We start from the raw sequence: 55,145 nt of genomic DNA on the forward strand, positions 1-55,145 counted from the left end.
TTGCTCGGCATGTTCTTCTTACCGGGCTCTCTAGGTGTTGCACAGCTTTTCCAGCTCAGGTCCCTCTTTCTGGTGCCAAAGACGGTAGAACCCTGTCCAAGCAATACAAACCAGGGCATCGCTGCTCAAGCCTTGCACCCCCAGGCTCAGAGGCGAAGGCAGAGGGGCAGAAGCTCATCTTGGCCACGGGACTGCATGTTCAGGAGCCGGAGCAGGGCATCCATTAGAAGCTCTTGCTGCTCACAGACTAGTCTGGCTCTCCACACACACACCTGGTGGCCCTGGCACCTGTAACTCTAGCTCCAGGTGCCCCCGTCAGGCCGCTGTGGGTATTGCACACGTGTGCATATTGACACGTACACACACACACGTACACACAAAATAAGGAAGAATTTAAATCTTTTTATTTTTCTTTTTAATCTTCATTTCTATTTATTTAGTTAGCTTTGGCTTTTCAAAGACAGGGTTTCTCTGTGTAACCCTGCCCGTTCTGGAACTAGGTCTATAGATCAGAGGGGCCTCAAACTTAGACATTCGCCTCCCTCTGCCTCCTGAGTACTAGTGTTAAAGGCTTGGGCCACCCCCACTGCCAGGCTCAAAAAAAAAATAAAATATATATATATATATTTTTTTTTTAATTTCAAACTTAGTTCAATGCTAACGTGGATTACATAAAACCCTGTCTCAAAAGAAAAGGGGAGGGGCCCTGGGAGGATGGCCCAATGGCTCAGGGTGGTTACTGCCCTTCTGGGGACCCGAGTTCCTTCTCCAGCACCTCTGCTGTGTGGCTCTCACTGCCTGCATCTCCATCTCTAGGGGATCCAGCGTCCTCTTCTGCATCCGTGGGCATCTGCACGCATACACGACACACACACACGTGCATGTAATTTAAAATAATAAAGGAAATCTTAAAGAAAAAAAAAAGTAACAGCAGCCAGGCATTGCGGAGTAACCCATAATCCCAGGGCGTGGGAGGCTGAGGCAAAGGGGATGGAAATCCTAGTCCAGGTTGGGTTACATAGGAAATTCCAGGACAATTCGCATAGTGCGACCCTAATCCTCCGCAACTCTCCCCCCCCCCCCAAAAAAAAGCAAAAATAGAGTTGGGGAGATGGCCTAGTGCGTAAAGTAGCTGCAAACTTGGGGTCCTGAGTGTGATCCCCAACACCCACGGAAAAAGCCATGCCGTCAGAGTACCTCTGTCACCCACTGGAGGACAGAAGCAGGGAGAGCCCTGGGGGTCACTGGCCAGCCAGGCTAGTGGAGAGCAACAGAGGAAGACATTCAGCATGAACCTTTGGCCTCTGACTCCACGCACACATACCACGTGCACCGTTCCCCCTAAACACACACTCATATACACCAAAACAAACAAACAAAAATGATCCCAGCACTCAGGGAGGCAGAGGCAGGCGGATCTCTGTGAGTTCGGGGCCGGAGTAGTCTACAAAGCGGGTCCAGGACAGCCAGGGCTGCTACACAGAGAAACCCTTTTGTTGTTGTTTAAGGTATGCTGCGGGAATTAATTAATTATTAATTAGACTGGGAAAAGGGAGCTGTGTGGCAAGGAAGCCAGTCAGGAGCAGAGGAGGAGCAGTGTTAAGGAAGCGCGGGGAAATGTCGGGGCGGGGATGGGGTGGGGGGCTGGTCCAGCGTCCCCAGTCAGGAGCCGGTCCTGTCTAACTCCCAGGCGGCTGCACCTGCCTGGCGCTCCCACATTTACCTGCTCCCGCCTTCCGAGCGCCCTTGAGGAGGGGGCCCCTCTGGTTCCGCTCCCCTTGCTCACCCAGGTGGCGGTGTGGCCTTCTCTTCCCGCTTAGCTTGCTGGCCACCGCCCCCGCGCTCCGCCCTCCCGGCCACAAATCACCTGGCTGGTGGAGCCGCCCCAGCTCAGCCCCCTACGTCTCCTTGGTAACCGCTGTGGCTCCTCCCCTCTCATCCCCTACTGCTGGCTGGCACTGCCAAGCACATCACCAGGCCTTAGGGCATTGCAGCGGGGGGGGGGGGGGGGGGGAGGTCCAGTGGCCCAGGGAAGGAAGAGCCAGGGCCCAGAGCCTGGGACCAGCGCTTCCCAGGCTGCACGACCCCGGAAACTGGTGCCTACCTTATTTTTGACAACAGTTTTACTGAGATGCAATCCATGTGTTATGCGGTTCCCTTGATTGGGATCCGGGGTGGAGTTCCGTGGTAGAGAGCATGCCTAGCTGGCAACCATGCCCGGCATCAGGGGGGGCGGGGAATCAACCTGCATAAAATGAACAGCTCGCTGGATTGCAGTGAATTCTCACGGACTGTCCCCACAGTGCTTGCCGAATAACTGTTTTTGGCAGCCAGCTTGTGATGGCCCAGGCCTGGAGTCCCAGCACCCGCCCAGGAGGCTGAGGCAGGCGGATCTCTGTCAGTTCGAGGCCAGCCTAGTCTACAAAGCAAGTTCAGGACAGTCAAGGCTTGTGCTATTGTACCTCGGTCTTCAGCCCACAGCCGTGTTCCCAGGGTTCATTTGTGTTGTGTGACACGAATTGGTATTTCATCCCCATGTAGGGCCCATGGTCACTCCATGGCCAGACTGCAGGTTGTTAGATTACCCGTCTTTATCTGTCTGCACTCGGGGTGTCTGGTGGTAGAATTTTTTTGAAAAAAATATTTATTTCTTTATTTTATGCAGATAAATTCAATGTGTACACCTATACGCCAGAAGAGGGCATCAGACCCCTGTGTAAATAAATGGCTGTGAGCCATTGCTGGAATTGAACTCAGGACCTCTGGAAGAGCAGCCAGGGCTCTTGACCTCTGAGCCATCTCTCCAGCCCCTGGTGGTAGAATTTTAGGCAACTGTGAACAGCTGTCAATATTCTTGTGTGAGGTTTGCTTTTTGTTTTGAGTGTTTACCCGTTTGTGTGAGCGCACACACAGCCTATGTGAAGTACCTGTGAAGGCCAGAAGAGGGCAGCAAACCCCTGGAACTGGAGTTACAGGTAGTTTTGAGCCACCACGTGGGTGCTGGAAACACAACCCGCAATCCGGGATCCTCTGCAATACTAGTAATTGTTCTACGGCTGATTTTTAAACCAATCTTCCTTCCTTCTTTCTTTTTCCTCTTCCTTCCTTCTTTCCTCTTTTTTTTTTTTTTTTTTTTTTTGGACGTAGACTTTAGTTTGGGACAGGATTCTTACTCTGTAGCCCACACTGGCCTTGAACTTGCAGCCTCCTGGAACTTGTGTCTCAGTCTTGGGAGTGCTAGAGTTACGGGTGAGACACCACGCTCGCCTGAAGCGTCTGCTTTGGTTGTTTTCCTCTAAAGCGTGCATGCTGAGGGGCATGGAGTTTGCAGTGGGGAAGCGCTTATCAAGCAAATGTGAGGCCTCGGTTTGATGAGAGCTTCACAGAACGGGGATGGGACACTTGGGGATGGCTCAGTGGTAGAACCCTGGCCCTAGCATGTGTGAGGCCCTCGGTTCAACCTCAAGTACTGCGGACAGAGAGAGGGAAGGAGAACCAGCACGGGCAGTACAGAAAGAGCTTGTCTTAAAAACAAAACAAAACAAAAAAACCAAAAAAAACCATGGGCAGTGGTGACTTTAATCCCAGCTCAGGCAAACTACAAAAGAGCCTATGAGAGGGGGAGGCAGGTCCGATGAGGAGACCGAGGCCAGTGTAAGTGCTCCCTGAGGTCAGCAGGTAGTAGTAGCAGAGTCAGAGGTCTCCTGGTCCTGAGGTTTCTCCAAGCCCCCAGACCACCGTCTCCCCCAGTTTCTACAGTAGTATCTCTTAGACCCTGGGACTCCACAGCTCTTGAAGAAGAGGGTGTGGGGCATGAGAAGAGAGTTATGATCTTTTCCTCAGGAGAGGTACACTTTCCCAAGGTCTTCTAGGTGCCAGCCCCTAAAATATGACAACAAAAGACAGTGAAAAAAATTACCAATTTTTTTGTTTTGTTTTTTGTTTTTCGAGACAGGGTTTCTCTGTGTGTAGCCCTGGCTGTCTTGGAATCACTCTGTAGACCAGGCTGGTCTACGAACTCACAAAGATCCGCCTGCCTCTGCCTCCTGAGTACTGGGACTAAAGGTGTGCTTCACCACTGCCCGGCCAATTTTTCTTTATTTTTTTTCAAGACAGGGTCTCTCTGTGTAGCATTGGCTGTCCTGGACTCGCTCTGTAGACCAGACTGGCCTCGAACTCACAGAGCTCCTTCTGCTTCTGCCTCCCAAGTGCTGGGATTATAGGCGTGAGCCACCACTGCCCTGCTAAAAAAAGTTTTTAAAATAGCACTTGGCCATTAAGAAATAAAAATTAAAACAAGCATTGGCCAGAGCAGTGAGGGGGGTCTAGGTTCTTTATCTGTCCCCATCCCAGCTTGCTTGGTGAGGTTAGACCCTGGGCTATGCACATGGGAAGTATCTGTTCTCTCATGGAGCCCCAGCCCCAGCCCTTCAACCTCATTTTGTGAGGCAGAAACTGGGTTAACGAAAAATAGAACACGTTCCCAAGAGCTCACCCTGTGCTCGTGTTCCCGTTTTGGGGCCTACTCAATGGCATGTGGGCCTCGGGACAGCCTTCCTATCAAATAAGGCTCTACCCATAGTGCAGAGCAGAAGATGACATCAAAGGTCAAGAAGACTGACTGCGACCAGTCAGCCAGTAGAAAGGGCGCTTTTCGTCCTGTGGGGCACCTCCGGGAAGTCACCAAACCATCGACAGAAGATCTGAACCCGGGGCTGTAAGTTTGAAAGCGCTAACATTTATGCCCAGTCTTGGCGATCACGTGTCCCACCTCTAGACCCCCCAGTTACAGAATTAAACTGAAAACTGGAAGAACTTAGGGATCCTAAAGCAGGTTGTGTTTTATTTTGTGAGACAGGGTCTCATATGCTGCAGGCTGGCCTTAAACTTCCTATGGATTCCAGGACAACCTTGAACTTCTGGTCTTTCTGCCTCTCCCTCCTGAGTGCTGGATTATTACAGGCTTGCACTATTGTGCCTGCTGTGTGTTTGTGTGTGTGTGTATGTTATTTTTTTTGTTTCCTTTTTTTTTTTTTCTGAGACACTGTCACTCTTCATAGCCCTGGCTATTCTGGAACTAACCATGTAGACCAAGCTGGCCTTGAACTCCCAGAGCTCCACTTGTCTACCCCCTGAGTGCTGGAATTAAAGGTGTGCGCCCAGCCCACACACCTGGCCCATGCCTGTTTTTGTTCTGTTTTTTTAATGTGGCATTGGCTAGGCGAGCATTCTAAGAGCTGAGCTATGTTCCCTATCTCTTGTTTTGGTGCTAACCTACGTGATTATTTTGTCTTCCTGGCAGGGTGGGGCCGTGAGCACCTTCGGGAGTGGCTGGCTTCCACAGTCCTCTCAACCGGTGCCCAGGATCCAGAGCTGTTCCCGGGCTGCTCTCAACTGCTTGTCTCTCTTCTCTTCCAGACGGAGTCCACAGCTGGTGAGGCTGAGCAGGGCGAGGCCGGGCCCTGCCCGAAAGGACACCACAGTCCTTCACCGGCCCTTGCATCCCAGAGCCCACCAGGCTCTCCCGCTGGCCCCACCATGACGTCAGAGCCTACGTCACCTCCGGTGGTGCCCCCTCTCCACTCCCCCAAGTCCCCCGTCTGGCCCACTTTTCCCTTCCACAGGGAGGGCAGTAGGATCTGGGAACGTGGCGGTGGAATCGCCCCTCGGGACCTGCCCAGCCCTCTGCCCACTAAACGGACCAGGACGTACTCGGCGTGAGTGCCTTCCCCTCCCCTAGGTCCCTGAACTTTATGGAGGGCAGGGTCTAGCCTGTCCTTCCTCCCAGGAAGCTGTGTGACTGTCCAGTGACTTCAGGGTCTCTTCTTTGATGCCTTCATTCCAGGAAAACTTACTGTTAAGTAGGCACCTTAGGTACTCAGCACTCAGGGAGGCAGAGGCAGGCAGATCTCTGAGTTCGAGGCCAGCCAGGTCTACTGAGTGAGTTCCAGGACAGCCAAGGCCACACAGAGAAACCGTGTCTGGAAAAAAACCATAATAATAATAATGATAATAATAATAATTAGTAATAATAGGACTTAAGTGTTGCAGGTGGAACAACACTGAGTTAAACTTTTAAGGAAGGGTGGTGGACTGTCAGGGACCAGCCTTGGGCGTCTGGGGAGGTGATAGCTGAGGCCAGATAGGAAGGGTTTGTGGGAGCCAAAATGTTTTACATTTATTATTATTGTTCTTTCTTTCTTTATTATTATTGTTGGGGTGTGTGTGTGTATGTGTACCTGCCACAGCCTGTGTGTGCAGGTCAGAGAGCAATCCGTAAGGAGCGGGATCTCTTTTTCCACAGAGTGGCTTCTGGGGTTCAAACTCAGGTGTTCAGGCATGGCGACAAGTACATTTTTCACCCCCCAGGGCCACCTCATCACCTCAGTTATTTCTGGGGACAGGGCTTTGCTATGCAGCCAGGCTGACTTTGAACTGGTGGGCTCTGTTGGGTTTCGCCGGCATGCACCTCTGTGCCTGGCTGCAAGGTCTCCATTATTACCGCTAATCTGGATAGCAAAGAATGTGTTGTCCTGTGTAGAGCAGATGGATAGTAAACAGCAAAGGACAGTTAGTGCCATGGAAGTGAAGATGCCTCTTGGCATTGGTTTGGTTTTCTAGCTTGAGGATGGAGCCTGGGCCTTGCACTCGGCGGGCAAACAATCACCACTGAACTACAACCCCAGCTCTGCTCAGAAGCCTTCCATTAAAGCCTAAACAATTGGATGGAGGGTGCTATTTAGAGGGGCACTGACAAAGAACTGCCCTTGTGCCACACCAAGAAACACTGGTCAGGCCATTGTCCTGCTCCAGGACCCAGTCTTGTTATTTATCCAATGGCAGTATTTTTGTGTGTGTGTGTGTGTAGGGGGTGGTGGTGTCTAAGAACGGACTCTCCAGGCCACAGCTCCAACCCCCTTCCCCTATCCCCAGGACAGCTCGAGCCTCTGCTGGCCCCGTGTTCAAGGGCGTCTGTAAGCAGTTCTCACGCTCACAGGGCCATGGCTTCATCACGCCCGAGAATGGCTCCGAGGACATCTTTGTGCATGTTTCTGAGTGAGTGCCTGCTCCCTCCCTGTTTCAGGAGAGTCTCCCCTGACCCTCTCCTGCTCCCTGTCCCTGTTGAGGAAGGGAGGCTGGGGTGAAGCAGAGATCAGCCCCCCAAACCCCGATAAGGACTGTAAAGGCCCTTTGGCACTGTGCTAAGATCATGGGAGCCCTGAGGGCCAGATCTGCCTCTCTCCATCCCTTCAGAGAGGGGGAAACCAATCAGATACCCATTTCAGAGCTCCAGGTAGGGCTGGCTGAGGGTCCCTGGTTGTCTGCTCTGATGCTGAGCTGGTCTTTCCCCTCCTCTTCCCCAGCATCGAGGGGGAGTATGTGCCTGTGGAAGGCGACGAGGTGACCTATAAGATGTGTCCCATCCCACCCAAGAACCAGAAGTTCCAGGCCGTGGAGGTGGTGCTCACGCAGCTGGCTCCCCACACTCCCCACGAGACATGGTCTGGCCAGGTTGTGGGCTCCTAGGCAGGCGGGGGTCCCCCACGAGGAGGCAGGCAGCAGCCAGCTCCGTGCTCCCACCGCGCTGCCGACCAGCCCTTGGGTGTGCTCTTTTGTCTGTCTGTCCGTGCTTGTGGCTGTGAATGTGTGCTCTCACCCACTTGTGACCCCAAGAACCCGTGAGGTCCAGCCTGGGGTTGGAGTACAGCTAGCAGACCTGCCTTGGCCTGTCTCCTTCCCCCCAACCCCGCCACGTAAACACAGGGCCGCCTCACCCTCTTGTCCACTATCTATATACCGAGTCTCTGTGGGTCTGTGTCATGTTCTTGAGAACCTGGGGGACCCTCTCCCATGAGCCTGTTTCTCACTGCTGTCCTCGGATCTACTCAGTCCAGTACCCAACCCTGTCTGCTTGTGCTCCTGTCTCTTATGCTGGACCTGGGTGTCTGCCACGGCCTGGGACCCTTCCTCTCAGAAGCCAGGCCTCTAACTTTAGGAAGAGGACGAAACAGAGGTTCATGGCCAACCCCTGCCATAACCTAGCTCATCTTCCTGTCCCCACCCCTTTGGTGCCCTGGCTGAAAGCAGGAGGGAACTTAAGAACTCCTGCTGTGGAGGCCAATCCTTTCTCTTCAGCCGGCAGATGTTCTCTGAACCAGAGGCTCCTACCTGAGCCGGGAGAGCCAAGCTCATTCCCTCCCTGAGGTGAGGTGGGGACAGTCTCCTCCAGCTTGGACAGAATCTTCTCTTCCACCAAGATGCACAAACCCTGTGGACGCCCTGCCCAGTGTTGGCCATGACAACAGCTGAGGATGCAGCGATGGACTGACATGTCACCTTAGGCAAGGCCAGGTCCAGGCACCCAAAGGAATGGTCCTTATCCAGGGAGGCCACCGGCCTTTCCCCCACCCCTCTTCCCGGAGCTATACAATGGCTCTTATAGATCACTAATAGGGCAGCAGCTGAGATGGCTTTTCTCTCATTCATTCCTGAAATGACTATCCCTCTTATCTGAAGTCCCTTTGGGGCTAAGACATGTCCCTTCTAGAAAGCTCATTACCTATGAGAGAAGTGGGGTCCTGGGTTCAGGGAAGGCCTGTCACAACAGTGACCCATTCTGCAAGTAAAATGTGAGCACAGATAAGATGCTCAGGATGCAGGGGTCAGTGCTCATCTAGATGGCCTTGTAGGTGTTCCAGGACCACAGGGTAGTCTTTTGGGGTATTTGCACCCCACCTTGTCCTAGTACCCTTTGCACAGAGTCCAGCAGCCTAGAGCTGCTAAGGAGTGCCGACCAGCCTCCCATACTGGGAAGGACCTACCTATCTGACACCTCACTGTGAATTAGGCTTCTCTAGCAAGGCCTGTCCCTGCAAGCTTGAGGACCCAAGTTCAAATCCCCGGCCTGCCTGTAACTGAGCACTGGGAAATAAGACAGCCAGATCCTTGACAAGGAACTTGTTGGTACAGATGGACCCCAGGGGCACCCGGGTCTCGCTCCTGTGAGCAGGCACTTGGTGGTCATCATCTTGAGGCTTCCTGAGTGGTAGGGGTAATAAGCCTCCTCTCTACTCTTGGGGGCTGCAGTGCCCAAGTCAGAACTCCCCCCTACCCAGATCCTAGCCACGGACTCCCATCCCTCTTAACACTGGCAATAAACTCAACTGTGACCCACCCTGCCTTTGAGTTGCCTGTCTGTGAGGGCCCTTGGGTAAGGGTCTGAGGAAAGACACAGCGTATTGGCAATGTTTGGGGCTTCAAGGGATCACAGACCTCTGCACAGGCCCCTCTCTGCAAAGTGTGGTCAAGAGCCATCACAGCTTCAGACACATCTAACACACCTTGTTTTGGGAACTTTAATATCTGCGACAAAGTCCTTTGAGTAGTGCCCCTTCCCTGCCACTCTGTGGCCAGCAGGCTCCACAGCATAACTCACAACCACCCTCTGGGGTGAAACTTATTCTCTCCCAAAGATCAGCAGCAGCAGGCCACGGATGTCGGTGTAGACTGTCTCATCAGGCGCCACCTGGCTGGAGACTGCTGCCGCATAGGCCCTGGCCCTGTGTGAACGGGCCTGGTGGCTCCCCACATGATACAACCATCCTGGACCAGTGGGATGGGAACCTCGGCACCCCACAGTTCTCCCTTCAGGCCTGGCCGGAGCTCTTTGAAGGTCCCGATGCTCAGCTGCGGACACCGTCATGCCTCGTGGGCCGTCTCTGGGAAGAAGAGCTCCCGGCATCGTTGCACGGTGTCCTGAGGGGAGACCACGCTGTGGCCGACAGTCCGGGGGTCCGCGTAGATCTCAAAGTCATTCCCACCCTGTGCTCAGAGGAGAGAGGGAAGGCATGGTCTTAGGTGATGCCCACAGAGCAGAGGAAGCCGGGAATGGGCCCAAGAGCCACCCTTCCCATACTGGCTCCTACAGGCCTGCCCGACTGGCTGTATGGCATGGATCAATTGTGTCCAGCCCCCTGAAGACCCCAGTCCTCTGAACTGTAGGTTGGGAGCAGTGATTGTCTTCTGGTGGGGGGACCCCTAAAAGTCTGTTCTGTTGTCCCGTCCTAGCCTGGACCTCAGGCATTGGGTTGAGGGGAACTGGGCACTCACAGGGCTGGTCTCGTTCCCAAAGAAGTGGATGATGTCGAAGCTGTCCTCATCCAGGCTGTCCAGGCAGCAGCGCTTGTCCCAGCCCTCAGGGAAGACATCGAAGCTTATCATGCCTCCTGCAGAAGGTGAGGGCTATGACGAAGTCCTGGGACAGACAGACACTCACTCACAGAGCTAGGGGGCAAAGGGCTCTGCATCTGAGACAAGGTCTCCTGTACCCAGTTTGGCCTTGAACCTACAATGTAGCCAAGGATGGCCCTGAATTCCTGATCTTCCCCCTTCTACCTCTTAACTCTCAAGCGCTGGATAACCCGACACATGGCACTAGGCCCAGCTCTAAGGCACCCTGTCCATTCAACAACCCTGAGAGCCAAAAGAAGATGCTAGATGGCTTCTGCCTCATCTGGGCAGGGAACAGCCAAGAGCAAAGGTGGGCTCACTCAGCCAGCATGGCCCAGACCTAGGGTGATGACGGCATGCTGGAACCCGAGCCACAGTGGAACTTCCTGGGAGCTCTGAGCAGCAGTGTGACACAAAAATCGTCGGCTCTAAGTGACCTCAGCATGTGTTCTTCCCTCTGGCTACTGGGGAACAAGCTGAGATGGCAGCTGGGATATCAGATGTCCCAGGAGCCTCAGGGGAGCAGTTAGGGGCAGAGGTTGAGTTGAGTCAGTCCTGGAAAGAGCTTTAGAACGTTTGACTTGCTGGGCTCAGGAAGGGTTGGGGACGACTCAACATCAGGTCATTGAACAAAGTGGGCAAAACTGGCACAGTTAAACACTGTCCCCTGCTTGTGCCTGAGCCCCCCACAGGAAAGGCATACCTCGGGAGAACCTCAGCCCCTTGCCAGCAAACTCTGTCTTCAGGGCTTCCACAAACTTCTCCCGGATTTTCTCCTTCTGTGGAGGGAAAGGTGCATATTGGATCAGAGGGCCTTCTGCCTACCAGGCCCAGAAACCCCACTAGCTGCCTGGTCTTATGGGTGAACATGGCCTCCGCTTTACAGATGGGGAAACAGAAGGTCACCATGCCTTAGCATCAGTGCTAAGACCTAGATCCAGAAATCAGCAACCCCTGTCAATGGGGGTTGGAGACAAGAGGAGAAAGGTGGGAGGGCCTGGGAGCAGGGTTGAGTTAGGTCAGACAGGACCCACCCTGAGATCTACAAGCTAACTGGGTTCCAGGCTTGATGGCCATGCGGCTTAGCTGTGTGGTCTGGGCAAGTTACCTGACCTCTCTGAGCCAGTTTCCAGAACTAAATGAAAAATTAGCAGCTTCTCCCAAAATTAGCAGCAAAGCTCAGAGTGGCCAAGTGACAGGGCCTATAGCTGCCCAGCAAATGGCACCTTGTCCAGTTCTGAGAACTCGATCCTCTCTTCCAGGGTACAGCTGCGGCCAATGGGTGAGATGTTCAGCATGCCATTCCGGAACTCGATGAACGTTCCCCTGAGGGTGAGGAAGAGGAGGGTTGAGAGGGAGAGAAGCCACGGGGAGAAGAGACCAGCTGAGTTTTCAAATCCTGTCCTATACAGAACCATGGTCTCCCTGGATCTCACAGGGTATAAGAATGCACCCATCCGATAGGGCATGGTGGTGCAGGCCTGGAATCCCAGAGGCAGGTGGATCTCTGAGTTCGAGGCCAGTCTGGTCCACAGAGCTGAGTTCTAGGAAGCCAGGGCTCTGTTACACAGAGAAACCCTGTCCCCCTGTCTCCAAACAAACAAAAAGCCGTGGTTTCCATGTGAGGGACTCCGCCTCTCTTCCTTCATGCCTAGGTCAGTAGGGGCCTCTTACCGCTTCTTGGGCAGTCTGAGCAGGGCCATATAGCTCAGGCAGAAGTTGATCAAGTCCTGCAGCAGCTCCTCCCCCAGGTGGTTCTGGATGGTCTGTGTGAAGGACACAAGGCTCGCATCGCGGCACACGGAAGCGTGGGAAGCGCTGTGCGAGGGCCTGGGGACACTCACCTGCTTAGAGAGTAGCCGCCCATGCTTGTACTGCACCGTCCCGTTCTCAGCAAATACATAGTCGAACTTCTCGATGACTTGAGAAGTCGGGGGAGAGAGGAAGAGCATGAGGCCAGGACCCACGGTCACCCCAGAGCAACCACTGGGGATGAAGTCTGTGCTGTGTGGCCTGGCAGCCTGAGCCCATCTGTTCCACCCTGAGGTGGCTTTTCTGGCATCCTTTCCCCCTGAACCTTTGCTTCTCCCACATCAGCCAGTCATTCCATTCCATTAGGCCACTGCTTGGGTAGGGCCTCTGGCCTGGGGTCCTCATTCCTCCAAGAGCCAGCTCTTGGATGGCTCAGTCATCTTGGATGACTTCCTGGGGAATGCCCAGAAGAGGGCGCCAATCCACAGTACAGAGATTGCATAGCACCACCAAGCTCTGGCTGCTCCAAGCAGCAGCTGGGGGTCAGAGAGGCCCAGGGATCGAGGATGCCCTGCAGGATGTGTGGGTGGCGGATCATCACTGGGGCTGTGCTAAGTGGTAGAAAAGGAGGCATGGACAGATGGAATAGAGAGTGAGGACTTGTTAGCGAATAAACGAGGACATGAGAAAAGGGAAAACTCAAGGAAGCTTCTAGCTTGAGGGGGCGCTGAGAAGAAAGCAATGTTCAATTTTCACCATTAAAATAAGACAAGTGCTGGCTGTGGTGGTGTATAATTTCATGACTCAAGAGGCCGAAGCAGGAGGATCGATAGGAGCTCAAGGTCAGCCTGGGCGAAACTGTCTCAAAACAAAAAGCCGAGTGTGGTGGGTTATGCCTGTACTCCCAGCACTCAGAAGGCAGAGGCAGGAGGATTGCTGTATGTTCAGTCTACATACTGAGTTCCAGGCCCGTCAAACTTCCATAGTGGGACCCTGTCTCCAAAAACCAATAAACAGGGCTGCTGAAGGTAAAAGGAGCATGCCACCAAGACTGACAACATGAGTTCAGTCAATTCTTGGGACCCACATGGTGAAAGGGACTTGATTCTTGAAAAGCTTCCTCTGGCCTCCATTTGTAGGCACATACACACAAATAAGTTAATCATGTCTTTCTTAGAGTAAGATCATTGGATTGACACATGCTCATTCTCAACCAATCACAGCCATTGTTAGTTATGCTGTCAGTAAAGAGGAAGAAAACAAAGGAAAACCAGGGGCTGGAGAGATGGCGCAGCAGGCACTGCCTGCTCTTCCAGAGGTCCTCAGTTCAAGTACATGTTGGCTCCCAACCAACTACAGTGAGATCTGGTGCCCTCTTCTGCCGTGAAGGTGTGCATGCAGACAGAACACTGTATACACAAGAAATAAACCCAAACAAACATGTGGGAACCAGCTGTCGGCAGGGAGAAATTGCAATGAGCACTGTCTAAGGGAGGCTGCTCTGCTTTTAGCTGTTTCTCCAGAATCTAGCACCTGGCTATGAGCAGATACTCACTAACCATTTGTTCAGCACCGGGACCACCCCACCCAATCCCAGCTGGAAAAAATGCTGCCCTCACCTACCTTCATCCCCATCACCGAGCTGCTCAGCGATCTTGCAGTAGTCCGAGCCCCCTACCACGCCAATCTGCACCCTACTTCTCAGCTTCTGCAGGAAGGCTGACACCTCAGGATCAATTTTCTGTGGGGGTGGGACAGGAAGGACAAAAGGAATCTAGTTATCAAGAAGTCCAGGAGAGATGGCTCAGTGGTTAAGAGCACTGGCTGTTCTTCCAGAGAACCCAGTTTTAATTCCAAGCACCTACATGGCAGCTCATAACTGTCTGTAATTCCAGCTCCAAGGGATCTGATACCCTCACAGACATACATGCAGGCAGGACACCAATATACATATAATAAATAAATTATTAAAAAAAAAAAAAAAAAAACTCTGGGAACTCTACTTGGCTTAGTGCTCAGAGCCCTCCTTCTGTCAGAACCTGAGCACTCCCAATTAAAAAACCAGAAATGGAAAAGGCAAAAGTGTTTCAGCACTAACATAATCCCTAATTCCACAGGTGGCCTCAAATGATGTATTGCATAAAAACAAAAATACACTAAAAATATTGTATAGGTCTGGGTTACTTGTCTAAAATGCATGGGTCTTGGCTTTGAAAAGAAAGGCATGTTACAAAAAAGAAAAGAAAGATATGTAAACAAGCCGTACACAAGGTCTGTGGCTACAGTATGGGCTTGGTGAGTAAGCAACCTGTCTTGAGTCCTAACAAACTGAATTCAATCCCAGGGAGGCCCGTAAGAGAGAAGTCCTCTGACCTCCACTCTCAATAAGGCTCAAGCATGCCTACAAAATAGTGCAAAATAAAACACTACAATGAACTGCCTTCATCTCTGAGTTGGAGGCCAGCCTGGTCTACAGAGCAAGTATTTGTGTATTGGTGAGGAGGGACATACACCAAAACCTAAGGGAAAAAAAGCCAGGCATGGCGGCGCATACCTTTATTCCAGGAATTTAGGAGGCAGAGGCTGGAGAGATTCAAGGCCTCAGAGGTCTAGGCTAACCTTTGACTACAGGTGAGTGATCTTATCTAAAACAAAAGAATAGGGCTCGGTGGTACACACCTATAACCTGAGGCTTGGGAGAAAGAACACAGATTAACTCAATGTGCTACAGTCTAAAAGAAAAATTTCTTGAGAGCATCAAAAGTGTCTTAAGGCTGTGTATCACTTACATATGAAACACAAATGAATTATGTGGGTCCTATTGCCATTATAACACATTATGTCTTCCCTCAGTCCACTGAAGAATATCCAAAACCACAAACATTTCTGGTGGCCAGCATTTCAAACAGCAGGGTGTGGTGGTGCACGCCTTTAATCCCAGCACTCAGGAGGCAGGTGGATCTCTGAGTTCAAGGCCAGCCTGGTCTAGAGTGAGTTCCATTCCAGGGCAATCAAGGCTACACACAGAAACCCTGTCTCATAAACAAAAAAAGATTCTTCATGGGCTGGAGAGATGGCTCAGAGCACTGGTTGCCCTTCCAGAGGTCCTGAGTAACCCACAGTGGCTCACAACCATCTATAGTGAGATCTGGTACTCTCTTCTGGCACACAACCCTGTATACATAATAATTTCCTCACAACATGCCTGCCACAGTAGGAGCCACTTTCAGGAGATCACAGTTACCATTAAATGAGATAAGGTGTCCAAAGACTCTCCACCAGGGAAATTTGAACAGGTGAGTCAGAATTCAAGTTTCCATATATTCCGATACCAAAGACTATAGTATAGCTACAGACAATGGCAGAGGGGAAACAGGGATTCTCTCAAGTGCACAAAAGTGTAAGTTGGTGCGATTGTTTTGAAAAGCAATTTGGCAAGAAAGATCTACTGAAACTTAAAGCATTTCAACTTCTCTGTTCCTTGGGGTTTTGTTTATAATAGTGCAAAACTGACGGCAAGCAACTCCCATGCTTATCGGCCAGACAATGACACATACATATTGGAAATATCACCAGGCAAGGGCACAGATAAGGGCAGATGTTTGCTACCAACAAGGCAAGGTCCTAACACAAGCTGTTTACAGTCTGAAGCAAGTTGCAGGAAGCCACTAACAGGACAGGATAACGGCTCCAAGTCAGTAGCAAAGCCTCACAAATTAGCGCCTACTATTTCCTGTGGGCAACTCCATCCTGATAAAGGCAGCCAACTGAGCCATACTACTTAGACAATGATACTACTCTGCTGAGGTCAAAGTGGTCTTTAGCCTTTAATATTTTCATTCTTTACAAAAACAATGCACTTGTGAACACATATATAATTAAAAAAAAAAAAAAAAAAGCTTTGAAAAGCATCAAGCCCAAGGGTCTGGCAGAAACTGGACAGGCGGTTTTCCGTCCAGGCCTTACCAAGTCAGTGCAGCATTGGGCCAGTCCAAGGCATGCCTAGGACGAACCACCCCCTCTGCAATCCTGCACCTTCATTACTGGTCCCATCAAGGCTGCCAAGAAAGGCGGCAGGTTCCTTCTGGAGATGGGAAGGGGTGTCAGGAAGCTAAGATTTAAGGGTTACAGAGAGTGGGAAAATATGCTTCGGCTTACAGTGCCTCAGTGATCCTGTTATAACCAGACGAGCCCCGGGGCCTCTCACCTCCACATGGGTGGAGTCAAAACACCAACAGTAAAAAAATAAAACTCTCCAAAAAAAAATTAAAAAAAAAATGCAGTTCTCTCCCTCTCCGACCTGAGGTGGAAGGTAAAAACCCTTAAGAGGCTTAAGAAACTAAACCCAGGGTTAGGCCTGTGGACTCCAGGGTGGAATGGCTCAGAGACCTTTCTTGCCCTCAGCAGAGGGCGACTGTGGGCTTGGGACGCCGCGTTCTAGCGCTAGCTGGAGGACCGACTGGCTGTGCATCCTAGGGGGGAAACAAGGTGGGAGCATTCCAGAGCACAGCCTCGGCCCTGTGCAAGCCTGGGGCCGGAGACGCCCGGCCTCCCCCATAGACGCTGCTCCCAGGAGAGGACGCGGCCTCCGCGCTCGCGAAAAGGACGTGGGCGCCAACCCGCGCGCGCAGCGCCGGGGCCTGGAAGGCCAGGTCCCTCGGTGACAGGGACCGGTGCCACTGCGCTCCACATCCCACAGCGGGGCGCGAGAGCGTCGGCGATCACGCGGCGGTGCCGGCTCCACGCTGGGTCACGGATGCCGGCGTGACACGGGGCGCGGGCTTCTCGAAACCTCGGGGCCCCTTACCTGGCGTGCTGGCGTGAGGGTCCCGTCCACGTCGAACAGGCAGAGGATGCGCTCCTTCCTGCGGGAGCCCTCGACGGCCACAGCCATGGCTGTCGCTCCGCGCGCCGAGCGCCGTCGCCGCAGCGGCCGCCGGGGTCGCGCGCTATAGAGGCCGGGCGGGGCCGGGGCGGGGCGAGATGCGCGGCACGGGGAGGGGCGGTGGCCATCGGTCCTCCCCCGGGGGAGCGGGGCCTGCGCGGCCGGGGGAGAGCGCTGGCGCCTGGGGTGGAGGGGCGTGGCGGGGGCGGAGCCAGAGCGCCCGGTCCAGGACGGAGACAGGGACGGGCGGGAAAAGGGGCGGAGCCGGAAGACAGCGTGGGGCCGGCGGGTTGCTGGGGATTGCTGGGCGTGGCCTACGGGCTCGGGGGCGGGGCTTAGAGCACGCTTGCTGGTAGGGCAAAGGGGTCGCCCTGAACATCTTGGGCTTCAAGGAATCTTCCGGAAGGCAGGGCGCGGTGAGCAAAGACGGCAGGGTTGGTATCGCCCTGCTCTACGTAACGCGTTCCGGGCCAGCCAGGGCTACGGAGCAAGACCCTGTTTTGATTTTTGTTTATTTTGCTTTTTCAGGATCAGAGTTTCTTTTTGTAGCCCTGACTGCCCTGGATAAGACCCTGTTTGTAAAACGAAAAAGAAGAAAAGCAAAGACGAAAGAGAAGAAAGGAAAGAAAAGAGAAAAATCTCTCTTTTTTTTTTCTTCAGTCAAAGGTAGTCTGCCGTAAACCTCCGACTTGTAAACTTTTATTTAGATCTTTTTATTGTGTGTGCATGCGCAAGCAGGAGCCCTCCTAAGGCAGGTGAGCCTCCATGCGCTGGGTGCCAAATGCCTAGGCCTCTGCATAAGTGCTCCTAACTCTCTTATAGGAGTGCTCTATGTGCATGCATAAGAGGTCGGTGGTTGCCAGGAGCTGAACTCGGGACCTCTAGGAAGAGCAAGCAGGGCTCTTAATCAACTGAGCCATCTCTCCAGCCCACTTCTCCACCTCTTAGGTGAACCTTTTCATCTCCCCTGGTAAAGCTTGTGTTCTGCCTCCACACTTCCGGAACTCGATATACTGAGGCTGGAGACCCCTTTCCCTTTCCTTTCATTTTCTTTGAACAGGGTTTTGGGAGACCCCAGATTGGACCACAGCCAGTGGGGAAAAGATACAGTCAGCACCCTCTGTTAGAGTAAAAAGCAGGTGAACTTCCTGTTCCAGAGGACTTGCTAGCCAGGGTTTGGATTCTGGCACACCCTTTCTGCAAAAATAAATTTCTTGCTGAGCTCCTTTCCACTTGTATGCTCCTTTGTTCACTCTGTAACTCTGCAACCTTTGCAACTCTGAGGTTATTCTTTATTTCTTTTTTTATGTATAAGAGTGCTCTATCTGCATGTACATCTGAATGCCAGAAGAGGGTATTATATATCTCATTATAGATGGTTGTGAGCCACCATGTGGTTGCTGAGAATTGAACTCAGGACCTCTGGAAGAGCTGTCAGTGCTCTTAACCTCTGAGCCATCTCTCCAGCCCTATTCTTTCTTTCATGCACAGGTTTTGCTGATGGCTTTCCTTGCTACTAACCTTATACCATTCTGTCTCCTGGTAAAACCCATCTCACCATTCACCTCCCTTAAGAAACAGTCTCCAAACTGGGCTTGGTGGTGTACACCTATAATCCCAGCAGGCAATCTCTGAATTCGAGGCCAGCCCAGTCTACAGAGTGAGTTCGAGGACAGAGACAGGGTTTCCCTGTGTATCTCTGGCTGTCCTTGAATTCACTCCTGCCTCAGCCTCTCAAGTGCTGGGATTAGAGGGGTGCACCAGCACCGCCCGGGGAAAGTCATCTTTTTTGTATGATTCCTTTGCATCTGAGAATAGGGAATTAACACTGTATGTAAAAGAACACACATAATACCTAAAGTTTGGTTTCAGAAATCCCTCCGTCCCTACCTGCTGCAGGGCATGGCTGGCAGGCCCTGCCCTTACCCTACCCTGAACTCTCCAACCCAGGGGCAGGGGCGTCTCCTACCCCTTCACTATATAATGTAGACATTTTGGGTTCTTTTCCCTCTCTGCCCCTCCCCTGCTCCCAGTAAACCTGCATTTTTATACTATAACTTTGGTCTGGAGAGATGGCTCAGAGGTTAAGAGCACTGGATTTTTCTTTCTAGAGGTCCTGAGTTCAATTCCCAGCAACCAGATGGTGGCTCATAGCCATTTATAATGAAATCTGGTGCCCTCTTCTAGCCTGCAGACAGAATACTGTTTAAATAAATTACAAATAGATATACCATAACTTTGTCTTGCAAGCTCATTTCGCTGTTTCCAAACACACAGCAGACCATCAGTGGTGAGGGGACAGAGACAGGGGCTGTCTGCACACTCTGCTGCTGGCCTCACCACACTGAGGTATCCCTCTGATTTTAGGGAGCCCCTTCCCAGGCTCTCCTGGGAGTCAGGCTTCCACTGAGAAGCTCGGCACTAGCCAGCCAGTGGGGACTTATTTTATTTTTCACTGTATGTACGTGTGTTGGACTAATGTTTCTGTGCTATGACCTGTCTCATTGTTTTCTTTCCTCACCTTCTGACTGGTTTAATAAAGAGTTAACAGCCTATAGCTAGAAGGGAGAGGAAGGGCAGGATTTCCAGGCAGAGATAAGAATTGTGGGAAGAACTGAGAAGTTTGGGATTTGCCAGCAGACAACAGAGGAAGTTGAATGTACCCAGGGCTGAGGAGTAGTGGGCCAATGTGGCTAGAATAAACGGGTTAATTAAATTATACGAGCTAGGTGGGAAATAGCCTAAGTCATTATCATAAATGTATATATTATGGATATATATTTATCACATATAATATAAATTATTATTGTAAATATATAAATAGCCTCTCTGTCATTATTGGGAACTGGCAGTTGAGACATTCCAGTTCTATATGCATTTGCCTGTAGGAATGTAAACATGAGCACAGATACCCAGGAAGCCAGAAGAAGGTTTTAGATTCCCCAGTTCTGGAGATACAGGCTGTTGTATGTAAGCTGCCCAATACGAGTGTTGAGACTTGAACTCAGGTCTTCTGCAAGAGCAATACGGCTCTTGACCACAAAGCCATCTCTGTAGCACAATTGGAGATTGTATTAAAGACATTTGTTTTCGCTCCAGCTTTTCCTTATATTTGGTTACTTATTTATTTGTGTGTGTGTGTGTCTCTTGGGTGTGTTTGTGCTGGTGTGGGTGCTACAGCACAAGTGTGGAGATCACAGGACTTGGTTCTCTCCTTTTACCATGCACGTCCTGAGGACCAAACAGGTCATCAGGCACGTTTTGTTGTTGCTAGTCATATTTATTTACTTTATGGTTTTTGTGTGTGAGCACATACATGAAACAGCACATGTATGGAGGTTAGAGGGCAACTTACAAGAACCACTTGTCTCCTCCCACCGTGTAGATCCTAGGAATGAGCTCAGGTTGTGAGGCTTGGCACCGGGACCTTTACCCACTGGGCCACCTCAGTAGACAAGGCACAGTACATACACTTCGATGTAGGCTTGAGCATGAGGGTTCAGAAAAAGAGCGTAGGGGCCGGAGCGATGGCTCAGTGGTTAAGGGCACTGGCTGCTCTTCCAGAGGACCCAGGTTCAGTTCCCAGCACCCACATGACCACCCACAGCCCTCTGTAACCCCAGTGCCAGGGGACAGGATGCCCTTATCTGCTCCACAGCATCCTTCATGGAGGGGGGGGGGGCATAACCTCACCCAGCCAGACACACATACACACACAGAGTGGAAAAGAAAAGAAAAGAGGAAGCTGGCAGTGGTGGCACATACCCTCAGTCCTAGCACTTGGGCAGCAGAGGCAGATCTCTGAGTTCAAGGCCAGCTTGGTCTACAGACTGCCAGGGCTACACAGAGAAACCCTGCCTTGAAAAAAAAAAAAAACAACCAAAAGGATAAATAAATATAAGAGCGAGACACACACACACACAACAGAGAGAGAAGAGGGTTCTAGAGATGCCTTCGATGGACTTATAATCTGGCCCAATAAAATTTCCTGCCACAAATATTGCACAAGGAGTTTGGTATGTTTCCCTTCCTGGAAAATGGGGTTTCTGGTGACATTCCTAGAACACTGTGGTACAGCCAGGAAGGGAAAAGGGCCTCAGGAAGTTGTTAATTGTGTGAATTTATTTCCTTGCTACTGGCAAGAGACATCAACTGATGCCGAGTGAAGGGACCTTATTTCATCTCCCCTGAACTTCCCATAACTCTCTATTCCATGTATTTCCTTCCCTCTAGACTTTGTTCCCCTAATTTTAAGTGTTGCTCAAGACAGAATGTCCTACGTCCTTTTTTTTTTTTTTTTTTTTTTTTAAGACTGGGTCTTTCTATGTAGCCCTAGTTGCCCTAGAACTCACCAGACCAAGCTGGCCTTAAACTCATAGGGATCCACCTGCCTCAGCTTTCTAGTGCCTGGATTAAAGGTTTGCACCACCACTCCTGGCTTTCCTTTCTGTAAAGACTGACATACAAGTTCCCTGTGTTTATATCGTTTCCACACATCAAACTCTTCCCTTCCCCCACACTGCCTCTTGGAGTCATTGCTTCACTTATTCTATAATTATAAGATTTACTGAGACCGTTGACTGTTGCTCCTATTTGTGTTTCAGGCTGAGTACTTGTGACTAGATAACCTACCAGGGGCTCATCCCTGGAGAAAACGGAGACAGGGTCCCACTAAGTAGCCTTTGTTGGTGCAGAAATCACGGAGATTGCCTGTCTGTGCCTCTATGTGTGAGGATTACAGGTATAACATGACTGGCACCATTCTGGCCAGAGCCAAGAACTCTCACTTTGTTTCGCCTGTGATCTGCAGGGCATACCTGGGTGGGAATTTTTTTTCACTTCTGTCACCTTGTCTGAGCAGCTAGGATTCACCTTAGCAACATGAAGCTAAAGCTTTAAGAGGCCGTTGTTTGGGCCCAACAACAAAAATTGGAGTGGAGAACTGAAAATATATCTCTGGAGCAAAGTGATTGCCTAGTAATTCCAAAATGAGCTTTGGAAAGAAACAGAGAAAATGATAGAATCATCTACACTGCAGTTTCGTGTCAACAAGCTGAAATTAAGCCCTTTTTGTCTTTATACAGAAATGTAGCCTGAAACGACCCAATGTTAAGTAAACTATTCTTTCACTGTCTCTCTCTATCTCTGCCTTGCAAGAAAAGTGTGGTAGCTTGAGTAAGAACGGCCCCCAAGCAGGGCATGGTGGTACACCCCTGTAATCCCAGCACTCAGGGAGACAGAGGCAGGTGGATCTCTGTGAGTTTGAGGCCAGCCTTGTCTCCATAGCTAGCCCAGAACAGCCAGGGTTACACAGGGGGGGAAGTCATGGCTACACAGAGAAACCCTGTTTCTGGGAAAAACAAAACAGGCCCCCAATAGACTCCTAAATTTGAATGCTTAGTCACCAGGGAGTGGGACAATCTGAGGATTAGAAGGATCAGGAGGCGTGGCCTTGTTGGAGAAAGTGTGTCACTGCAGGTGGGCTTTTAGGTTCCAAAAGCCCATGCCGCCTGTTTTTAATAAAACCTCGAACATTTGTTTTCCATTTTACCAATAAAGGCTCAGAAGCCAGATGCTGGGGTGAAAGCTCAGAGAAGCAGAGAAGGCACCCAGGTGACCGTCCTCCTCAGGAATGTCCCAATGTAGTCTGGTCTACACAGTGAGCTCCCAGACTACACAGAGAGATGCTGTCCCAAAACAAAACCAAAAACAAACTTGAAAACTATGTTGTTCCTGGACTTGGCGACCTGTGCATTTGGGCCCAGAGCTCTGGAGGCAAAGGCAGGAGGATTGAGCTACTCAGCCGCAGTGTCAGCTTTGTCCTCTCGCCGTCCACACTGTCTCACACTAGGACCTATACCTACACACCTGTGAGTGGGATTGCTGTGCCGTGGTCTTGTTTGTTTGGGTAGCCTGAGGAGCCCGGTCTACAATTTGTTCATCGAAGTTATAGGTATAACTTCGCCTGACAGGTGGATGAAAGCCAGGAATAGCAAGGCCACCCCCTTCCTACAGGCAGGCCTCCATGTTGGAGGACTGACTACACATTTTCAGTCCTTCTGTGGCAGCTCTGAGAAACTAGTAGACTCCTCTCGCTGAAGGCAAGGAAGGAGGTGTAACAGGTGGAACGCCCAGCAGCAGGTCAGCTGAGCTAAGACTGGTAAACCCAGTAACGTGTGGTGGTCAGGAGGCATGGCAGGCCCAACACCAAACGTTCAATAACCAAGATAAGTAACATTTAACTCAAAGAGCTATTTATTTATTTTGTAGTTTTGAAACACACAGCCTCATCTGGCCCAGGCTCTTTCTACACAGCTGGGAATGGTGTAAATTCCTAACCTGCCTGCCTCTACCTCCCAAGGGCTAGGATTTCATATGTGTACCACCACGCCATCATGATAAGTAATATTTTAATACAATAAAATTAAATAGGGGTATTAGATGGCTGTCCGCTAGTGATATACTCAAAGAACTTTATTTCCTAGAAAAATTTCAAGGAAATAGATTTACATTATACAATTCTTTAAATCTAGGTCATCAGCCGGGTGCAGTGGGGCACACACATAATCCCAGCACTCTGGGAGGCAGAGACAGGAAGATCTCTGTGAGCTCGTGGCCAGCCTGGTCTACAGAGTGAATCCACGGCCTTGTTTTAAAAAAAAAAAAAACAAAAAACAAAAAAACAGACAATAAAGTAAAATAAAATAAATCCAGGTCACCTCCCAAGAGCCGGTGGCACAACAGAGACCCTTCACAACATAGAGTGTGTGACATCCCTCCCCTGTCCGTGCACTCACCTCAAGGGGCTCACTTACCTGAAGCAGGAAAATCAGGCCTGGGTCGGCTTGCCCCACCCTGGGGCCAGTCCCCAGTCAGCACCATTGTGCCCCTTTCATAATGTCCCCAAAGAGAGGTAGGGGATATGGCATTTAACACCCAGGGCTAGTCTCCAGGCATTAGAAGTTGAGCTGAGAGTGGCCTCATGACAGCCTTGGAGGAAACCACTTGCCTGAGCTTCGCAGAGACCAGAGTGCAATTGTCGACCCATGCTGGCTGCTGTCCTGACTCCTGTAAGGATTTTCCTTTCCACCAAGATGGAGCTATAGGAAGAGCATTGTGTAGGAGTATTTATTCTCCCTACTTTATTGGATTCTTATACCTCGCCCCCCCCACACCTTCCACCCTTATTAGGATGGAACTCTAGGTAGAGAAAGAAGGTTAGAGGGGTAAGGGATGTAGACATTTTTAGACTACTTCCTGCTAATTAGGGCCTTTGGGTTTGGGGGGGCAAGTTCAGACTTCGTCAGAATATCTCAAACATCTTCTTGTCTCCTTTCTTTCAACCACTTGATAAACTAGCAACCAGGAGCAGCAGGGGAGAGCAGCAGCGCCTTCTCGGAGGTCCCCATTCCTCTGCACTCTGACATTTACACCCTCTCAAGAGTCCCCAGAATTCCAAACGTAAACTATCTGCAGTTGGCGGAGATCGAACCTCTGCTAGAGCATGAGGCAAATCATAATCACCAGCTGTGACGCAGCCCCACACCCCACACCTGGGATTATTCACATGACATAATTGGGTTTTAAAAGAAACCAAAACTCTCACCTCACCCCTGTTGGTGGCCCACCCTAGGGTTCCAATCTACGATATTATTGAGTTGGACCTGGAAAGGAGCATGTTGTGGGGTATTCACCAGAGAAGACTGCTCAGAGGTGGGTTTAAGCCAATTGAAGGTCTTTATTTTGGGCTGGAGAGATAGCTCAGCGATTTAAAGGCTAGGTTCACAACTGTAAATGTAAGAAAGTATTTATTAGCCAGCTAGTAACTACAGTGGGTGTTTGGGAACCCAGTGTAGCCCCAAGCTTTTCTCAGGGTGAGCTTTTAAGCACAAAAACCATGTTTTGGGTTGACGTACTTCTGTTAATAAGAACAGTTACGCAGGAACAGAACTGCAGAAGCCAAAAAGCAAGCTAGTACATTTTGAGAATTTCCCAGAACTATATGGATTTTTGATGGGTTAGGTCTTTTAGTTTTGGGTGGTGGTACTATCTACTCGCTGAGTTGTTTGCTTTGGTTTTTCAGGATAAGGTTTATCTGTGTAGCTCTGGCTGTCCTGGACTCTCTTTATAGACCAGGCTGGCTTTGAACTCACAGTGATCTGCCAGCCTCTCCCTGCCTGAGTGCTGGGATTAAAGGCATATACCACCATGCCTGGTTCTGCCTGCTGAATTTTCCAGCCTGAATGGTACTTCCATCGTGGTCTGGCACTGGTTACAGAGTACAGAATGAATACTGGTGCCTGTAGGCCAGCAACAAGCATGGAGCCACCCACAGGCCTCGGTGACATGGAGATCAACTAAGGAGGGGTAGCATGGACAGTGGAGAGGAGAGCAGTGTCCAGTCCTTGCTGTGCTCTCAGGGCTTCTACTCCAACTCACCCCCTGCCTCCTTTGCCACACTGAAGGGTGCAGCAGACAGCGCCTGCCTCCATTCCACTGGGACTTCTGAGCCTCCGGGCTTCAGAGGTCTGGATCTCCAGGGAGGTCAGGGTCAGAGCCTTTGCTGACCCCAGTGAGTGACAAGTTGGCATGTGCAGTGCCAGGCCCACCAGTGCCATTTGATCAAAGGCTTGGGGGGTCATTTTTCTGTTTTCCTCATGGCTGCCCACCCTAACCACAGGCCGCTGGCATGAGGACGACACTGCCCTACCTATCCCCGTGTGGAAGACTGTTGGGGGAGAGATTGACCCGCCAAGAGACAAAGGGAGAATAAAAGACACAGAGGCCAGTGGCAGGTGACAAGAACCTTACCTAGGGCAGGGCAGTGGTGATGCATGTCCTTAATCTCAGCACTCGAGAGGCAGAGGTGGGGCAGGCGGATCTCTGTGGGTTCAAGCCAGCCTGGTCTACAGAGCAAGTTCCAGGACTGACAGGGCTACACAGAGAAAACCCTGTCTTGAAAAAACAAAACGCAGCACCCACATACACAAAGGGCCCAAACCCATGGACCTCAGCGAATTCTCTGGCAGTTGTTTACAGTTTTCTCAGTGTTCTCAGATCTGGCCTAAGAATCGTCCAGGTTCTGAGTCTGGCCTTCCTGATCAATTCAACAACCTCAGACATGTTCAAAAAATTCCCCGGCCTTGGTTGCCACCCTCTCACCTCCCACAAGCTACGTAAGTAGTACTCTTGCGACAGCCAAGTGGTGTAACCTGCAGTACCAGTCAGCCCTCTACAGTTAACTCGGCTCTTACTCCAGTCTGGTCGAGACCCCTCCCTGCGTTACAGAGCAGGTGACTGACTTGTGGCCAACCTCGAAGCAGCTCACCCGACACCTGCACACTGTAAAGATTTACAGGGCGGGTCATAAATCACCTCACACCACAGGTTCCACGTGGGAGGCTTTACTAGAGTCTCTGGGTGAGGCGAGAGGAGAGATAGATAGAGAGAGGAAGGGCGGGGAAAGGGTGGGACCCAGCGCATGCGCAGGACGAACAGAAGCGCGTCTCGCAGTGGTGGTGAAGGGACTCGACTCCGCTGAGTTTCCGGAGGTGGCCACAGGGATGTCTGAGGTCCCCTGGGAGCTGGCCATAGAGACGCTTGTTTACCTATTCCAACACCTACCACGTTCACACAGAAGCACCGTGCGCAGCTCCTTTGGAACTTAACGCCCAGCGTTTGATGCCCCGCCCCCTCCCTCCCCTTCCTCCCTCTCCCCGCCCTGCTCCCCACCCCACCCCGCCAACACACCGAGGGAAAGAACCTCTGGGGCTGTGTATCTAGCTTGCTTTGCCTCTTCTCTAAACAACGCCTTCTTTTTTATAATTTATTTACTTTTTTTTATGAGTTACGGTTTATTGACTTTGTATCCCAGCCGTAGCCCTCTCCTTCGTCCCCTCCCAATCCCACCCTCCTTCCCTCATCTCCTCCCATGCCCCTCCCCGAGTCCACTGTTAGGGGAGGTCCTCCTCCCCTTCCCTCCGACCGCAGCCTGTCAGGTCTCATCAGGATTGGCTGCTTTCTCTTCCTCTGTGGGTACTCCCCTCAGGGGGAGTAAACCCGCCTTCTAACCCAAGAGCAAGAGTCAACAACTTAGCTCAAAGCAGAGGACAAAAAGCAAGCTTGCCTCCTTTCTAAGAGCTCAAATGCCCAGGCTGTGGATGAGTGTCTTTCCTGATCCCGTGTAGCTTGAGTGAGGGCCCTGAGGTTTTCCTAAAAAAAAAAGCCAGAGAAAAGCCGGACGTGGTAGCTGAACAGTTTTAATCCAGCCTGGTCTACAGAGTTCTAGGACAGCCGGGGCTACACAGAAGCCCTGTCTCGAAAAATCAAAGGGGGGAAAACGTCAGAGAAAGTAGTGAGACAGCCATGGGGCTGCTGCCTGGTGATGGTCTGTGGCCCGTGGCCATCTTCACGGTCATCTTCATATTGCTGGTAGACCTGATGCATCGGCGCCAGCGCTGGACTGCCCGCTACCCACCAGGCCCTGTGCCGTGGCCTGTGCTGGGCAACCTGCTGCAGGTGGACTACCAGAATACTCCACAGAGCTTCCACAAGGTGAGGAGATAGGCTGGTGGAGGGCAGCAGACGCATAGTTTTCCTAGCAGTGCATGGTGTGGAAGCAACAGGTCCTCAAGAGGAAGGGTTGAGGTTTCTCCGCCTCCTGAAGGAGGGCACTTGCAAGCCCGAGGACATTCAACTTTTCAAGGGCAAAGACACTCGGACAGGAAGGGCAGGAGGTGGTGTGGAGGAATTTTAATCCAGCAACATGTCTGTTCTGCTCACATCCGAAGACCTTCAAGGTCTGTGTGATTGGGCTAGAAAGCAGACACGCCCTTAATATACACCTTTAATGAAGGTATGTTAGTTTGTAGAAGGAAGCAGCAATGTTTGAAAGTGATGTCTAATTGAGAGGCAGACAAGTGAGGTATCAGATCTGACAGAAAAGGATATGCCCAACTCTCACTGTTACGCCCAAGGCCACAAAGACCACCACAGAGCTAATTCCAGTGCAAACACAGTAGGGTCTTTATTACAAGCCTGAGCTCAGGCCACACAGTGGTTCTCCAGTGTAGAGCCCTGAGCTCAGGGCGAGAGGGTTGTTTATTGGGGTTACAGCAAGGTTTGGGGAGTTCCAGCTTGGCAGTTCTATGATTGATTGACATTTAGCCAATGTCCGGTATCCCGAGGGCCAAACCGTAACCCAACCTGTTGTAAAGAACTGGGTAAACTTTGGGTGGTCACTGATTGGCCACTGCTAGGGGTGATGGTTAAATATTACCCAGTAGGACTCCCGGAAGATCTGGTCTAGGGTATTCCTTGGATAGGGGATTTTATGGTCTTATTCCTGGAATTGGTGACCCATGGCCTAGTTCCTGGGACTGATGACTTTGGGGAGAGGGGAGGGGGTTGTCAGGCATGGTTGTCTCCTCAGGAGAACAGAGTTGAAAGAGAGGCCCCTTAAGAGAGCAGCACAGAGGGAGAGAGGAGGCAGAGTTTACCTGGAGAGTTTTAACGAGACACGTTGCCAACAGAGCACAGGCTAGGCACAGGTGAAGACAGAACGAGCCAGAGAATGAGAAGGAGCCAAAAGATTAGGACAGATTGTCAAAGTTAGTGTGAGGCTAGGCAGAGCAATTCAGTCAGAAGTGGGAGAAGCCAGTTTGAATCATTTAGCTGTATTGTTTGTTTGGTTTGTTTTTTTGTTTTTGTTTTTGCTTTTTTGTTTTTTTGTTTTGAGACACAGTTTCTCTGTGTAGCCCTGGCTGTCTTGGAACTCACTCTAGACCAGGCTGGCCTTGGAACTCATAGAGATCCATCTGCCTCTGTCTCCCCGAGTGCTAGGATTAAAAGTGTGTCCCGCTCTCCCCTGGCTTGGAGAAGAGTTTGAACCAGAGTTGAGTTGAACCAGCCAGCCAGAGTTTGAAAGAGCTAGAAAGGCTGAGCTTATTCAGCACTAAGTCTCAGAGGCTGAAAACAGTCTGGGCCTAGATTAGATTTTATAAAGGCTAGAAGCTTCCAGGCCTAGGTCTAGGTTGGCAGTCAGAGGCAGTAAGCCTCAGAGAGGACAATTACCCCAGGCAAATAAAGGATACCTTTACAATGTGGGGCATGATTTGACAGCAGGTTTGGGATTCATTAGAGCAGAAGTCACAGGGCCCCAAGTCCCCTGTGATCCATTGCTCAGTGAATGAAGTGTCTGGGATTCGGGAGAGGGATCAGGGCCTAATGCAGCATGTCAGTGAGGAAACTAAGAGAGAGGTGATGTGTGATCTCAGCTCTTACTGCTGAACCCGAGATTCATCATGTGCAGTGAGATGCTTATGGGGCCCAGAGGCAGTGTCCCTGCTCTGGCAAGGTCACAACAGGGTGGTCGCTCATCCGTGATGAGTCCTTTGCTGAGTGTGGAAGATGAGACACCCCAACCACAAAGGCCCATATCTCAGGCAGGAGATGGGACTCTGGCTGTCATTATCCACTAGGCTCAGCTTCCGGATGTCGAATGGTGATGGTGGTGGTGTGTGTATGCGTGTTTTCGTTTCTCTCAGGGCCAGTTAGAGCACTTTTAGAGTGAGGTACCAAGCTGGGGTGTGGAGAAGGTTTTCCACAGAGGATTCATTACAGTTTAGGTCTTTTAGAATGAGATCTCAGTGGAAACTCAGGTGTTCCAAAGCCTATGGCAATGCCAAAGCTCTTGGCTAAGCTGCTGTGCTGAGCACACCGGAGATTTGGGAAGAAGCTCATGCTTGGTCAGCTTGCAGCCAAGGCCCAGGCCTGGCAAGATCCAGGCCAAGAGGGCTGGAGGTCAGGCTGTGAGACTTGGCCTGGCAGGAGTAAATGACAAATCTCAGACTGCTGTGGTAGAAGGCTCATAGTATCATGCAGCACAAAACCCCAGCACGTTTATTTGAAATCAGGGATTTATAAGCCTTGGGCAGTGGGAGGGATTTCGAGGGTGAATGTGTTTGATTCAGTGAGGTCAGGGGGTCAGGGATAATTAATTTACATGTAATGGTACAGTGCCTCATTTTTCATGCAGCAGCATGGTCCTATCACGAGAAGGAAAATACAGTCCTTAATTATCGTAGGGGCGAGGGGAAATCTCCAAGTACAGCTAAAAGTCGCTGCTGAAGACTAAGATCCTCAGCAGGATAAGGCATTTCTAGGAATTCCCAGATGGTTGTTGGACCAGTTTCCTTATCAGGAAAGAGGCCGGCCTATAATCTGGCAATGTGAGACTCCTTACAAAATTCGGGGTCACCCAGATCAGGGAGAGGAGCTTCTAGGCCTTGATGAGAAAAGGGAGTCATCATAGACCCAGCGCGAACAAATGGCTATCCGGAGATGTCAGACTTCAACCTAGTCCAGCAAAGCCCCATAGTAGGTAGACCATTTGCCCAGGCTATGTAAGGTTCCGAGGTCTGTAACAAGCGACACACACAAATGCGTGCGTCCATGCATGCATGAGCAATACATTAAGGCTCTCCTGGTGAGCCTGGTTCTAGCCTTTGCTAGGGACCGCTTTGTAAGCGCTCTGTTCCTCCACTTTAGCTTCGGTGTCGCTATGGTGATGTGTTCAGCCTGCAGATGGCCTGGAAGCCCGTGGTCGTTATCAGTGGACTGAAGGCCGTGCACGAGGTGCTGGTGACCTGTGGAGAGGACACTGCAGACCGTCCTCCATTACCAGCCTATGAGAACCCAGGCTTTGGGCCTAAATCCAAAGGCAAAGGGCTGTGGCAACAGGGGACTGGGGTGGGCAAAAGCGGTGTCATGGGTTGGCTTGTGGGCAGCAGAGGAAGGACAGGGGTAGTGATGGAGTCAAGCAATGCAACAAAAGGTTGCTGAGGGCTGAAAGCAGAGGGCAGCATGGCCAGGTGTCCTTGGTCACGCACAGATGTGTCTGCAGGTGTGGTCCTTGCACCTTATGGGCCCGAGTGGCGAGAGCAGCGGCGATTTTGTGTGTCCACCCTGCGCAACTTCGGCCTGGGCAGGAAATCGCTGGAGCAGTGGGTGACGGAGGAGGCTGGCCACCTCTGTGATGCCTTCAGCGACCAGGCTGGTGGGTGATGGCCGAGGGAGGCAGATGGGCACAGGGAGACAGAAACGATGTCTTGACGTGCTTGCATCTCCACTCCCAGGGAGCCCCTTCAATCCAAAAACCCTCCTGAACAAATCGGTGTGCAATGTGATCGCATCCCTCATTTATGCCCAACGCTTTGAGTATGGAGACCCTTACTTCACCAGCATTTTGAAAATAATAGAAGAACATTTAGAAGATGTTTCTGGCTTCATTCCTGAGGTAGGAGGCCCAGGGCAGCCCGCAGAGCCACTTCTGTGTGGTCCATCCTCCCAGAGGAAGCTGTGTACCAAGGCCAGGGGAGAAGCCTTCTGGGAGTCAACTGCAGGAGGATAGGCCTGTTGACAAACCTGTGACAACAGGAGGGGAGAAGTGGACCCAGCTCAGGGTTTCTAGAGAGCGAGAGGACCTGTGCCCTCTGTCGACATAGAAGCCACCTATGGCTGTGGTTGCCAGGGTAAAATATTTCTTTTGTTCACCTGGGGCTGTAAGAGCCTCAAGGCCAGGTGATGGCCCCAGGTCCATTGTGAAGGAGGCGGTGGAGACTGGTCCACGTGGACACTGAGCATAGCTAGCCCCAAGGGCCAGCCAAATGCTGAACGGGTAAGAAGCTTTCCAAGCAGCCCGGAGACCTGAGTTTGAGGCCTGGGACCCCTGTAGGGTAGAGACAATTGATCCTGTCACTTGCTCACACACACCATGGTACCTGAGCCCTGTTAATTAATAGTGATTAATTAATAATTAATTACTTTTACAAAGAGGAAGCCCTGAGACTCCCTCTGTGGCTGTCACAGGCTCTCAACATGCTCCCGGTGCTCCTGCGCATCCCAGGCCTGGCTGACAAGGCCTTCCCACGGAAGAAGGTATTCATGGCCATATTCGAGAATCTGTTGAGTGAGCACAAGATGACCTGGGACCCTGCCCAGCCACCCCGAGACCTGACTGATGCCTTCCTGGCTGAGGTGGAGAAGGTGAGGGACAGCTGTGGAGATGGGGTCAGAGGCGTTGGTTAAAGTGTCCTGTGGTTTGAGGCCAGGCAGGTAGGGCCTGTGTGTCACTCTGTCTCAGCACCTAGGCTGCCTGAAGACAGTTGGCGGGTATTAAGGGGTTTCTTCCCTTTCTCTCCTGAGCCCATGCTCTCTGCCTGATATAGGCCAAGGGGAATCCTGAGAGCAGCTTCAACGATGAGAACCTACACATGGTGGTGGCCGACCTGTTCACAGCAGGGATGGTGACTACGTCAACCACACTGTCCTGGGCCCTGCTGCTCATGATCCTGCACCCGGATGTGCAGCGTGAGCCTGCCTGGGGCTGGGAGGGAGGGAAGATAGAGGCACACTCTCAGATACCTTATCTGAGGTACTTGTGGCTTCCAGCCCTGGCTTGACCCAGACTCTACAAGGGTGAAGCCATCTTTCTCCCATGGACCCAGCCCTTAATGTAGAGGTAGTAGAGGGACAAGGGGCATTCCCCTGGGGCTCCTTCACTGAGGGGTCCTGTATGCCCAGGCCGTGTCCAGCAGGAAATCGATGAAGTCATCGGGCAGGCGCGGCGTCCAGAGATGGCAGACCAGGCCTGCATGCCCTACACCAATGCTGTGGTCCATGAGGTGCAGCGCTTTGCAGACATCGCTCCAGTGAATTTTCCACATATGGTATCCCGTGACATTGAAGTGCAGGGCTTCCGCATCCCCAAGGTAGGAATGGGGACCCTTGTCCCAGGATCGCTCTAGGCAAACAAGGGCGGCAAAGAACAAGACCAACATCCTGGATTTCCAACCTGGTTGTGAGAATACTACAGCCATTGCCCAAGGATCCCCAGGGAAGAGGGATGCCCAATGATTTGAGCGTCAGGGATCTTAGGAAGCACAGCACAAAGGAACAAGGGTTGGTTTGGGCCTCCATGGGAGACTACTCACAGGACACTCCTCCATGGCGTAGAGAAGATGCTGAGATGCTCCGGGGTTGAGGGTGAGTGAAAGGATCCAGTGTGTGAGGCACAGACTGTGCATGTGATCATAGTGACCAGAGTCACCCCAGTCCATGTCCACACCATGTCTCTCCTGCCAGGGGACCACCCTCATCACCAACCTGTCCTCCGTGCTGAAGGACGAGACTGTGTGGGAGAAGCCCCTCCAGTTCCATCCTGAGCACTTCCTGGATGCCCAGGGCTACTTTGTGAAGCATGAGGCCTTCATGCCATTCTCAGCAGGTGCCTGTGGGGTGCCTGGCTTCCCTTCCCCTTCCCAGAATGCCTTGAATTGTGAGGCCAGGTCCCTGGGTGACTGAGCCCCTCTCCCATACACAGGCCGCAGAGTATGCCTGGGGGAGCCCCTGGCCCGCATGGAGCTCTTCCTGTTCTTCAGCTGCCTCCTGCAGCGCTTTAGCTTCTCGGTGCCTGATGGACAGCCCCGGCCCAGCGACCACCGTGTCTTTGCAATCCCAGTTGCTCCCTCTCCCTATCAGCTGTGTGCTGTGGTGCGATAATTCCAGTCCTGTTCTGCAGGGTGGCCTGAGCCATGCAGGACAGATCAGTCTTGTGGCTGCTGCTGTTTCCTGCTCTAAATTCAATCCCTGTCTCTGTTGGGTCCTCAGATAATAGTTGTCAACCAACCTGCCTCACCCCCTCACACTCCCAAGGGACAACTAAAATGCTGTGAGAAGAGAGTGTGTTGGGCAGAGGGCTACAGTTTCAGAACTTGGGAGCCTATCCTGCTCTCTATAGCAAAGTCAACTACATAATGAGAGCTTGTTGCCAGAGCCCACTGGCAGAGTTGAATGGTTCTTGAGTCGGGAGTGAGGATTGAAATTAATAAGCCAACACACAACACATGGGACCTTTCTGAGAGGCTCTAGCAGAAGCTAGCCACCTTGCTTTATTCTAGACTGACCATTTTAAGACAGAACAAAAACACAATAAATGAATTCACAGGGAAGTCAAACAAAAGGGTTACTTTGACAAGACATCCTACCTGCTGTCTCAAAAGGAGATAGGCTTGGTAGCTTATCACTGACTCCAGTGAAGGCCAGGGCAAAAGCAGTCTTTCTGCTGAGATCTAAATAACAAAGCAGCCTGGCAGACCAGGGGCTCCCAACAGGTCTCCCTTTTTTATATTTTAAAAATTGACCATAACTTAAGAGTGATGGAGCAGAAGATTGTGCCTGTCTTAGGTTCTCTCTCTTTTTTTGTAATTTTTATTAATTACAGTTTATTCACTTTGTATCCCAGCTGTAGCCCTCTCCCCCATCCCCTCCCTAATCCCATCCTCTCCTTCTCCTATGCCCCTCCCCCAGTTCAATAATAGGGGAGGTCCTCTTCCCCTTCCATCTGACCCTAGTCTGTCAGGTCTCATCAGGACTGGCTTCTTTGTTTTCCTCTGTGGACTGGTAAGGCTGCTCCCCCTTCAGGTGGAGGTGATCAAAGAGCCAGCCCATGAGTTCATGTCAGAGATAGTCCTTGTTCCTATTACTGGGGAACCCTCTTGGACACTGAGCTGCCATGGGCTACTTCTGTGCAGGAGTTCTAAGTTATCTCCGTGAATGGTCCTTGTTTGAAGTATCAGTCTCAGAAAGACCCCAGTGCCAAAATTTTTGGATTCTGTTGCTCTCCTTGTGCAGCTCCTGTTTCCATCTCCCCCTTCTTTCATAAGATTCCCTGCACTCTGCCTGAAGTTTGGCTATGAATCTCAGCATATGTTTTGAAACCCTGCTGGGTAGAGTCTTTCAGAGGCACTCTGTGATAGGCTCTTGTCCTGTTCCCTGTTTTCTCCCTCTTCTAATGTCTGTCTTGTTTGCCCTTCTGAATGAAGACTGAGCATCTTACCCAGAGAGGTTGTCTCTTAAAAGATATATTCTTACCTGTCATTGGTACATGAATTCCATAATTCATGCCCTGTCTTAGGTTGAATCTTTTTTAGAGAGAGCTTATCCATTTTTGACTACCAACCTCCACTAGGGTAGATACTGGGGCTTAATCTTATGCAGATCAGATCGGCTTTAACATACTAAAAGGCCTTCAGGAAGTTTTTAATTGTCACTAGTAGGAGATATGCTCCTAAAAAGAGTAATAAGCCACGTCCAAATAACATTCCATAAGTGACTTAAACGATGACCCCTAGTATAAAAACCAAGCCTGAGAAACATTCACAGGAGCCATAATAAAAAGCTGTTGAACAATCAGAACCATTTGAAAGCTTAGAAATACAGTTTGTTAGTTTACATTGATGGCAAGAAACATTAAAGTTTGAATCTTGTATAAAAACATTAACATTTCCAAACAGGGCATAAGGAGAATTTACATAGGCAGTTACAGGGCCTCCCAAGAGTTTCTGTGGCAATCCTCCATATATAGGTCTGCTGAAAACCAGAATCAGCTCAAAGTCCCATAGCCAGTCCTCTTTTCCATTCTTCCTGATTTTGTTGAGAATTGTCCTCATTACCAGATCAATCGAGTCCAGTCACATTGTATAAGAGGTTTCTCTGTATAACATCTTCTCCCAGGAGCAGAATGAAACAAAGGTTGGTCAGGAGCATTAGCCCAATAGAGCTCTCTGTTCACCATCAGGACAGAATTCACCATGGTCAACAGCAGGAACATCCTCCTTCCAGGGAACAACTGCAAATTGTACCAGCCTTTCTCAGATCCACCTGGCTCCTTTTGCATCCTAAGGACACACAGATATGTCCTCTTCCCCATATTAATATGGGGTTGGGGCCCTACCATATTCCAGTAATCAGATCTTTCCATTTTACTTGAGTATAATTATGTTTGGTATTAGGGTGCCACAATCGATCAGCTGCAGAATGGCCAGGTATATCCACATTTAAAAAATTTTAAAGAGCATGATTAAGATTTGGGAATATGACTCCCCTTTGTTATTTTTGCAATTGGTTCTTAAGAGATCCATGAGAATGTGTCATAGTTCCTTAGCCTTGAGGATTATATGGAATACCTATTTTATGACTTATATTCATTTGTGTACAGAAACGCTGAAAAGCTTGAGTAATATATGCAGTACCATCATCAGTCTTTATAATGGAAGGAATACCAACTGTAACAAAACACTTTAAGCAATGACTTATAACATGTTTGGTGGCTTCTCCTGCTAAGGGAGTTGCCATGATAAATCCTGAAAAAGTATCAATTGTTATGTGACTTGTTTAGAATGGTTTTAATCCTAGGTTTTAAGTAAGTTAACTTTATGTTACAGATTTTAACCATACCCAATAACCAATAATCTATAACCAAGACATTAAACATGGTAAATTTATACCTTTAAGACAGAGAGACAAAACACCTTGCTACTTGTGAATCTGATTTTTTTATGACCATAGAAGCTTTGTAGCATAATTAACCATTAGCTTTCTTACTGGAAAAACCGAGAAGCTGCCCCCACCACCACCCTTTTTCCCCCCTACCTCCGAGTGATTTTAGCCTTAGCTGGACACTGCTCAGCAAGTTCTAACTTCCACAACAGGATCTTCTGCTAAACATTCTCTTGCGAATTGCTTCCGGTCCCCTGGGCAGAGGGGACAAGGACTCTAACAGAACTTGAGTAAAAGCTGATGTAGGACAATATTGAGAGCATGTAGTTTTCAATTCCTTTAATTGTTTAAGAGATATAGGTGCATGGACTTTCACCATATTAACCTGTCCATCAGTTTGCTCTGGAAAACCATAAAACTCAGTTATATCTTTTCCATTGTGCCTAGAGTGTTTTTCCTCCAACTCTGCAACCTTATCAGGATCTGAGTCATTCTCAAAGTCTTCTCCTAACAAGAAATTATTATCATTAGGAGGGACATACAGCTCTTCTGGAGGAGCTGATGGTCTAATCTCGTTTTGTCTTGAAGCTTCCCATTTTTCTATCCTCTTTCTCTTTAACCCTAAAAGTTTCACTTTCTCAGTTCCATGCTGCATAGACAGACTATTTCTAATTAAATTCTATACAAAAAACTCGACTGCCTTGTCCCATTTTTACTCTCAGATTTATTCACTGCACCCTTTTACTTTACAATTCCAGTTCGACAACACCTGAGGTTGTTTCCTTCACTGCTTCCCTATATCTCAAGCCCCACATTTGGGCGCCAAACTTAATAAACCAACACACAACACATGGGACCTTTCCTAGAGGCTCTAGCCACCTTGCTTTATTCCAGACTGACCCTTTTAAGTCAGAGCAAAAGCACCTTAGTACAATGAATGAATTCACAGGAAGTCAAGCAAAAGCTGTGACTTTGACAAGACATCCCACCTGCTGTCTCAAACAAAAGGAGCTAGGCTTGGTAGCTTATCACTGACTCCAGTGAAGGCCAAGGTGAAAGCAGTCTTTCCACCGAGATCTCCAACAGCTTGTATCATAAAAACAAAAGGAAAGAGAGAGAGTTGTGCTGGTGTTCAGGAGTGACAGATGACCCTATGTCACCCATAAAGACCTATGAACAGTCACTAGGTTTGTGACAAACTGCTGGTAGACATCAGGACTCCATAAGTGTCATGGACAGATAGAAATGGATTTCTGCTAAGAGTCAACAGTGCTCCTGCCTGGGTGACAAAAGATGGCAGTGGTCCCTGAGGTGCCTTGAGGTGGTAAAAACGTTCACAGACCTAGAAGGGCTGCTGTCCTTACATTGTTGTGCCCGATTTGAGAGACCCCAAAAGACCACTAGGAGTCAAGTCCGTTGCAAATCACAGGAGGATCTTTATTCAAGCTTAAGCTCGGGCGGCCAATCTTCCCTGCCGCAGCAGGTTAGAAAGTGAGGCCCTGAGTCTCAGGGAGGCAAAGTTTTTAAAGGGAAGAACAGTGAGCAGGGAATTCCAAGCCTTGCAGTTACAGGGAAGGGAAAGTTTTGGGTAGGGGTTTCAGCAATCGAGATGTCCTTTAGGCAAATTGTTCAAGCCACCTGGCCAAACCGACAGATAGTAAGATATCTGTACGATAGCCTGCTGGGTGGAATGGAGGACCTATTAACACATTCTGTGGCATTTATGACAACCTGCAGGGTGGAGGGCTATGTGGCTCTTCTCAGAACCCAAAGGTGAGGGTCAAGTCACTCCAAGGTCAGTCAACTTAAGATAGAGTCTGAGAAACAAAATGGAGTCACCTCTGCCATCCTCAGTTTCTTCAACATCTCAGGTTGATCACAGAGAGAAGGCACGGAAGAATTGCAGTGACAGTTCATGGTGATGGAAAGAGCCTGTCAGAGATCTGTCCAGACAGAAGTCAGGACTTCCAGCCACCAAGTGTGACTCAGGTTGAGGATATTGCTCACAGGAAAGGTCACTGAACATCACTGTCCAGGGGCTTGGTGGGTCCCATAGACACGGGGCACCCACATGGCTGACCCCAGTCTCCACACCCTCCAAGTCAGACTCACACATACAGAGCCACTTGCCTCAACCCTGTTGTGGTATCAAAGGTTCCACAGGGCCTCATCCCAGCAGAGCAGAGACGCTGCTATTGGCATGCTCCAGCCTCTCAGGCAAGGTCTCCCACTGCCGATGGGATTCAAGCACTTGACCTGGAATGTGCAGGACAGAACTCCCCAAGCTGAGGTCATTCTACTGCCCTGGCCACATTCCTCAGCACTCGAGAATTCTACACATTGATGTGAGTGTCTTTTTTGTTTTATTTTGGTTGGGTATCACCAATATTTACTAGCCTTACCATGTAGTGGAAGTTTTGGTTTCTTTAAAAACTCAGTTATGGGGGCTGGAGAGATGGCTCAGTGGTTAAGAGCACTGTCTGCTCTTCCAAATGACCTGGGTTCAATTCCCAGCAACCACATGGCAGCTCACAACTGTCTGTAATGCTGATTCCAAGCGCTCTGACACCTTCACACTAATGCACATAAAATAAAATCGAATAAATTGTTAAAAAAAAAAAAAACTCCGTTATGTTATGTGGACAGGCTTTTGTTTTAATCCCAGGTGTGGGATACGGGGCTGCTTAAGTTTGTCCGCAGCTGTTAACTATGATTGTCTTGTGCTTTGAGAGGGGCCTGATCTTTGCCAGCTGCAGATAGTTTAATTATGAGGACTGTGAAAGGGAATAAACGCCAGAGCTGGGAGAGAGTGGGAGGCGGGGAGGAGGAGGGCGCCAAGAAAGAAGATGGCTACTGCTGCTCCCCACTCATCCTCCCACCCCCTAAATCTGAGGAAATATAAACATTTACGAATATTTACCAGCCTGACAGTTTTATTTCTCATGGTGCTGGTTACTGATCACAAGGCCTTTATGCACTCAGCCAGCACACTCCAGGGCGCCTCCCCCAGGAGGACCTCTCCATTTGCAGCACTCAGCTCAGTGGTGCAAGTCATTCCCAGTGTGCGGGGGCCCCCCCTGCAGCCCCTCCCCAGACCCCTTCATCTGCTGACATGAAGCCCTGCACCCCACGACAGCAGCTGTCCTCGCTCTCCTCTGCACGACGCTGGCGCCCATCATTCCGCCTCAGTTTCTGTGAGCTGACAGAGTGCGCTCACGCACGGTCTCTCTGTGACTGACTTAAGTCGTCAAGCCTCCTTCCCGTCCAGCAGGCATCACACTGGCTCTTTAAAGCCCAACTGTGCGAATGAACCCTGCTCAGCCAGAGCTCGCTTGTCTTTCCCTGGTTTCAGTTACAGTGATCACCACGGTCCAAAATTCCAGAAATGATCAGTTCACAGATTTTGAGGAGTATTCTGTCCTTGGCCCAGTCATGTTGGGGACAGAAGGGGTGTCTTTGTCCCACACGTTCACGTTAGAAGGGACGTTATGGGTCTGTGTCACCATAGCTGCACCTGCGGTACTGTAGTCTTTGTGTTTAACTAGGAAGCTAATGGCGTCCTAACCCTGTGTCACAATGCCCATTCTCTTCCCCTCAGTACAGCGCATCTTCAGGCCTTGCATCATCCTGTGTCGTTACGTGTGTGCAGGACAGTGAGATATCTAGGGATTCGACATTTGAAGGGCTTTTACTGTATTTTTTTTTTTTTTTTGATAATTGATGTTGTTATTAATCTCTTGCTGGACTTGATTTTGTAAAATAAACTCATAAGGATGAATGGGTAGAAAAAAAGAGTATATTTTACAGTTGGTTCTATTGCTGGGCTATTGTAGGCATCCACTGTGGGTCTTGGAATAAAGTCCATTTTGTGTGTGTATGTGGTTTGTTTTTTGAGACAGGGTTTCTCTTTGTAGCCTTGGCTGTCCTGGACTCACTTTGTAGACCAGCTGGCTTCTGGCCTTGAACTTATAGGGATCTGCCTGCCTTTGCCTCCCTGAGTGCTAGGATTAAAGGCTTGCTACACCTTGTTCAGTTCTTTTTTTTAGATTTATTTATTTATTTAGTGTATATGAGTGCCCAATCTGCATGTACACCTGCATGTCAGAAAAGGGAATTAGATCTCAGAATAGATGGTTGTGAGCCACCATGTGGTTGCTGAGAATTGAACTCAGGACCTCTGAAAGAACAGACAGTGCTCTGAACCACTGAGCCATCTTTCCAGGCCCCCTTTAAAAAAATATGGATCACTTCACAAATTTGTTCGTCATCATTGTGCAGGGGTTGAGCGACCAAAAGATAAATTAGCAGCTATTATTAAGACCTGAAGTAGGTGGGTAGAGAAGTCCAGTAATGCTCTAAGGGGAAGGACCACCTCACTGCATTCTTTCCCCACCCACTAGAGATAACAGTTGCTAGGAAACTGGCCCATCCCCCTAGGGAGGGACACCAGGTCATTATGGTCTGGGGACCTTCCTATAGCCAATCAATTCAAAATGTAGCATTTTGACCAATAGATGCTTGCCAGGCAGGAATCGCCCCTGCCTTGGGCATGCTGGGAGGGACCAGAATCTATAAATCACCCAACTAACCTGGGCACAGTGCACTCAGCTCCCACTGCTTCAGTGGTGGGGGTGTGTGAGCCTAAGCTGCAGCTTGTAATTTACAATAAAAAGAACCTCATGTATTTACAGCAGAGTCTACTTATTCCTGGTCTTTTGGGGTTTGTGAACTGGGCAGAACAGGGTCATGCTGATCTTCTCAGTATCTCTATAAAACTGTATCCAATTTTAGTATCTATCTATCTATCTATCTTTGTTTTTTTTTTTTTTTTTGTTGTTTTTGTTTTTTTGAGACAGGGTTTCTCTGTGTAGCCTTGGCTGTCCTGGGCTCACTTTGTAGACCAGGCTGGTCTCGAACTCAGTGATCCACCTGCTTCTGCCTCCCAGAGGGCTGGGATTACAGGCGTGTGTCGCTGCACCCGGCTACAACTTGTTCTCTTAATCACTGAGCTAGGACCCTACCTTAGTATTGAGGCAGTGTCTCCTCTTGATGAACCTGGAGTCACTTCAGCTAGACTGGCAGGTCCCAGAGCCCTGAGGATACCCATGTTCCTGCCTACTAATCCCGGGGTTGCTAATGGATACCTGGCTCTTACGTAGGTGCTAGGGATCCTGTAAGAAAGTATAAGATGGGTGTTGGTTGTGCACCCCTTTAATCCCAGCACTCACTCGGGAAGTAGAGGCAAATGGATCTTTTTGAGTTGGAGGCCAGACGGGTCTACAGAGCAAGCCTCCAAGACAGACAGGACTGATACACAGAGAGATCCTGTCTTGAAAAACCAAAGAGGAAAGTACAGGTGGTCTATTTCCACTACCAAAATTGTCTCAGGTGGACTTAAGTTTACCAGTTCACAATCAAGCAAGAGACAGAAGTCCCCTGCAGCAGCTGGTGCCTGCTTGCCCAGGCACATTTAGTTTATCTCGAGGTGGACCATTCTGACATTCTGCTATGGGACTGAGCCCATGAGTCATGGAGGAAGAAGGGCATCTTGAGCCTCAGGATGTACATTGCATAAGGGTCCATGTCCTCAAAACTCAGAACCAAAATTAAGTGTGAACTGAGGCGATAAAATGGAATTTGGGGTGGGGGATCATACCAAACAGTCTGGAAGACTGTAACACCCCAAGCTGTAGGGTAAAAGGGCCAACATGAAAAACACCTGACCCCGACTTGACCCCAAGATCAGGGCCAAGAGACAGAATCTCACCAATCTCTGAGATTACCACAGAAACCCACCAATCACTAAACAGGAAGACCCACCAGTTCCTGAGCACGAAAACCCACCTATCCCTGGAAAGCCCCCCCAACCCCCTCCAAAAAAGACTCTACATTAACTCTGCCTTCTGTTGGGTTCTCTGCTGTCTCATCCTGTGCTTTTCCCTTTCAATAAATCTCTTGTGTGAGGTTCACTGTGTGGTGTTCCTTTGCTCCCGATCAATCGCCAGGATGCCTCTCAGGGTGGAGCTGGAACACTTTCTCCAGAGCCGAGCTTCCACTGGGGACGCCTCCCAGAGCTGGAGCAGAACTCTTACACCTGTACCGGGGACCCCTCCCCCCTCCCAAGAGCTGTGTCTTTCAGGGGAAGCCTTTCACTTTTAGAGCCACATCCCTTACACAATTACCTACCCAGCGGGCCGGAGGCCGAGATTTGTGATTAGGACTATCAAAAGAATTGTTTGGGGCCTACCTGGTCTATCATTTTGTCTGAGCTGGTGGCTGGCCCTGAAGGACTGCTAAATAAATTCTGTTGCTTTCAAAACTCTGAGTCCTTGGCAAGTGTGTCCCGTTCCCCACACTACCAGGAGTCTTTTTCCCTCTGGGAACGGTGGAACCAGTAAGACTAGACATCAGCTGATCAGGGGAAGAAACTCAGTCTTGACTAAGACCGAGAGAAGTAGAAGGTAAAATCCAGAAGTTAAGAGATTATAGGTCTACATAAAGAGAAGAGGTGGAAGGGCGCTAATAAAGGGGAAGTGGGTTTTGTTTTTGTTTTTTTTCAAGTTTTCTCTTCGTAGTCCCGGCTGTGTAGATCAGGCTGGCCTTGAACTCACAGAGATCCACCTGCCTCCCTGAGTGCTGGGATTACAGGCATGCATATATATATATATATGATTTATTTATTTATTGTGTATACAATATTCTGTATACAATGTATGTAGACCTGCGAGCTAGAAGAGGGCACCATATCTCATTATAGGTGGTTGTGGGACACCATGTGGTTGCTGGGAATTGAACTCATGACCCCTGGAAGAGCAGCCGGTGCTCTTAACCTCTGAGCCATCTCTCCAGCCCAAGGGGAATGGTATTAATGTCTTCTCTGGGAGTGCAGATTTGCTGGGAATTTGGGTCCTATCTCAAGGTGATGGAGACTGATCCCAGGCAGAGCCTTGCAAATGCCAGGCACGCTCTGCCTTAGCCACCTTTCCCAGTTCTTCTCAGCCATTAGAAAGCGTGTCTTTTAATGTGCAGTCAGAGCTGATGCCACAGCCTTGGAGGATGTCAGTGTTCCGTTGATACCAGTCAGGGAACGCTATTCTCCGAACACTCCCCCCCTCCCCCCAAGTCCGAGGAACAGAAGCTGCCTCTGGTATAGGTCATCTCCTCCGCGGTCCCCGCCCGCCCCACCCCCACCCCTGCAGCCGTCATGGCGGCCTGGCGGTTAAGTTCGTGCGCTCGCCGCCTTTCCGCGATTCGAGGCCTCCAGGCTGCCCGGCTCCGCCGGAAATCCAGCTCCTCCAAGGCTGTGACCACCCGGCCTGCTGTGGCAAAAGAGAATCAGGAAGAGCTGACCGTGCACTGGATGGAGGACCCAGATCTCCCCGACAAAAACGTGTACGCGAAGAACCCCGACTTCCACGGCTACTGCGAGGAGGATCCCGAGGTGGACGTCTGGAATATGCACGCCGTCTTCTTCTTCGGTTTCTCCGTCCTGGTCTTCGGCAGCGCCTTTGTGGCTTATGTGCCAGACCACAGGATGACTGAGTGGGCCGGCCGGGAGGCTGGGAGGCTGGTGAAATACCGAGAAGCCAATGGCCTCCCCATCATGGAGTCCAACTATTTTGACCCCAGCAAGCTCCAACTGCCGGAAGAGGACTGAGCGGGACTTAAGCAGCTCCACCTCGTCCACTCCCTGCCTGTTTTACTGTTCCCTCCGAAGAGAACCTGTCAAAGAAAAACAAGAGTGCGTTACTCCAGCTGGGCCTATCGATTTATTTGGCCAAGGGACCACACCTGAAGAAGACCGATTCGCCTGAAACTGTGCTAAAGAGACGGAAGGAACAATTATCCCTTTAATGAGATAATATATTTGCCTTCGCAGAAACCCCGTCCTGGATCTAGTTTCCTGTGTGGCCTCCACCTTGTGGTATACCCGCTTTGGTAGCTCACAAAAGCATAGCCCGGGAATTTTTTACCCTCAATGTTCTGGGCTCTCTTGCTCTCTGTATCCCCCCTTCCTCTGCTTCTGCCTCGGGGCTGCTTGATCAAGCCGCATTACTAACCTCTAGGTCTAACTCAAAGGGCATGGCTTTCTCTTCTCCGTCTTCTGGCATCTGCCCGTTTTTTCAGCTTGTTTACCCTGGTATGTTTCTTTTAAACTCTAATAAAATTGTTCCAAGCTTCCCTCCGAGGTCATCCTTAAGTTAGTTTCCTTTCGTAAGGCTTACTTTACACTATTTGTCTGCCTGTGTGGGTATATGTGAGCGCACGCGCAGGGTGAAGCCAGAGGCCTCAGAGCCCCTGCAGCTGGAGTTGGAAACTGATCTTGGGTCTTCTACAAGAGCTGAATGAACTTCCACTGAGCCATCTCTCTCCCCCTGTTCTTTTATTAATGAACCCAAAGAGGGGCCCCTGTTTCCCTGGTAACAGAATTACCATTTAGGTAGAGGTCACCTGGCATCTTAGACCCAGCAAGTTTGGCTAGAGCTTCTGACCTGCAGATGTTTTCTTCTCAAAAACAAACTTGATTATAGTGGGGCAGAAATTTAGCTGGGCCAGCTTTCCTCAGAAATATTCATGACTTTAACCCCAGTGCTTGAAGAATTCCTAGGCGGTGTTAATCTTGAGAGTCATGAGAAGAAAAACAGTTCCACAATTTTGAGCAAAATTTGAAGCAAGCTTTAAACACTGACCAGGATAAACACTGGTCAGGTCCACCCTGGACCCCAGAGAGTGCCACCAATTTGCAGGGGTTTAAAAAGACAAAACCCACAATTCAACTCAGGAGGCAGAGGCAGAGGCAGGTAGATCTTTGTGAGTCTGAGGCTAGCCTGGTCTACTGAGCGAGTTCCAGAACAGCCAAGGCTACACTGAGAGACCCTCTCTTGAAAAGCAACAAAAACAAAGCAAAACAAAAAAAGATGGTGCACCACAATGACTGCCACCTGGGTTGTGGTAACGCTAACCCCTGGGAAAGACTGCCCCAATTGGTCCAAACTAGATGAGCAGGACTCTGGAGAGCTGATTGCCCCGCTTTGCCTAGACAAAGTAAGGTCAGTTCCCCTGTTGTTTTTAAAAACAAAAATCTCACATATTCAACTTTACCAATAGGCACTCGAGAGCCAGATATTGGGGTGAAGCCTGCCAGCTCAGGGAGGCAGAGAAAGCACCTAGCTGACCTTCCTACCCAGCCAATGTTCCAGAAGAAGAAAAGCCCCTTCTCCACAATGTCCCCCCTTCCTGTGTTTACTTATGTTCACTGCCTGTCAACTGCCTGCTTGCTCTGCCTCTTGACCTATGATTTGTTTTATTTAGCTTTTGTTTACAGGAAGCTCCTCAGCTAAAGGTGTGTACTAGGGCTGAGCCACACCACAACAAGAAACAGGTTTTTCCAGTTCACAGTCTCAGGGTTCACAATGGGATCAATCATCCTGCAACATCCACCTACCCTCTCTCCCCGTTTTCCTCTTCCACAGAGAGGCTTCTTGTCTTCTAGGCCTAGTGGCTTAAGACTGATGCCATCCTGGTACTCCTGCCCCCAATGCCATGGAGAACACGGGAGCCTGGGATGACTATCTAGGTAATGGAGTATGGACTGGCCTCTGGTATTTGAATTGATACACATAGGGCATTTGTATTATACTTCCTGCTATAACTTATCCTTTTCAGGTCTCTGATGGTATTGACAGCTGGGCTAACTGTAGGTTTGTCAGCTTGGCAGCGGCAGGCAATCCATTACCAACCCCCAAAGGCTGCAGCCACATTGTTAGTTTATCAAGAGTTAGAAGGTTTCTTGTTAAGAAAAGGCAGACAGGTTTGCCTTGCTAGTAGATTTCACATTAAAGGACAAGCATATTTCAGGTGTAACTTTTTACTGATGAAAAACATGCTTTGCAATAACTGTTCTCAGTAATAACTACTCGTGTCTCTGATAAAAGTGATTAGATGGAAAGAAATAGGTTTAAAGTCTCTAAGATCTGAGGGTCTCAGAAATTTTCTAAGGAATAAAAAAGCTTAAGTTCTGAGGGTCTCAGAAAATAATTTATGATGTATAAATACACGTTGGAAAGGTATAAACATAGTTTAAGGCATATAAAAATGGGAGATGATGAGGAATGTTTCAGATTTCTTGCCCCTTCTATGCCATTGTCATACTAAGATTCATCATTTTAACATGGGTCAATGAAGTTTTTATAACCTGGTAAAGCAAATACTTCTTACTATTCAGTAACAAACTCAAACTTTTAAGTTTTTTTGGTTGTCTTCTAAATATAGACTTAAAGATAACTTCTCACTGGACTGAAAACATATATCCAGCTCTCTGGACAGAGAAGAAATTGATCATGCTTTTTAACCCAAAGCTCTAGTTTTTGCTAGATCTCAAAGGCACGAGTCTACTCTGGCTGAGTTACAATGTGGATTTCAGTACAGATTGATGCTAATATGTCTAGAAACTTTTATCTCTTTTTGTAAACTGACAATTTGTTTAAGCTTCAGGGAGTCATAAGACTTGGATCCACCTGTCACAGGTCAAATGGATTCCAGGTAAGTACGGCCTGTTTCTATTCCTGAGGGTCAGATCTCTCTCCTGGTCTTGAGACTCCTCCCTTTCCTCAATTACTAGGACTATGGGCCTGAATGTTCCAAATGTAAGGCTTTCTTTAAGGTTCCTCAATCTTCTGTCTCTAGTCTGTACTAGTCTCAGCAGATTGCCACTTGGCTGACTTTATCCAGGGATCACCTGCAGACTGCAAACTGCTGAGCTCTGAAAGCGATTGCTGCCTGTCTCTTCAGGCAGGTCAGCTAACCAGATGCTTCTGATAAATGCCCCATTCCCCAGCCTTTGGCTGGCCCATCAGCCTTCCTGGGCCCTGGCAACAATGCCCTGGTCTCAGCTGGAAGCGGTTACAGAAGAGAACCCCTTGCCCCACCGACAGGCTGAAATGCTAAGTTAAAAGGAAATTCCCTGGCGTAGGGGACAGAATGGCTACTTATAATGTCAGTTGGCATACCATGAAAGTGGGCTCAGATTTATCAATTGGTAGATTTATTAACAGAAACAGTTCTACAATATGATAGGGCACTTGGCTTGCTTTATGCAGAATAAAGAAGTATTATGACTTGAAGAGAAAATTGTTACTTCTATTCAAACTATTCCGGATTTTAATCTTGTATATTCAAATATTACAGAAAGGAGAGCTGAGATGAAACAAATGACTATCCATTTCCAGGCTCCTCCTAGATGTCAGCCATCAAAGGGCCTTTGGCCCTTCTACTTTTGCTAATTACTGTTGGCTCTTTTTTTTTTTTTAACATAGTGAGTTCTTTTTTTTAATAATTTTTAATTTTTTATTATTAGTTACATTTTATTAACTCTGTATACTGTTGGCTCTTAAAGGCTTAACTAGGTAAGTCTTGTCTGGGTACCTTAAGCTGATGGCTATTAGACCCCAATATAAAAAAGTACCCATAGAGTCAAGGATTTGACCCAGGATACAATTCAGGTGGAGAATGTATGGACTGAAATTAACCTGTAAACTCTACCTGCCCAAGGACCAGGTAACTTCCTGAATATTGGGAGTTGTAGCTCTTGAAAAATAAAAGCCACATGGGAAAATACAGTGGCTATATGGCTTTGTTCTTAAAAATCCTACAACAGGTGTCTCCCTCCAGCTGAGGATCCCAGCGAGTGGTCCGGACCTAGATCCCTCCTGGACAGCACTTAAAGCTTGCTTCAAATTTGGCTCAAATTTGTGGAACTGGTTTTTCTCCTTTACGGCTCAGGATTAAGATAACTTCCCAAAGACAAAGATCCCTTTTCCCAAACTGCATGCATATCCCTCTGGGTGAGGTTTGCTGTGAATTGCCTTTTTTGTTTTTTGAGATAGGAGCTCTGGAACTCCTTCCACTTTTCTGTGCAGCAAGGATGACCTTGAACTCTTGATCTTTATGCTTCCACCTCCAAGAGCTGGGATTACAAACTTGTGCCACCAGACCTGGCCTTTTATTTGTTTTGTTTTTAGACTCTTGCTGTATGCCCTTGGCTGGCCTAGACTCCTGAGTGCCATCCGGCCAGCAGTAAGGTAGTTTTTATTAGCGTTTTTCCTATAGCAGCTCCACCGTAATCCTTCAGGGGTGAAGCCACTGAAACCCAGAGATGGAATGACTTGCCCTGAGGCACACACCCCTGTTGAAACAGTCCTGAAGCTTCCAGTGTGTTCCTTTAAGAGGAAGGTTTGTCCCTGGCAACTGGTGCTCAGACAGGGAGGGCCCTGGGGAAGCCCTAGGGAAAGAGAGGAACAGGCATGGGGGAGGGGAAGGCTGGCCACTGGGTGACTTTGAAAAACAGGACTATAGGCAGAAGACCTGCTAACTTCAACTTGATGAGATGGTGGCCTCTTCTGGGTTTGAGATACAAGACCGAGGGTTTGTGGTAAGTGCTGTCCATGTTTGGTTTGTATGGTTTGGCTCCTACCTGGAGCATTTCTCCTACTCATTTCTGTTCCTTTAAATCTCTAACTTTCTCCTGGCTGCTGGCTGTTTTTATAAGGCAGCACATTAACAAGTTCAAAGAATTTAGAAGCTGGGTTTGGTGGCATATGCCTCAGGTCCCAGTACTTAAGAGGCAGAGGCAGGTACATATGAGTTCGAAGCCAGCCTGGTCTACATAGTAAGTTCCAGGAGAGCCAGGGGTTACATAGTAAGACCATGTCTCAACGCCCCCACCTCCTAACATTTTTTTTAATAACTTATTTTTTTATATGTGCAAATGTTTTGCTTGATTGAATGTATGTGTATCATAGGTGTGCCCAGTGCCTGTGGGAGTCAGAAGGGGCTTCCGATCCCCTAAAACTGAAGGTCGCTTTGAGCCACCATATTAATGCTTGGTCCTGGGTCCTCTGCAAACACAAGTGCTCTGACTCACTGAGCCATCTCTCCAGCCCCAAAACAATCTTTTGAAATAATTTAGGGGCCACCAACCTCCTTTTTCTCTACCTGGAGTGTGACCTTTAAGGGTAGACATTGAGGCCTAAAGGAATTGAGGCTGACAGTACATGAGGACCTGGTGACCTCGGACAGGTAGATCTTTCAAGTCAGTTCCTTTTTTTTCTTAATTATTTTTTATTTCATGTGCATTTGATGTTTTGCCTGAATGTATGTCTGTGTGAGGTGTCGGATCACATGGAACTGGAGTTACAGACAGTTCTGAGCTGCCAGGTGGGTGCTGGGAACTGAACCCAGATCCTCTGTAAGAGTGGACGGTGCCTTTAACCACCCAGATCCTCTGTAAGAGTGGACGGTGCCTTTAACCACTGAGCCATCTCTCCAGCCCCCAAGTTTCTCTTTGAAGAAGCTGTCAATAGGGAAGCCATGCGCTTAGGCTTACATGGACTTACAGAGAGGCTCTTTACAAGACCAGCTGGGAACCAATGGAGCAGGCCTTTTGGGGTATTTCTCCTTTCAAAATGTACGGTGTTTATGTTGCCTCCCAATAGCGCAATCCACTAAATTTAAACAAGGACCAAGGGCTCATGCTCAGATGGTGTTTGCTGGCGCAGAGGCTGTTGCTGGGTTGTCTCTGGTCCCCTTGGGACTTCTTCAGCCAGCTGGGACAAGAAAGCTCGCTACAAATCGAAGTGCAGTCTTGGAGTACTGGATGGAGCATAGGAACGAGTCACAGCCCAGGCCTGGTCTGGAGAACTGCTGGACCAGTCAGATCTCAGAGACAACTGATTCATTTTGTCTTCCTCAGATGAGCATTACGCCTAGAGAAGGGAAAGCCCTGACCAATGTCCTGGTGTCAGAAGTTCAATGTAAAGCCATAGGAATCCAGACCAGAGGGGTTTTGTCTTTGCATTTCTTTACATCTGTATTTATTGTTGTTGTATATGCTGTGTGTGAGGGTGCACGAGTCACGGGGCCCACATGGAAGTCAGAGGACAACTTTGTGGAATTCCAGCTTTACAGTAGGTTCTGGGGATGAATTCTGGTCTCGGGTTATGAAGCACCTCGCAGCAGGGTCTCGTCAAGCACCTCAGTGGCCCCGGAGGGTGTTTGTCTGTTTAAATGGCCTACCCAGTCCAACCTTAGTCCTTGTCATTCAGCTGATGCCCAGGGAGGTGGGCTGGTAGAAGTGTGGGGGAGGGGCACCCTCCGCACAGAGGTGAGCTTGGCCTTATGTATGCTGGCCTTTAGTGAGGAGTGAGGACGGGGGCTCCAGCTTGGAGCAGATGGGAACTGAGGCATGGAGGCTTTAAAACCACCGAGTAACAGGGACCACCGTTTGCATCAATGAGTGGGAGCCGGCTAGCCTTGGAGTTTGCCTGAGGCCTGTGCAGGTCCAATAGCGCCGCCTGGTGTTCATACTTCTCACCTTGGTAAAAACCTTTCCCTGGAAAGAGGGCGATGATTTGTCCCCAGGCTCAGCAGTGGGTTTTCTGGTGTGACAGATCCCTGCTGGGTTCTTTGCCTGTTCTAGCTAGCACGCTTACATTTTCTTTTTCCAGAGCATTATTGTCGTTAAACTCTACTATAGTTAGTTTTTATTTACTTATTTAAACATGGCCTTGTTCTGTAGTCCAGGCCAGTCTCAAATTTGTTGCAATTTTTCTGCCTCAGCCTTCCAAGTGTTGGGATTATGAGCAAGGCGTGTGCTATCATACCTGACACAGATTTTGTCTTGAAAAAAACCCTGAAAAACTGAAGCATAGCTCTTAAAAGTCGGGCTTAGGGAGGCAGGCTTAGGGAGGCTCACAGAAGCATAACAGCCTGTGGATCCATAGCTGGTCTTTGTTTCAGAGGGACCTCTTATGTGCATTTGTACTGTTTTTTTTTTTTTTTTTCTTATTTCTTTGGTTTTTTGAGACAGGGTTTCTCTGTGTAGCCTTGGCTGTCCTGGACTCAACTTGTAGACCAGGCTGGCCTCCAATTCACAGAGATCTGCCCGCTTCGGCTCTGGGATTAAAGGCGTGTGCCACCATGTCCAGCTTCAGCTAGTGTTTTCTATAGATCACACAGGGACCGAACACTAAACACTGACCTCTCGCCACATAGCACCATCTTCCTCACCCAAGTTCCTGCTGCCCCTGCTCCGTCACCTCCCACCAGTCTACATGCAACTCCTCGGAGCTTATCTCCATGATTGCCGTGACCTGAAAGGCCCTGCCCCACACTGCTGCCTACTCCCTGCTCAGCCACGGTGGCCCTCCCCTTTTCAGCTCCTCTGGTATTCTCACTGGCTGGTTCAGCTGCCTGGAATGAACTCCCACTCTGTCTGTGCTGTTATCTAGGTTTCGGGTAGATACCCCTTCCTGAGAGAAGCTTCTTCAACCTCCTAACACACCCCCCTCCCTCGCACAGTGTTGTCATCTGATGTCATCTAGCTTCTCCTGTCACCTGTTTGTCCCCTGCTTTACTCCAGAGTATGATTCCTGACTGAGGCCTCACCTTGGCTGCTGCCCATGAGCATCAAGCCCAGCACTTCTTGCTGGTGGCTCTCGGGGAAATGACTAGAGGGTGAAGGGTCTTGGGTCTGGAGTTCAAAGAAGACACTAAGGTTGAATGGATTTACCCCAGATTGGCTGGCGTGTGTCTCAAAGTCTAAGAGGGTAAACCCCTGCTTTCTGTCATTTTTCCTCCAGAAGCAGGTGGCTCTACACCTCAGCAGAGGACTGGCTCGTGCATGGCACTGATTTCAGGAAATCCAGCCATTGGCCTATCTCGGTAACCTAAAGTTTACTGAGCATGTGATGATTGCCAAGCACTGGGCACAGTGCCCTACTCTACAAGGTGGGTAGCGTGGGCTGTTACCTGAGTAGGGAGCTCCAGGATTCCTGCCTAGTGTGTTCTTAGGAAGCAGGTATTATCAGGTGAAACCATATGCACTCTGCTCTGTGGAAACCAGCACACTGGAGAGACTCCATGCCTCAGTGATGATGTATGAGAATATGGCCCAGATTCAACGATGGCCTTGCCACCTGGAGGTTCCTCTGCCCTTGTTTCCTTTTGTGTAACGTGTCCAGCTCCCACCCCTGGTCTGTCGTTGGGAAAGTCTTACCCGCTGGACTGTGCACACAGCCTGCCAGGCTGCGCAGCTGAAGTACTAGGGAAGCTCACCGGCAACCATAGCGCTCGCTCAGGGCCGGAGATGAATTAGAGGCAAACGCTTGCTAATTCCTGCAGCCAGGTGCCCCTTGCGAAGCAGCACTATCCTCGGAGCCGAACCGTGGCCACTTTCACACCTGCACGTGTTCCCTGTTCACATTTCCTCATAGGGGGCTGGGGAGGGGCCGCTGGACCCCTCCGGAGTATTCACTCTTCCCAGCTAGCTGTATGCAATTCCGCCCTCACCGCACGTGGCCTGGGGGGGAGGGGGGGTGTCTCCAGAGTAGGCAGGCTGGAAAAAAATGAGAAGGGGCTTTTCAGTCTATGCCGTGATGGAAGAGCCATCACACACACTGGGAGCGTGTGTGTGTGTTTAGGGCTATTACCCTTTTTTCTGTAACTCCCCACTTACAGCTCCATAAGCAGCCTAATAAACTCAGTTTCCAGAGTGACCTGTGGTAGAATGGACCTTTGATTAGTCACTGGGACCTTAGGAGGAGGGGGTTAGACCTTGCTTTGTCTCCCCTCGGGGAAAATTCTTGCACCATCTCCCATTGGTCAGGTCCTGGAGGACCATCTCAGAATGTGAAGCTACTCTGTCACCAGCAGCAAGCAGACCTGGGGCACACACACAGTTATTCTGGAGACAGGGTCTCACTATGTAGTCAAGGCCAGGCTAAAATAGCCTAAAGGTAGCTTTAACCTCATGGACACACACGCCTGCCTTTCTTTACTACCCTCGTGCCTCCACAAGCCTTCCAACTCAGCAAAGGCAGCATGCCTGGACTCAGAGGGAGACACGAGACACACGGGGAAGCCTTGGAGTTGCTTTGTGCTGGGATTCAAGCAACACACCACAGCAGCAGGCAGGAATGTTTATTGCATTAGAAAAAACACCAATGAAAACCGGCAGACACCTCCACATTAGACATTAGTTTGACTTCAAGGAAGTCATGATGGAATCTCAAAGGGCCACCCTATGGTCTAGGAGAGGGTGATGGTCTCATGACTCCACATCCCCTGTCCCTTGACCAATGGACCTCCACAAGGGTGTCCATCATGACTCAGTTCCCTCTCAGCTTGCTTGTACGTGCCCGGGTGGAGTCACCTGGTCACAAATACTACACTCCTGAGATACTGGGACAGAGAAATGGGAAGTTTCATGGCCTGGATTTCTGGTGAAAATGGGATTTGCATAGCATAGGAAGAGCTTGCCTTCCTGCAGAAGTCTGAAAAACTGTCCAGTCCTTCTAACTCTGCTAGACATGACAAGAGGCTATTCAAGCAATCGAGTGACTAAAATTCTCACAATATCATTTTATCTGCATCACTGCTGGGGGAGGAAACCCAGAGAAAGGCATTGTGAGATGACCTGAGCGTCTTCAGGATGGAGGTGAGGGCTCTAGGTAGATGCTAACAGCTGGGGTCAAGCAAATGATAAAGTGATGGCTTCCAGCAACTCTACCTTCCCAGAAGACAAGCTCTTAACACTCATCCTTCTGGGCCCCGTTCTGCCAACAGACCAATACTCAACAAGCCCTGCTGCTTTCCACTCTACTTTGTCATTGCCATGCACACTTGCAAACCATGGGGTCTTCAGACTCATCTGACTCCAACCTTCAAGTTCCAAAACATTACTGACATCCCAGCTGGGCTTGGCCCTGGCCAGGTAACAGGCCAACACTAAGGCAGATATCCCAATGAAGCCTACTGCTATGGCTACTGGCAAAGATAGCAGTGTGGGCAAATGTGAGCCAACAGGAGCTTTTCAGGGAGGAAAGGCCTGCCCAGAAGAAGCAATTGAGCTCAAGTTTTAGAAGTGGCAGGAAGCCATGGCAGGGCCTCCCACAAATGTGGAGCGGAGCCTCAGGTGCCTGCTCCGAGTCCCCTTTTCCATATCCAGTCCCCCAAATTAGCTAGTAGGGGGCTCACACCACAAAAGGGAGCCTTAAGGTCCCTCTAGCTCATAGACTTCTAGACTATCCCTGCCTATGAGATCCTACCAGGACACCGATAGGAAAGTGCCCACTCACCTCAACCACACCGCTTAAAAGTCAAAATGACAATGGAGAGGATGTCTGTTCAAGACCTTAAGGATAATGTGAAAGCCCCTATTGGAGACAGCCCTAAATGTCCTTGCTACCATGAATCTGAACCATCATGGCACTCTTTCTACATCAGTGGCATGCCACTAAAGGGAACAATCACATCCCCTCAGTACCTGGCTGACAAATTCCTACTGGTTTGGGTGGCTGGCTCAGTCGCCTGTAAATGACTGACGTCATTATTTGCAGACAGAAGGCTTGGGTCTCTGCCACGACAGCCTAGACCTCCATTAAAAGCGACAGGTCGAGCTGTGCTGAGGAAGAGCAGCTTAGGGGCAGGCAGGGAGGATTGGCACTCAGTGGGAGGAATGGCTTGATCTTTTTTTTCCCTTAGCCTGACCCCTGCTGCCACTCTCCCTTGATCTGGGGGTCTGGCTGCTCCAGCTGTGACTGTGGCCTTGTTTGGGAAGGAGGAGGGTCAACTGTGGCTAAAGAGTTCACTTAGGTTGAGTTAGGTAGAACTGCAGCCGAGCCCGAGTACACCAAGTCCTTTGGTTCATTTACTGCAAGGGGGTGACTGCTCCAGGGTAAAGGACAGTACAGAACTCATCCGGGGCCCACAGGTGTGGCAGCTGGGGTGGAATGTGGGGATTCTCTGGGAAGAGGGTCCAGGATGGGATTCTCCCACACCCTCTCTATCTCCATGTAGAGGACGCTTAGGCAACAGCGTCAGAAGTGAACTCACAGACAAGACAGCCTTAATAAATTAGTATAATACTATTAGAAGGGACGGC

General features: G+C 49.7%; 5 protein-coding genes across 6 annotated transcripts in view; 4 read left to right on the forward strand and 1 right to left on the reverse strand.

Moving 5' to 3' along the window:
- Window positions 1-4,694: 4,694 nt before the first annotated feature.
- On the forward strand, window positions 4,695-9,183 carry Csdc2 (cold shock domain containing C2). Its single transcript, XM_055603050.1, has 4 exons — window positions 4,695-4,717; window positions 5,419-5,717; window positions 6,934-7,056; window positions 7,365-9,183. Exons 2-4 carry the CDS (start codon window positions 5,539-5,541, stop codon window positions 7,525-7,527), a joined length of 465 nt encoding a protein of 154 aa, XP_055459025.1. The 5' UTR covers window positions 4,695-4,717; window positions 5,419-5,538; the 3' UTR covers window positions 7,528-9,183.
- Window positions 9,184-9,333: 150 nt separating this feature from the next.
- On the reverse strand, window positions 9,334-16,938 carry Pmm1 (phosphomannomutase 1). Its single transcript, XM_055603049.1, has 8 exons — window positions 16,790-16,938; window positions 13,606-13,723; window positions 12,075-12,151; window positions 11,905-11,996; window positions 11,457-11,556; window positions 10,934-11,009; window positions 10,111-10,226; window positions 9,334-9,822 (listed from the first exon to the last, which is right to left on the reverse strand). The coding sequence occupies exons 1-8, from the start codon at window positions 16,874-16,876 to the stop codon at window positions 9,700-9,702; spliced, it is 789 nt and encodes a 262-aa protein (XP_055459024.1). The 5' UTR covers window positions 16,877-16,938; the 3' UTR covers window positions 9,334-9,699.
- Window positions 16,939-26,973: 10,035 nt separating this feature from the next.
- LOC129673283 (cytochrome P450 2D3-like) lies at window positions 26,974-36,901 on the forward strand. 2 transcript variants are annotated; one of them, XM_055603014.1, is made up of 9 exons: window positions 26,974-27,421; window positions 30,416-30,587; window positions 30,771-30,923; window positions 31,003-31,163; window positions 31,736-31,912; window positions 32,095-32,244; window positions 32,404-32,637; window positions 33,011-33,152; window positions 33,249-36,901. In XM_055603014.1, exons 1-9 carry the CDS (start codon window positions 27,233-27,235, stop codon window positions 33,425-33,427), a joined length of 1,557 nt encoding a protein of 518 aa, XP_055458989.1. In that variant the 5' UTR covers window positions 26,974-27,232; the 3' UTR covers window positions 33,428-36,901. The 2 variants fall into 2 exon arrangements, with proteins under 2 accessions (XP_055458989.1, XP_055458988.1); XM_055603013.1 differs by having other exon boundaries at window positions 26,975-27,421; window positions 32,095-32,236; window positions 32,450-32,637.
- A 6,508-nt stretch (window positions 36,902-43,409) lies between these two features.
- Window positions 43,410-43,862, forward strand: LOC129673220 (NADH dehydrogenase [ubiquinone] 1 beta subcomplex subunit 11, mitochondrial-like). Its single transcript, XM_055602915.1, has one exon. It carries the CDS (start codon window positions 43,410-43,412, stop codon window positions 43,860-43,862), a length of 453 nt encoding a protein of 150 aa, XP_055458890.1.
- A 10,159-nt stretch (window positions 43,863-54,021) lies between these two features.
- Window positions 54,022-55,145, forward strand: part of Xrcc6 (X-ray repair cross complementing 6) — a 16,220-nt gene continuing 15,096 nt past the window's right edge. The window contains exon 1 of the mRNA XM_055602969.1: window positions 54,022-54,055. Coding sequence (XP_055458944.1) covers window positions 54,022-54,055 — 34 coding nt within the window. The remainder of the gene's footprint in view (window positions 54,056-55,145) is intronic.

The sequence above is a fragment of the Psammomys obesus genome, unplaced genomic scaffold (assembly GCF_907164565.1).
Source record: "Psammomys obesus unplaced genomic scaffold, mPsaObe1.curated_primary_1811, whole genome shotgun sequence".
NCBI lineage: Eukaryota > Metazoa > Chordata > Mammalia > Rodentia > Muridae > Psammomys > Psammomys obesus.

What these genes read in the sequence shown, in the direction of transcription:
- Csdc2 (XM_055603050.1), top strand. Translation starts at nt 5,539, where the DNA reads ATGACGTCAGAGCCTACGTCACCTCCGGTGGTGCCCCCTCTCCACTCC. An exon ending in CGGACCAGGACGTACTCGGC is followed by an intron (nt 5,718 to 6,933) that starts GTGAGTGCCTTC and finishes CCCTATCCCCAG; the next exon opens with GACAGCTCGAGCCTCTGCTG. An exon ending in ATCTTTGTGCATGTTTCTGA is followed by an intron (nt 7,057 to 7,364) that starts GTGAGTGCCTGC and finishes CCTCTTCCCCAG; the next exon opens with CATCGAGGGGGAGTATGTGC.
- Pmm1 (XM_055603049.1), bottom strand. Translation starts at nt 16,876, where the DNA reads ATGGCTGTGGCCGTCGAGGGCTCCCGCAGGAAGGAGCGCATCCTCTGC. An exon ending in GGCGGCTACTCTCTAAGCAG is followed by an intron (nt 11,997 to 12,074) that starts GTGAGTGTCCCC and finishes TCCTTCACACAG; the next exon opens with ACCATCCAGAACCACCTGGG. An exon ending in CTCAGACTGCCCAAGAAGCG is followed by an intron (nt 11,557 to 11,904) that starts GTAAGAGGCCCC and finishes CCTCACCCTCAG; the next exon opens with GGGAACGTTCATCGAGTTCC.
- LOC129673283 (XM_055603014.1), top strand. Translation starts at nt 27,233, where the DNA reads ATGGGGCTGCTGCCTGGTGATGGTCTGTGGCCCGTGGCCATCTTCACG. An exon ending in CGGATGTGCAGCGTGAGCCT is followed by an intron (nt 32,245 to 32,403) that starts GCCTGGGGCTGG and finishes TAGAGGGACAAG; the next exon opens with GGGCATTCCCCTGGGGCTCC. An exon ending in CTTCATGCCATTCTCAGCAG is followed by an intron (nt 33,153 to 33,248) that starts GTGCCTGTGGGG and finishes TCCCATACACAG; the next exon opens with GCCGCAGAGTATGCCTGGGG.
- LOC129673220 (XM_055602915.1), top strand. Translation starts at nt 43,410, where the DNA reads ATGGCGGCCTGGCGGTTAAGTTCGTGCGCTCGCCGCCTTTCCGCGATT.